General features: G+C 44.7%; 1 protein-coding gene across 1 annotated transcript; it reads left to right on the top strand.

The window, feature by feature from the left end:
• The first annotated feature begins 15639 nt into the window (after positions 1-15639).
• Positions 15640-60814, top strand: LOC121558151 (SH3 and cysteine-rich domain-containing protein 2). The gene is made up of 11 exons (XM_041871663.1): positions 15640-16130; positions 44681-45068; positions 45542-45636; positions 50051-50135; positions 50283-50395; positions 50601-50670; positions 53025-53080; positions 55848-55936; positions 56321-56372; positions 58252-58389; positions 58492-60814. The coding sequence occupies exons 1-11, from the start codon at positions 16041-16043 to the stop codon at positions 58588-58590; spliced, it is 1275 nt and encodes a 424-aa protein (XP_041727597.1). The 5' UTR covers positions 15640-16040; the 3' UTR covers positions 58591-60814.
• Positions 60815-72089: the final 11275 nt, after the last annotated feature.

Genomic DNA, 72089 nt, shown 5'->3' with positions numbered 1-72089 from the left:
CAATCCCAAGACAGCAGTATTATTCTCCCACTAACATCCGTAACCAGCAGAGAGCAGCCACATCGACGCGTACAACTAAGAATAGACCTCTGGCTGTCAGATTTGTTGAGCAAACATATTTCCATGCTGGCTCTGCTATCTGGCTTCCTCTGTTTCCCTGGCACTATGGCTGGCTTTGTCATTGAAGGCCGCCCCCTCTCGCTCTCTCTTAATCACACATACTCTCTCTTTGTATTCGATGATTCAATAAATGAAATCGAATCCCCAATTTTCAATTTTGAACTAAAAGTATAATCGTTTTTTTGTAATTGTTTATTTTTTAAATGAAGGATTAAATGGAGGATCTCTCTCGCTCTCTCCATCTCTCTTTCTCTCTCTTTCCCTGGGAAAGGAAAGGAAAGGGGGATACCTAGTCAGTTGTACAACTGAATGCATTCAACTGAAATGTGTCTTCCGCATTTAACCCAACCCCTCTGAATCAGAGGAGGTTATTACCAAGATATCACATCACTCCTTATTTTTAATTCACACTCAGCACAGATGTCAGTGGACACTGGAATGCTAATGTACTCATTGTCCAGGCTAAATATCTTTGTACATGCACATCTATACATATATTAGTTTATAAATATATCATACCAGAGTTATTACATTTACATTTACATTTACGTCATTTAGCAGACGCTCTTATCCAGAGCGACTTACAAATTGGTGCATTCACCTTATGATAGCCAGTGGGACAACCACTTAACAATGTATTTTTTTGTTAGTTTTTTAATATTCTTTTAATTTTTTGAAATTTATTTTTTTCAAATGTATTTAATTAAATTTTTTTTAGAGTATGTTTGTAATTTTCATTTGTTTTATATATATATATATATATATATATATATATATATATATATATATATATATTTACAGTGGGGAGAACAAGTATTTGATACACTGCCGATTTTGCAGGTTTTCCTACTTACAAAGCATGTAGAGGTCTGTAATTTTTATCATAGGTACACTTCAACAGTGAGAGACGGAATCTAAAACAAAATTCCATAAAATCACATTGTATGATTTTTAAATAATTAATTTGCATTTTATTGCATGACAGAAGTATTTGATCACCTACCAACCAGTAAGAATTCCGGCTCTCACAGACCTGTTAGTTTTTCTTTAAGAAGCCCTCCTGTTCTCCACTCATTACCTGTATTAACTGCACCTGTTTGAACTCGTTACCTATATAAAAGACACCTGTCCACACACTCAATCAAACAGACTCCAACCTCTCCACAATGGCCAAGACCAGAGAGCTGTGTAAGGACATCAGGGATAAAATTGTAGACCTGCACAAGGCTGGGATGGGCTACAGGACAATAGGCAAGCAGCTTGGTGAGAAGGCAACAACTGTTGGTGCAATTATTAGAAAATGGAAGAAGTTCAAGATGACGGTCAATCACCCTCGGTCTGGGGCTCCATGCAAGATCTCACCTCGTGGGGCATCAATGATCATGAGGAAGGTGAGGGATCAGCCCAGAACTACACGGCAGGACCTGATCAATGACCTGAAGAGAGCTGGGACCACAGTCTCAAAGAAAACCATTAGTAACACACTACGCCGTCATGGATTAAAATCCTGCAGCGCACGCAAGGTCCCCCTGCTCAAGCCAGCACATGTCCAGGCCCGTCTAAAGTTTGCCAATGACCATCTGGATGATCCAGAGGAGGAATGGGAGAAGGTCATGTGGTCTGATGAGACAAAAATATAGCTTTTTGGTCTATACTCCACTCGCCGTGTTTGGAGGAAGAAGAAGGATGAGTACAACCCCAAGAACACCATCCCAACCGTGAAGCATGGAGGTGGAAACATCATTCTTTGGGGATGCTTTTCTGCAAAGGGGACAGGACGACTGCACCGTATTGAGGGGAGGATGGATGGGGCCATGTATTGCGAGATCTTGGCCAACAACCTCCTTCCCTCAGTAAGAGCATTGAAGATGGGTCGTGGCTGGTTCTTCCAGCATGACAACGACCCGAAAATCACAGCCAGGGCAACTAAGGAGTGGCTCCGTAAGAAGCATCTCAAGGTCCTGGAGTGGCCTAGCCAGTCTCCAGACCTGAACCCAATAGAAAATCTTTGGAGGAAGCTGAAAGTCCGTATTACCCAGCGACAGCCCCGAAACCTGAAGGATCTGGAGAAGGTCTGTATGGAGGAGTGGGCCAAAATCCCTGCTGCAGTGTGTGCAAACCTGGTCAAGACCTACAGGAAACGTATGATCTCTGTAATTGGTTTCTGTACCAAATATTAAGTTCTGCTTTTCTGATGTATCAAATACTTATGTCATGCAATAAAATGATAATTAATTACTTAAAAATCATAGAATGTGATTTTCTGGATTTTTTTTTTTTTTTTTTAGATTCCGTCTCTCACAGTTGAAGTGTACCTATGATAAAAAATTACAGACCTCTACATGCTTTGTAAGTAGGAATACCTGCAAAATCGGCAGTGTATCAAATACTTGTTCTCCCCACTGTATATACATATACACTGCTCAAAAAAATAAAGGGAACACTTAAACAACACATCCTATATCTGAATGAATGAAATTATCTTATTAAATACTTTTTTCTTTACATAGTTGAATGTGCTGACAACAAAATCACACAAAAATTATCAATGGAAATCAAATTTATCAACCCATGGAGGTCTGGATTTGGAGTCCCCCTCAAAATTAAAGTGGAAAACCACACTACAGGCTGATCCAACTTTGATGTAATGTCCTTAAAACAAGTCAAAATGAGGCTCAGTAGTGTGTGTGGCCTCCATGTGCCTGTATGACCTCCCTACAACGCCTGGGCATGCTCCTGATGAGGTGGCGGATGGTCTCCTGAGGGATATCCTCCCAGACCTGGACTAAAGCATCCGCCAACTCCTGGACAGTCTGTGGTGCAACGTGGCGTTGGTGGATGGAGCGAGACATGATGTCCCAGATGTGCTCAATTGGATTCAGGTCTGGGGAACGGGCGGGCCAGTCCATAGCATCAATGCCTTCCTCTTGCAGGAACTGCTGACACACTCCAGCCACATGAGGTCTAGCATTGTCTTGCATTAGGAGGAACCCAGGGCCAACCGCACCAGCATATGGTCTCACAAGGGGTCTGAGGATCTCATCTCGGTACCTAATGGCAGTCAGGCTACCTCTGGCGAGCACATGGAGGGCTGTGCGGCCCCCCAAAGAAATGCCACCGAACACCATGACTGACCCACCGCCAAACCGGTCATGCTGGAGGATGTTGCAGGCAGCAGACTGTTCTCCACGGCGTCTCCAGACTCTGTCACGTCTGTCACATGTGCTCAATGTGAACCTGCTTTCATCTGTGAAGAGCACAGGGCGCCAGTGGCGAATTTGCCAATCTTGGTGTTCTCTGGCAAATGCCTAACGTCCTGCACGGTGTTGGGCTGTAAGCACAACCCCCACCTGTGGACGTCGGGCCCTCATACCACCCTCATGGAGTCTGTTTCTGACCGTTTGAGCAGACACATGCACATTTGTGGCCTGCTGGAGGTCATTTTGCAGGGCTCTGGCAGTGCTCCACCTGCTCCTCCTTGTACAAAGGCGGAGGTAGCGGTCCTGCTGCTGGGTTGTTGCCCTCCTACGGCCTCCTCCACGTCTCCTGATGTACTGGCCTGTCTCCTGGTAGCGCCTCCATGCTCTGGACACTACGCTGACAGACACAGCAAACCTTCTTGCCACAGCTCGCATTGATGTGCCATCCTGGATGAGCTGCACTACCTGAGCCACTTGTGTGGGTTGTAGACTCTGTCTCATGCTACCACTAGAGTGAAAGCACCGCCAGCATTCAAAAGTGACCAAAACATCAGCCAGGAAGCATAGGAACTGAGAAGTGGTCTGTTGTCACCACCTGCAGAACCACTTCTTTATTGGGGGTGTCTTGCTAATTGCCTATAATTTCCACCTGTTGTCTATTCCATTTGCACAACAGCATGTGACATTTATTGTCAATCAGTGTTGCTTCCTAAGTGGACAGTTTGATTTCACAGAAGTGTGATTGACTTGGAGTTACATTGTGTTGTTTAAGTGTTCCCTTTATTTTTTGAGCAGTGTATATATATATATAAATATATATATACTTTTTTTATATGTGTTTTTTTATTTATTATTATTATTATTATTAATATTATTATTATTATTTTTATTTATTTTGTATATATATTTTTGTGGGGGTGGGGTAGGGGGGGATAGAAGGATTACTTGTATACTATCCCAGGTATTCCTTAAAGAGGTAGGGTTTCAAGTGTCTCCGGAAGGTGGTCAGTGACTCCGCTATTGTAATGCATGTAGTGGTATAATTGACAATGTATAAACTCTCTAATCAAGACCCGTATATTATTCTAAATTCATGGTAATCCAATCAATATTCAGGGATTCAAATGAGAAATGCCACTTACGTGTTCATTTTGTGTGCCACATATGTGACTGCTTATATCAATCTGCAGTAGCTAAGCATTGACCTTTAGGTGTTTGGATTTTTCAACATCTGTTGTAAAAAAAAAAGTTTTCAAACGGATACACATACAGTACGTGAGTGCATACGCACACATACTTGATGTAAACAGAGGTCCAAACACGCACACTGCCTTTACCACACACACACACAGCACTTTTGCACACACACACGCACACGCACACGCACACACACACACACACACACACACACACACACACACACACACACACACACACACACACACACACACACACACACACACACACATACATACACACACTTCATGTCAACAGAGGTCCAAACACACAAACAGATATTTTGCACACACACACACACAAACCCACAGCTCTTTTGCACACACAATAGAAGTGGGACATGAAATCCCACCTGGAGAAAAACACTTCAAAGCAATAGAAGAAAGAAAATCGCCCACTTCGCACATGAACAAAGTCTGCGTGTGTGTGTGTTATATCATAAAAGGGATTTGTCTTATTTTACAGTGGGGAAAAAAAGTATTTAGTCAGCCACCAATTGTGCAAGTTCTCCGACTTAAAAATATGAGAGAGGCCTGTAATTTCCATCATAGGTACACGTCAACTATGACAGACAAATTGAGAAAAAAAAATCCAGAAAATCACATTGTAGGATTTTTAATGAATTTATTTGCAAATTATGGTGGAAAATAAGTATTTGGTCACCTACAAACAAGCAAGATTTCTGGCTCTCACAGACCTGTAACTTCTTCTTTACGAGGCTCCTCTGTCCTCCACTCGTTACCTGTATTAATGGCATCTGTTTGAACTTGTTATCAGTATAAAAGTAACCTGTCCACAACCTCAAACAGTCACACTCCAAACTCCACTATGGCCAAGACCAAAGAGCTGTCAAAGGACACCAGAAACAAAATTGTAGACCTGCACCAGGCTGGGAAGACTGAATCTGCAATAGGTAAGCAGCTTGGTTTGAAGAAATCAACTGTGGGAGCAATTATTAGGAAATGGAAGACATACAAGACCACTGATAATCTCCCTCGATCTGGGGCTCCACGCAAGATCTCACCCCGTGGGGTCAAAATTATCACAAGAACGGTGAGCAAAAATCCCAGAACCACACGGGGGGACCTAGTGAATGACCTGCAGAGAGCTGGGACCAAAGTAACAAAGCCTACCATCAGTAACACACTACGCCGCCAGGGACTCAAATCCTGCAGTGCAAGACGTGTCCCCCTGCTTAAACCAGTACATGTCCAGGCCCGTCTGAAGTTTGCTAGAGTGCATTTGGATGATCCAGAAGAGGATTGGGAGAATGTCATATGGTCAGATGAAACCAAAATAGAACTTTTTGGTAAAAACTCAACTCGTCGTGTTTGGAGGACAAAGAATGCTGAGTTGCATCCAAATAACACCATGCCTACTGTGAAGCATGGGGGTGGAAACATCATGCTTTGGGGCTGTTTTTCTGCAAAGGGACCAGGATGACTAATCCGTGTAAAGGAAAGAATGAATGGGGCCATGTATCGTGAGATTTTGAGTGAAAACCTCCTTCCATCAGCAAGGGCATTGAAGATGAAACGTGGCTGGGTCTTTCAGCATGACAATGATCCCAAACACACCGCCCGGGCAACGAAGGAGTGGCTTCGTAAGAAGCATTTCAAGGTCCTGGAGTGGCCTAGCCAGTCTCCAGATCTCAACCCCATAGAAAATCTTTGGAGGGAGTTGATAGTCCGTGTTGCCCAGCGACAGCCCCAAAACATCACTGCTCTAGAGGAGATCTGCATGGAGGAATGGGCCAAAATACCAGCAACAGTGTGTGAAAACCTTGTGAAGACTTACAGAAAACGTTTGACCTGTGTCATTGCCAACAAAGGGTATATAACAAAGTATTGAGAAACTTTTTTGTTATTGACCAAATACTTATTTTCCACCATAATTTGCAAATAAATTCATTAAAAATCCTACCATGGTGATTTGGTGGATTTTTTTTCTCATTTTGTCTGTCATAGTTGACGTGTACCTATGATGAAAATTACAGGCCTCTCTCATCTTTTTAAGTGGGAGAACTTGCACAATTGGTGGCTGACTAAATACTTTTTTTCCCCACTGTATGTGTTAGTAGGTGAATCTTTGACCGAGATAGAGCAGGTAATTGGGGACTTTCGTAACAACAGAGGGTACAAATAAAGCTTTTCCACTGACTTCACTCCTCCTAAACTAACAATGGCCAAAAGCTGAAGGCTTGTATCTTAATGTGTTGTAAATACATATATACAGCAGTGGATGTAAGGACTGACCTTTTTACTTGGTTCATACGGAATTATAAGTTATATTATTCAAAATAGGAAAAGCGATCACACATTTGCGGTTGCTTGTTGCAGGGGATTGGTAATAATGAAATGATATCCCTCTTAGATGTAAAGTCCCCTCTTTTGGGGACCTGCGTGATTCTGGTACCGGTTCCGACTGACATTTTTGCTTATAAATCGTTATGTTGACACCATAGATTGAAATGGCTTGCATTGAGCGGTAGCCCTGATTCTCACGGACACAGGAGTATGTGTCTGGTTAGACTGTAAACTCAACTTCCAGACTCACATAAAGAATCTCCAATCCAAAGTTAAATCTAGAATCGGCTTCCTATTTCGCAACAAAGCCTCCTTCACTCATGCTGCCAAACATGCCCTCGTAAAACTGACTATCCTACCGATCCTTGACTTCGGCGATGTCATTTACAAAATAGCCTCCAACACTCTACTCAGCAAATTGGATGTAGTCTATCACAGTGCCATCCGTTTTGTCTCCAAAGCCCCATACACTACCCACCACTGTGACCTGTACGCTCTTGTTGGCTGGTCCTCACTACATGTTCGTCGTCAAACCCACTGGCTCCAGGCCATCTATATATCACTGCTAGGCAAATCCCCGCCTTATCTTAGCTCATTGGTCACCATAGCAGCACCCACCCGTAGTCTGCGCTCCAGCAGGTATATCTCACTGGTCATTCCCAAAGCCAACACCTCCTTTGGCCGCCATTCCTTCCAGTTCTCTGCTGCCAATGACTGGAACGAATTGCAAAAATCTCTGAAGCTGGAGACTCTTATCTCCCTCAATAACTTTAAGCATCAGTTGTCAGAGCACCTTACCGATCACTGCACCTGTACACAGCCCATCTGAAATTAGCCCACCCAACTACCTCATCCCTATATTGTTATTTATTTTGCTCATTTGCACCCCAGTATCTCTATTTGCACATAATCTCTTGCACATCTAGCATTCCAGTGTTAATACTATTGTAATTATTCTGCACTATAGCCTATTTATTGCCTTACCTCCATAACTTGCTACATTTGCACACACTGTATATATATTTTCTGTTGTATTTCTGACTTTATGTTTTTTACCCCATATGTAACTCTGTGTTGTTGTTTTATTGCACTACTATGCTTTATCTTGGCCAGGTCGCAGTTGTAAATGAGAACCTGTTCTCAACTGGCTTACCTGGTTAAATAAAGGTGAAATAAAATAAATAAATATGCCTGTGTGAAGCAGGATGTGAAATCTGACACCACTTGAAGCTGGGATGTCCCTCCTACCATTTCATTCGCTCTTCTGACTGTCCATCAACTCCTGGCTGAACCCTACGTCACAGCCACTAACAACGCATATGCCTGAAAACCTTAAATCGTAACACATCAGGAGGGAGTGGTTTCGTCGCTGTAGCACATTCAGAAATCGATTTATAGCCAGTAATCAAAAATAATTCATAGATTTTAAACAAAAAACACTTTCTGTTTGTCATAGACTGAAAATATTACTGTGAGATGAAAGGCGAGTTCCTAACGAGTTCAGGAAGCCAGGCTAGAGCTCTGTGAGATGTTCACAGCTGTGGGGGCAGACATTTCAATCAAGAGAGACCTTTAGAAAATATGCACTAAATATACAGATATGTATTTTACAGTTATAATAAGGAAGGTGAAATCTAATAGCTTATTCGTTTTATAAATTGATTATACTATATTTAGAAAAAATATAAGTAATTTCAAGCTTTATTGATACAGTTTTGTTGAATAGGAAATACATCATATAAAATATTTCATATTTTTACTGTGTACTTGAGCTTGTTTCCTCAAAAGGGACTATACCTTAGCAATTTATTTTTTAACAATACCAGAAAGGTGAGATTCTAACCTTTCTTGGAGTATGCAGCGTTACTAGTTAGTTCTTCAAGAATCAATTAGCTTTATCACATACAAATATAATAAGATGATTCTATTTAACCTCTTAAGGATCGGACCCTTTTTTTCAATTTTTGCCTAAAATGACATACCCAAATCTAACTGCATGTAGCTCAGGACTTGCAGCAAAGATATGCATATTCTTGATAGCATGTGAAAGGAAACACTTTGAAGTTTGTGGAAATGTGAAATTAATGTAGGAGAATATAACACATTAGATCTGGTAAAAGATAATACAAACAAGAAAAGTTTTTGTTTTTGTTCCATCATCTTTGAAATGCAAGAGAAAGGCCACAATATAATATTGCAGTTTAGGCGCAATTTAGAGCAGTGTGTGCACATTTTCAGATTGATCCAGTGAAGCGTTGCAATACTTGACTATTTTGTATCAAGTCTGCCCAAATGTGCCGAATTGGTCAATTGATATATTTTCAAGTACGTAACTATAGAGAACATAGAAAAATGATATGGTAATACAAAATGTAAGTTTACACATTCCCAGGAATGTCATACATGATGGATCATTAGCTTATACACTAACTTTCACACATCTAAATGGCCGGGCGGGGTGGGTGTGGAGCCAGAGAAAGCAAGGGTTCAAACTGTAAAACCCAGTTCCTATATTTGAATACAAAAATTGATTTTATCAAACAAAACTATGCTACATTTTATCTCTGGGACCCTCAGGATGACAAATCAGAGCAAGATTACTGAATGTATTTACCTTCAGAGGTGAATGTATCAAACCAGTTGCCGTGATTCGTTTTTTGTTGTTGTGCACTCTCCTCAAACAATAGCATGGCATTTTTTTCACTGTAATAGCTACTGTAAATTGGACAGTGCAGTTAGATTAACAACAATTTAAGTTTCTGCCCATATAAGACATGTCTATGTCCTGGAAAGTTTGCTGTTACTTACAACAGTCATGCTAATCACATTAGCGTACGTTAGCTCAACTGTCCCGTATACGTGACACCGATCCCGTAGAGGTTAAAGTAATTTACGTGGCTCATGCACATCCTATCTAATGATGTGAGGAACCAATCACTCTCTGATTGCTACCGCCCAGCCGTTCTTGGCAATGTGGCGCATCATAACACACCCCACAGCGTTATCCTCAAAATCACGCCGAAAAGTTTGCTTTTTTTTTGCGATAATAATGAACACGGTGGTGAAATGAGGTCACTCATCAGAAGCGCTTGTAAATAACACGCCACAGAGCTGAGTCTAAAAAGACACCAGAGCAGACAGCCCCCCCCCCCCCCCGCAGAGCGAGAAGGCTGAAAGCACTATTTGCTCGCAGGCCTCCAGTTACAAGACGGCTTCTTTTGTACCAAAATAGATTTAAGAAAGGAAAAGTTGGCACTCAGTAGAAAAGACAGAGCAGCAGAAGGGAATAAGTGTGAGAGAGAGAGAGAGAGAGAGAGAGAGAGAGAGAGAGAGAGAGAGAGAGAGAGAGAGAGAGAGAGAGAGAGAGAGAGAGAGAGAGAGAGAGAGAGAGAGAGAGAGAGAGAGAGAGAGAAAAGCTGTAAAGAATGAGGTGAAGACAAAGGGAGAGAGTGAAATAGAGAGGTGGAAAGAAAGAAAGGTGAAGAGAAGAGAAGGGGCGAGAGAGAGAGTGACAGTGCAGTGTTATGCTAATTAGGGGGGAGGAAGAGGAGGAGGCAGACTTTCAGCCTACTTATGTTCCTGAGCCAGGAGACTGATCCCCTTGCTCTCTCCCTACTGTGGAAGAGCTTCTGGATCTTATAAATGGGGCGGCAGGTAGCTTAGTGGTTAAGAGCGTTGTGCCAGTAACCGAAAGGTCGCTGGTTCTAATCCCCGAGCCGACTAGGTGAAAAATCTGTCGATGTGCCCTTGAGCAAGGCACTTAACCCTAATTGCTCCTGTAAGTCGCTCTGGATAAGAGCGTCTGCTAAATGACTAAAATGTAAAATGTAAATGTAAATAAATTGACACACACATACTCGGGAACACTCTAGCTTGCATGCACACATGCTCACATACACACACACACACACGCTTGCCTCTAATGCTACTTCTGTGTCCCTGCTGTGTGCTATGAATGTTGTAACCTTTACACTGTGGGATGAATGTTTGTGGAGGCAGAGTCAGGAAACAAAAACACAGAGGAGAGGGTCGCACGTGCACTGTCAGGAGTGGAAGGGGAAGAGAGAGAAATATGTGGACATTTGTCCGAATTTTAGATGTCGCCCCCACCATGCCTGATAACAGCAAGAGCGTCTTTCTCTCAAGCCACATATCTCCATTCTACCTGATTCCTCTGGATGAGGCAAAGAGACAGAGAAAGAGAAAGAGAGCGAGAAACACTATAGCAAGGATGAGTACGTACTGGAAGTGGGGCTAAAAATGCTCTTACACACAATTGAGATGTTTCTACAACTTGATTGGAGTCCACCTGTGGTAAATCCAATTGATTGGACATGATTTGGAAAGGCACACACCTGTCTATATAAGGTCCCACAGTTGACAGTTCATGTCAGAGCAAAAACCAAGCCATGAGGTCAAAGGAATTGTCCGTAGAGCTCCGAGACAGGATTGTGTCAAGGCACAGATTTGGGGAAGGGTACCAAAACATTTTTGCAGCATTGAAGGTCTCCAAGAACACAGTGGCCTCCATCATTCTTAAATGGAAGAAGTTTGGTGTCACGATCGTCTAGCAGCGAAGTAGACCAAGGCACAGCGTGTGAAAGAAACATGACTTTTTTCAATAAAGTACTAACAAACAAACAAAACACGACTCGTGAAGTCCAACGGTTAACATACCGACACGGAACAAAAACCCACAACACCCAAAGGAAAACATACAGATTAAATATGGCTCCCAATCAGAGACAACCAGCCGACAGCTGACACTCGCTGCCTCTGATTGGGAGTCATACAGGCAAACATAGAAACAGAACAACTAGACTACCCAACATAGAAAACGAACACATAGAATGCACACACCCTGGCTCAACATATAGAGTCCCCGAGCCAGGGTGTGACAGTACCCCCTAAAGGCGCGGGACTGCGACCGCGTCTAAACACCCCAAACAGGGGAGGGCTGGGTGGGCATTCCTCCTCGGAGGCGGCTCCGGCTCCGGCTTTGACCACCACCCCTCCATACTACCCCCCGTAGCGCCCCTGGTCCGGTCTGACCCCGCTGGCTGGATCTGGACTGGACATTGACGGAGCGGATTGCTTACGCTCCGTTGTGGAGCAGCTGACCGGTCTTACCAGGCTGACGACTCGCACCCGGGCTTGGTGCGAGTAGCAGGAACGGGCTGAACCAGGCTGACGACTCGCACCCCTGGCTTGGTGCGAGTGGCAGGAACAGGCTGGACCAGGCTGGCGACTCGCACCCCTGGCTTGGTGCGAGTGGCAGGAACAGACCGGGCCGGGCTGGCGACTCGCACCCCTGGCTTGGTGCGAGTGACAGGAACAGGCCGGGCCGGGCTGGCGACGCGCACCGTAGGTTTGGTGCGAGTGGCAGGAACAGGCCGGGCCGGGCTGGCGACGCACACCGTAGGTTTGGTGCGTGGAGCAGGGACAGGCCGGGCTGGGCTAGCGACGCACCCCGTAGGCTTGGTGCGTGGAGCAGGGACAGGCCGGGCTGGGCTGGCGACGCACACCGTAGGTTTGGTGCGTGGAGCAGGGACAGGCCGGGCTGGGCTGGCGACGCACACCGTAGGGTTTGGTGCGTGGAGCAGGAACAGGCCGGGCAGGGCTGGCGACGCACACCGTAGGTTGGGTGCGTGGAGCAGGAACAGGCCGGGCTGGGCTGGCGACGCACACCGTAGGTTTGGTGCGTGGAGCAGGAACAGGCCGGGCAGGGCTGGCGACGCACACCGTAGGTTTGGTGCGTGGAGCAGGGACAGGCCGGGCTGGGCTGACGACGCACCCCGTAGGCTTGGTGCGTGGAGCAGGAACAGGCCGGACTGGGCTATGGAGACGGATAGGAGACCTGGAGTGAAGAGCTGCCACAACCCGTCCCTGGCTGAATGCCTACCTTCACACACTCTGTGTGAGGCATCAGCACAGGACGTACAGGGCTGTGTACCCGTACTGGCATAACAGCACGTGACACTGGCGCAGGATATCCGGGACCGAGGAGAGGCACTGGAGGCCGCGAGCGCTGAGCCGGCACACTCCGTCCTGGCTGCATGCCCACCTTCGCACAACACGTGCGGGGTGCTCGCACAGGACGTACCGGACTATGCCGGACCACTCGCGGCACAGTGCGCATCTCCGCATACCGCGGAACCTGCCCAGTCTCATGCTGCCATGCCTGAGTACGGGAGTTGGCTCTGCTCTCCATCCAGGCTCCGCCAACCTGCCTTCTGGCCCCCAAAAGCCGGTGGCCTCCTCTCTTAATCTCCCGATTCGCCCTGTGGCAGCCTCCTGCTGCCCAGTCGCCCATGCCGTGTGCCCCCTAAAAAAATTATTGGGGGTGCCTCTCGCCTTTCCGACCACGGCCCGGTTGACGCCGCTTCTCCACTCCTGCCTGGGTCTCCCCCTTCATCGCCCTCCGGTACCGGACGGCCTCCTCCTCGGTAATCTGCCCCCAACCGAGGAGGACATCCACCAGCGTCACCTCCTGCGTGTGTTCCTGGACACGCTGCTTGGTCTTTGTATGGTGGGTTTTTCTGTCACGATCGTCTAGTAGCGAAGTAGACCAAGGCGCAGCGTGTGAAAGAAACATGACTTTATTCAATAAAGTACTAACAAACAAACAAAACACGACTCGTGAAGTCCAACGGTTAACATACCGACACGGAACAAAAACCCACAACACCCAAAGGAAAACATACAGATTAAATATGGCTCCCAATCAGAGACAACCAGCCGACAGCTGACACTCGCTGCCTCTGATTGGGAGTCATACAGGCAAACATAGAAACAGAACAACTAGACTACCCAACATAGAAAACGAACACATAGAATGCACACACCCTGGCTCAACATATAGAGTCCCCGAGCCAGGGTGTGACATTTGGAACCACCAAGACTCTTCCTAGAGCTGTCCGCCCGGCCAAACTGACCAATCAGGGGAGAAGGGCCTTAGTCAGGGAGGTGAACAATAACCCAATGGTCACCCTGACAGAGCTCTAGAGTTCCTCTGTGGAGATGGGAGAACCTTCCAGAAGGACAGCCATCTCTGTAGCACTCCACCAGCCGGAGCCCGGACTTGAACCCGATCAAACATCTCTGGAGAGACCTGAAAATAGCTGTGCAGCAACGCTCCCCATCCAACCTGACAGAGCTTGTGAGGATCTGCAGAGAAGAATGGGAGAAACTCCCCAAGAAGACTCGAGGCTGTAATCGCTGCCAAAGGTGCTTCAACATAGTACTGAGTAAAGGGTAAATATGTTTTTATTTTAAATAAATTAGCAAACATTTATAAAATCCTGTTTTTGCTTTGTCATTATGGGGTATTGTGTGCAGATTGATGAGGGGGAAAACAATTTAATACATTTTAGAATAAGGCTGTAACCTAACAAAATGTGGAAAAAGTCAAGGGGTCTGAATACTTTCCGTCGCTGGCCCAAATGGCACACTATTCCCTATATAGTGGACTTTCTTTTCACCAGAGCCCTATGGGAACAGGGTGCCATTTGAGATGCAGCCTACATGATCACGGCAAACATAAATGCCCTGTATGAAGCTTAGGTTACAGAGTGGCTAATACACTTTATATGTATTTTGTATAACACACACAATTAAGTTATACTATGCCACTCAAAAGCTAGGCCTCAATGTGCCTCTGGAATGTAATGTGGAAATGCAAGCTAGGTAGCGAAACAATCAACCAACCTTTGATCATGTATTATAGCCTAATATTTTCCCCTGTGATACTGTTTTTAGTCCTGTAACAGAATATGCAAGACGTGACTAAGAACCCATGGGAATGAGTAATGAATACATATGCATGAACTGCGGTGCCAATTACAACTTCAAGGACATTATCATAAAAGTGATCAGCTATTATCTGTGTTTTAGATAAATGAGGAATTGTTGTGGTTATGTAGCCATTGCCTGTACCATCTGAGTTTTCAGCATTGCAGTGTTATGAGTGAATAATATTATATGGCTCTCTATCTTCCTTGTTCAATTCAATAGCTTCTATACTTAGCTCAGCGTCATGGGGTGGGTGCATATTTAAAAACTCGATGAGGGGGGTCATGGGGTGGGTGCATATTTAAAAACTCGAAGAGGAGGGGATGCTTGCGTTTGCAAGTAAGAAGTACTGCTTTTTAACAACACCTGTGATTCTTACAGTAGATTGACTAGGTAAAGTTGACTATGAGAAAGTATATTTGATGTTTAAATAAAAAATTTGTGTTTCACCCCCTTTTAAAAGTGATTTGGCTATTCTAAGGATCAGGCTCTGTCCATGGCATATGGTGCTGAAACAGGTACCGGCACTGTTCAGGCCTTTTGTGCTGAAACATAGGGTCTGAGTGCTGTCAAAAGTATGGTTTTGAAACATGGAGAAAGGACCAGGCGCTGTCCAGACCAATGGTGCTGAAACATGAGACTGGGTGCCTTCAAGACTTACATTGGACTGAGCGCTGTCCAGCTATAATATGGTTCTGAACCGTGAGGAAAGAGTCAGGCCCTGTCCAGGCATATGGTGCTGAAACACAACGTTCCACCTTGCCTCCCTACGACACCTAGCCTCCCTACGACTGGTTGCATCTGCCACCAATATCTTCAGAGGTACACCTGCGCCCTGGCACCGCCCAGGTCTACTAACGTCATCAACTCCCAGCCAGTCCTGACGTGGTACTACACAAACATTTGCATAGTGTAAGGAGGTTAGGCCAATCAGGTTGAGCCAACCTTGTCACTAAATCAAAGTTTTAGTAAAGGCGCGTGTGGCAGAAGCAGAGAGAAACGGTGGACAGTGCTCATCAATAGATACACGGATAAAAACAAGGCTATATGTTATACGCTCTGGCTACTGGATATTTACAATTGTTTTAAAGTAGCCTAACGTGATACGAGGATTTTTTATTTGGAAGAGAGAGGATATTGTTTTTGCGACGGAGTGGCCTTGCGCATCAAGATACCATATCCACTGGAATGTTATCGAGTAAATGACTTCGATTTGACTTGTGAAAAAGTGAAAAGTATCAGCCTACATAGCCTACTTATGCTTTCAAGTGGATAGCCTACAAATAACGGTCGCGTTAGACGTTTGTCGTATTTCACTAGAGCGAATTTAACCACGTTATCCAATTTTGGCAGTATACTGTAAAAGCTGCTGTTTGTCTGCCAAAATATGACGGAAAACAGCGAGAAGGAGAATGAACCGCAACACCGGGACCTCCATCGTTGCCCGAGCACTGTGCCTATTCAGCCCGAATCAAAGGTAAGACATTCGACTTTACTTTGAAGCCTTGCAGGTGCGCACGCAAAGACTTTGATTCCAGTTGCCTGAATATTTGTTGTTGTCTCAATTTAACACTGTTTTGTTTTTATTGCCAAAACGATATTAGTTTAAATGCAATGTATTTTAATGGTCTGAATCGAATGATGAGGACTTATAGCCATACCTATCAATTTTTAGACTACATTTTCCCTTTATATGCAAGGCATTTATATTTGTTTTTGATTGAGAAAAACTGGGATGTGACACCACATGCGGCAAAAGTGACAGTATGTATCGAAAGTGACAGCTAGCCTTAAATTACAGTGTTATGGTGCTTTCAAGACAACTGGGAACTCGGGGAAAAAACGAGGTAAAATCATGACATCATGTCGGAAAGGTGGAGCTCTAGAAAGAGGTCGAAGTTCCCGACTTGCAATTCCGAGTTGGATGACTGTTCAAAAATAATTTTTACCAGTCAGAGCTCGTTTTTTTCCGAGTTCCCAGTTGTGTTGAACACACTGAAGTCGGAAGTCAGAGAGTTGTTTAGAAAAGACTATAGCTTAAGGAGGGATGAACCTGCATGTCACCAGATGAAATCTACAAGATCCAAATTATACATTTTATTTATAAAGCAGCATTGTTTTTGTTATCCCAAAATGCATAGACATATTAAAACGTATTACAAAATGTTATTTCGTACGCCCATCTAGTATCGGGTTGGACCCCCCTTTGCCTCCAGAACCGCCTGAATTCTTCTGGTCATGGATTCTAAAACGTGTTGCTCAATTGGTATCAAGGGACCTAACGTGTGCCAGGAATACATTCCCCACACCAGTACACCACCGCCATGAGCCTGTACCATTGACACCAGGCAGGATGGGTCCATGGACTCATGCTGCTTACGCCAAATGCTGACTCTGCCATCAGCATGACGCAACAGCATTCGTCGGACCAGGCAATGTTTTTTCATTCCTCAATTGTCTAGTATTGGTGAATGCGCCCCCCACTAGAGCCGCTTCTTCTTGTTTTTAGCTGATAGGAGTGGAACCCGGTGTGGTCGTCTGCTGTGCCATTCTGCACACCACTGTTCTACTGCGCCGTTATTTGTCTGTCTGTGGCCCGCCCGTTAGCGTGCATGATTCTTGCCATTTTCCTCCGAATTCTGTCATCAACAAGCTGTTTTCGCCCACAGGATTCCCACAGACTGGATGTTTTTTGTTTGCCGCACCATTCACGGTAAACCCTAGACACTGTCGTGCGTGAAAAGCCCAGGAGGGCGACCATTTCTGAGATATTGGATCCGACGCGCCTGGCGCCGACGATCATTCCACGCTCAAAGTCGCTTAGGTTACTTGTTTTGCGCATTCTAACGTTCAATCGAACAGTAACTGAATGCCTCGATGCCTGTGTGGTGTGTGTATGTGTGTGTATGTGTGTGAGTGTTGTTTGTCTGTTTCTGTATGTACACTGAGTGTACAAAACATTAGGAACTTTCCATGACATAGACTGATGAGTTGAATCCAGGTGAAAGCTATTTATTGATGTCACTTATTAAATCCACTTCAAGCAGTGTAGATGAAGGGGAGGAGACAGGTTAAATAAGGATTTTAAGCCTTGAGACAATTGAGAGATGGATTGTGTATGTGTGCCATTTAGAGGTTGTGTGGGCAAGACAAAATATTTAAGTGCCTTTGAACGGGGCATGGTAGTTGGTGCCAGGCGCACCGGTTTGAGTGTGTCAAGAACTGTAATGCTGCTGGGATTTTTCACGCTCAACAGTTTCTCTTGTGTATCAAGAATGGTCCACCACCCAAAGGACATCTATTTGTCAATAACAACTGGTGTGCGATGTCTAATATTAAGGTAGTCTCGAGGTATTGCTCGCCTAAGGCAGAGTACCTCATGATAAGCTGTGCACCACACAATCTACCAAGAGAGTTTTCATCTATATTTTCGTAGTCGTCTATTTACCAATACAAACCGACGCTGGCACTAAGAACGCACTCAACGAGCTGTATAAGGCCATAAAAATTTTCATCCAGAAGTGGCGCTCCTAGTGGCTGGGGACTTTAATGCAAGCAAACTTAAATCCGTTTTACCTAATTTCTACCAGCATGTCACATGTTCAATTTGGCAAATCTGACCATAATTCTATCCTCCTGATTCCTGCTTACAAGCAAAAACTAAAGCAGGAAGTACCAGTGACTCACTCAATATGGAAGTGGTCAGATGACGCGCCTGCTACGCTACAGGACTGTTTTGCTAGCACAGACTGGAATATATTCCGGGATTCATCCAATGACATTGAGGAGTATACCACCTCAGTCACCGGCTTCATCAATAAGTGCACCAATGACGTCGTCCCCACAGTGACCGTATGTACATATCCCAACCAGAAGCCATGGATTATAGGCAACATCCACACCGAGCTAAAGGCTTGAGCTGCCGCTTTCAAGGAGCGGGACACTAATCCGGATGCTTATAAGAAATCCCACTATGCCCTCAGACGAACCATCAAACAGGCAATGCGTCAATACAGGACTAAGATTGAATCCTACTACACCGGCTCTGATGCTCGTCGGATGTGGCCGGGCTTGCAAACTATTACGGACTACAAGGGAAACCCAGCCGCGAGCTGCCAAGTTACGCGAGCCTACCAGACGGGATAAATGCCTTTTATGCTCGCTTCGAGGCAAGCAACACTGAAGCATGCATGAGAGCACCAGCTGTTCCGGAGGACTGTGTGATCACGCTCTCCGTAGCCAATGTGAGCAAGACCTTTAAACAGGTCAACATTCACAAGGCCGTGGGGCCAGACAGATTACCAGGACATGTACTGGCAAGTGTCTTCACTGACATTTTCAACCTCTCCCTGACCGAGTCTGTAATACCTACATGTTTCAAGCAGACCACCATAGTCCCTGTGCCCAAGAAAGCAAAGGTAACCTGCCTAAATGACTACCGCCCTGTAGCACTCACGTCGGTAGCCATGAAGTGCATTGAAAGGCTGGTCATGGCTCACATCAACACCATCATCCCGGAAAGCCTAAACCCACTCCAATTCGCATACCGCCCCAACAGATCCACAGATGACACAATCTCAATCACACTCCACACTGCCCTTTCCCACCTGGACAAAGAAACACCTATGTGAGAATGGTGTTCATTGACTACAGCTCAGCGTTCAACACCATAGTGCCCATAAAGCTCATCACTAAGCTAAGGACCCTGGGACTAAACACCTCCCTCTGCAACTGGATCCTGGACTTCCTGACGGGCCGCCCCCAGGTGGTAAGGTTAGGCAACAACACATCTGCCACACTGATCCTCAACACGGGGGCCCCTCAGGGGTGCATGCTTAGTCCCCTCCTGTACTCCCTGTTCACCCATGACTGCATGGCAAGCGCGACCCCAACACCATCATTAAGTTTGCTGACGACACAATGGTGGTAGGCCTGATCACCGACAACGATGAGACAGCCAATAGGGAGGAGGTCAGAGACCTGGCAGTGTGGTGCCAGGACAACAACCTCTCCCTCAATGTGAGCAAGACAAATGAGATGATCGTGGAGTACATAAAAAGGAGGGCCGAACACACCTCCATTCACATCGACGGGGCTGGAGTGGAGCGGGTTGGGAGCTTCAAGTTCCTTGGTGTCCACATCACCAACAAACGATCATGGGCCAAACACACCAAGAAAGTTGTGAAGAAGGCACCACAACGCCTTTTCACCCTCAGGAGACTGAAAAGATTTGGCATGGGTCCCCAGATCCTCAAAATGTTCTACAGCTGCACCATCGATAGCATCCTGACCGGTTGCATCACCGCCTGGTATGGCAACTGCTCGGCATCCGACCGTAAGGCGCTACAGAGGGTAGTGCGTACGGCCAAGTACCTCACTGGGGCCAAACTTCCTGCCATCCATGACGTATATACTAGGCGGTGTCAGAGGAAGGCCCAGAAAATTGTCAAAGACTCCAGTCACCCAAGTTATAGACTGTTCTCTCTGCTACCGCACGGCAAGCGGTACCGGAGCGCCAAGTCTAGGTACAAAAGGCTCCTTAACATCTTCTACCCCTAAGCCATAAGACTCCTGAACAATTAATCAAATGGCCACCCCTTGTTTTTACCCTGCTGCTACTTGCTGTTTATAATCTATGCATAATCACTTTACCCCTACTTACATGGACAAATTACCTCAACTAACCTGTACCCCCGCACATTGACTCGGTACCGGTACCCCCTGTATATAGCCTCATTATTGTTATTTTATTGTGTAACCTTTTTATTTTCTTACTTTAGTTTACTTAGCAAATATTTTCTTAACTCTATTTCCTTAAAATTGCATTGTTGGTTAAGAAGTAAGCATTTCACGGTAAGGCGCATGTGACAAATAACATTTGAATTTATTTAACTTGACACAACTGTAGGAAGCATTGGAGTTAACGTGGGCCAGAATCCCTGTGGAACGCTTTCAACACCTTGTAGAGTCCATGCCCCGACGAATTTAGGCTGTTCTGAGGGCTAAAGGGGGTGCAACTCAATATTAGGAAGGTATTCCTAATGTTGTGTACACTCAGTGTATGTGTGTACAGTTGAAGTCGGGAGTTTACATACACCTTAGCCAAATACATTTAAACTCAGTTTTTCACAATTCCTGATGTTTAATCCTAGTAAAAATTCCCTGTCTTAGGTCAGTTAGGATCACCACTTTATTTTAAGAATGTGAAATGTCAGAATAATAGTAGAGAGCTTTTATTTCTTTCATCACATTCCCAGTGGGTCAGAAGTTTACATACAATCAATTAGTATTTTGTAGCATTGCCTTTAAATTCTTTAACTTGGGTCAAACGTTTCGGGTAGCCTTCCACAAGCTTCCCACAATAAGTTGGGTGAATTTTGGCCCATTCCTCCTGACAGAGCTGGTGTAACTGTCACGAGTTGCTAAGCCAGAACCCAGAAGCAGACCAGGACAAGGTAAGTTGAAACGAAGGTGAGTGTTTATTTACAAGTTCAAGAGTGATGCTGAATAATCCAGGAAACAGAGCGGGCGGCGTTGATTAGTTGTTGGGGGTGCAGTGGTTGATCCCATCCTGGGTCGGCAGCCGCCGACCACCAGGCAGAGGTTGGATGACGGTTCCGGACGGGTGACTGCAGATGGAACAAAACGGGGGTAAGTAAGCAACAAACCAACAAGGTGCAAAAACAACAAAACTAACGCTAGGCTCTAAGACTGATACTCTGGTAAACCTACTGTTCATGGCTAACGATCCGGCAGGGAATGGATGTTAGGCCAGAGCCTAAGAAGGGTGATGATCAGGACCAGGTGTGCAGATTGCTGATGGGATGCAGGTGCGGAAATCAAGAGAGCTCCCCGAGCGTTCCAGAACCCTCGGGAAACTGGAGATCACGAACATAACAACTAGTCCACAGACCGGACCCGACTCAGACTGCCGGGATCGTTACAGTACCCCCTCCGACGAACGCCACCGGGCGGACTCCCGGAGCGCCAGGATGGAGGCGGTAGAAGTCACTGATGAGGTCAGCATCTAGGACCTGTCGCCGCGCGAATCCAACTCCTCTCTTCAGGACCATACCCCTCCCAGTCCACGAGATACTGGAAACCCCGGCCCCGCCGTCTGGAATCCATGATGCGACGCACCGTATAGGCAGGACCACCTCCGATCATCCGAGGAGGAGGAGGAGGAGGCGGAGGAGGCAACAGAGGACTGAGGAAAACAGGCTTGAGGCAGGAGACATGAAAGGTGGGATGGACTCTGAGCGTCCTCGGGAGTTTGAGTCGAACTGCCACCGGATTGATCACCTTCTCCACCACAAACGGACCAATGAACTTCGGTAACAACTTCCTAGACTCAGTCCGTAAAGGAAGATCCCGTGCTTGGCCAACCAGACCCTATCTCCGATGGTGTAGGTGGGAGCGGGATCCGGCGACATTCGCCTGGAGCTGATACCGGTCCGAAACTCTAAGGAGTGCTTTTTGGCCCGATGCCAGGTCCGGTGGCAACGACGAATATGGACCTGCAACAGAAGGCACTGAGAGCTCCTTCTCCTGAGAAGGGAACAAGGGAGGTTGGTAGCCATACAGGCACTGGAAGGGAGACATCCCAGTGGCAGATGTAGGGGAGAGTATTGTGGGCATACTCAACCCAAGGCAACTGAGAGACCCAGGAGGTGGGGTTGGAAGAGGCCAGACAGCGTAGCGTGGATTCCATCTTCTGGTTGGCTCTCTCCCGCCTGACCATTAGATTGGGGGTGAAAACCAGATGTGAGACTGACTGTAGCTCCAATGGCCAAACAGAAGGACTTCCAGACAGCAGAGGTAAACTGAGGGCCACGGTCGGAAACGATATCACTGGGCAACCCGTGGACCCTGAAAACCTCCCCTAACCAGGATCTCGGACGTCTCCGAGGCAGAGGGAAGCTTGGCAATAGGCACAAAGTGGGCGAACTTGCTGAATCTGTCCACGATAGTCAGAACGACCGTGTTCCCCTCAGAAGCGGGCAACCCAGTGACAAAGTCCAGGGGCCAGATGCGACCATGGTCGCCGGGGAATAGGAAGGGGGTGAAGTAGTCCAGAGCTGGGCCGATTGGTACTCTTATTCTGCGCACACACTGGACAGGCAGCAACATAACCCCCGAGTATCCTCGGCCATGGCAGGCCACCAAAACGTCTGCGAAGAAACGCCATTGTCCGAGCCACGCCAGGGTGACAAGCCATCTTGCTGGCGTGGGACCATTTGAGGACAGCAGGACGAACCGACTCAGGCACAAACAACCGACCGGGTGGACCGTTACCGGGACCGGGCTGAGTCCGAAGGGCCGCCAGCACCTCCTCCTCAATCTTCCACATAACTGCTCCTACGACGCAGTTCCGGGGAGAATTGTCTCGGTCTTGGACCCACTCTCCTCCGTCTTGGAGAACATCCGGGACAAGGCGTCCGCCTTGCCGTTCTTAGATCCAGGTCGGAACGTCAGGGAAAACTTGAATCGTCCGAAAAAACAACGCCCACCTGGCCTGACGGGAGTTGAGACGTTTAGCCGATTGCACGTAAGCAAGATTCTTGTGGTCAGTCCAGACAATAAACGGTTGCTCCGCCCCCTCCAACCAGTGGCGCCATCCTCCAAGGCAAGTTTCACCGCGAGAAGCTCCCGGTTACCCACATCGTAATTCCTCTCCGCAGGCGAAAGGCGACGAGTAGTAGGCGCAGGGATGGAGTTTACTGTCCGTGGAGCATCGCTGCGACAGGATGGCGCCAACTCCCACATCAGACGCGTTCCACTTCAACGACAAACTGACGGGCCGTGTCCGGTTGAGAGAGAATCGGGCGTTGGTGAATCGCCTCTTCAAATCCAGAAACGCCGATCTCGCCTCCGGATTCCACTTGAAGGTCCTGATACTGGAAGTCAAGGCAGTTAACGGAGCGGCCACACGGCTGTAATCCCGGATGAATCTGCGGTAGAAATTCGCAAACCCCAAAAATCTCTGGAGCTGCAATCTCGTACCGGCTGGGCCCATTCCAGAACCGCTCTAACCTTCTCCTGGTCCATCCTAATCTCTCCCCTGGAGATGATGTACCCGAGAAAGGATGTCGTGTGGGCGTGAAACTCGCACTTCTCGGCCTTCACGAACAGGCAATTCTCCAACAATCGCTGCAGAACCTGCCGGACATGCTGGACGTGGTCGGAAGGTTCCTTCGAGAAGATCAGAATGTCATCCAGGTAAACAAACACAAAGAGACCGATCATATCTCTCAGGACGTCGTTCACCATACTCTGGAATACCGCTGGAGCATTGGTCAGTCCAAACGGCATCACCTGATACTCGCGAAGTGACCCATCGGTGTATTGAAACCCGCAACCACTCGTCCCCCTCTCTGATCCGGACCATGTGATACGCGTGCGTAGGTCTAGCTTGGTGAACACCGTAGCACCCTGTAAGGAGTCGAAGGCAGAACTCATCAAGGGCAGGGATACTTGTTCTTGACCGTGATGTCATTCAACCCCGATAATCAATACATGGTCGAAGAGAGCCATCCTTCTTACCCACAAAGAAGAATCCTGCCCCCAGGGGTGATGACGAGAACGAACGAGACCAGCAGCTAGGGACTCCTTGATGTAGGTCTCCAAAGCCTCACGTTCAGGTCGGGAGATACTGTATAACCTTCCCCTTGGGGTAGACAGCTCCAGGGAACAGGTTGATGGCACAATCATATGGTCGGTGGGGGAGGGAGTGACAGAGCCTTCTGCTTACTGAAAACTTCCCCCAAATCGTGATATGTCTCGGGAACCAGGGACAAATCTGGGGGTTTAGCCTCAATCACCTGACTGGGAACCGAATGGGGGCAGGCAGTCTTGAGACAGTTAGCATGACAATCAAGGCTCCAACTCGTTACCTTGCCCGTCACCCAATCGAACGGGATTGTGTTCCTTCAGCCAGGGGTATCCAAGGACCAGAGGAACCTGGGAAGACGGCAGAATGAAGAATGAAATCATCTCAGAATGATTCCCCGACAACCGCATCTTAACCGGTTCAGTCCTCATCGTGATACGTGCCAGACTACTGCCGTCCAGAGTGGTAGCTTCAATGGCTTCCGGCAATTGCTCCTTGGAAAGCCCCAGCTGTTCCACCAACTCGGCATCTAGAAAGCTTCCACCGGCACCTGAATCGATAAAAGCGTTAATCGCTAAGCTCTGATTCCTGTTCATAAGGGTAGCCGGGAAACGGGGTCTGACAGAGGTATTGAGAGGTCGAAACTGGCTCGCTAAAAGTCCTCCCAACTTTAGCGAGCCGCGCAGTTTTGACGACCCGACTGGAACCTGAGAAGCTGATCGGTTGGACGGAGCCCATTGCTTCTCCCCTCCTTCGCTCTCGGACTCGATTATCCACCCGAATAGACAAGGCTACCAAGCTGTCCAGGTCACTAGACTCGGATAGGAGATCAACTCATCCTTGAGCTGCTCCGACAGACCCTGGTAAAAGGCCGCTTGCAGAGCCTCCTCATTCCACCCACTCTCCACAGCCAACGTCTTGAACTCGATCACGAAGTCGGCCACGCTACGCAGTTCCTTGGCGAAGCGAAAACAGGCGCCTAGCTGCGTCCCTCCCTCGGACGGAATGGTCGAAGAGCTTCCTCATCTCGGCCGTGAACCCCTGGTATGAAGCCATGCAGGGATCCTGTCGTTCCCAAACGGCTGAAGCCCACTCCAGCGCTCGACCACGCAGCAACTCAATCACAAAGGCTATCCTAGCCTTGTCTGTGAGCATAAGAGTAGGGCTGTAGGTCGAACACTAATCCACACTGCATAAGGAAGGAACGGCATCTTCCCAGCTCCCCTCATATTTATCCGGTGTCGGAACCTTGGGCTCACGGAAGGACACAGCTTCAGAAGCGGCAGGCGAGATGGGTGAAACCGGTAGTGGATCTTCCACCGGACACTTGCGTTGGTTCTGGACCTCCGTCAGACCGGTAGAAAGGTTCCGAACTGACAACGCGATCTCCTGTAGTACCGTGCTATGATGGCCCAACATCTTCTCCTGCTGGGTAATGGCATGGCGAACAGAGTCCAGGTCCGCTGGGTTCATTACTGGCCGGATCGTTCTGTCACGAGTTGCTAAGCCAGAACCCAGAAGCAGACCAGGACAAGGTAAGTTGAAACGAAGGTGAGTGTTTATTTACAAGTTCAAGAGTGATGCTGAATAATCCAGGAAACAGAGCGGGCGGCGTTGATTAGTTGTTGGGGGTGCAGTGGTTGATCCCATCCTGGTCGGCAGCCGCCAACCAGGCAGAGGTTGGATGACGCGTTCCGGACGGGTGACTGCAGATGGAACAAAACGGGGGTAAGTAAGCAACAAACCAACAAGGTGCAAAAACAACAAAACTAACGCTAGGCTCTAAGACTGATACTCTGGTAAACCTACTGTTCATGGCTAACGATCCGGCAGGGAATGGATGTTAGGCCAGAGCCTAAGAAGGGTGATGATCAGGACCAGGTGTGCAGATTGCTGATGGGATGCAGGTGCGGAAATCAAGAGAGCTCCCCGGAGCGTTCCAGAACCCTCGGGAAACTGGAGATCACGAACATAACAACTAGTCCACAGACCGGACCCGACTCAGACTGCCGGGATCGTTACAGTAACTGAGTCAGGTTTGTAGGCCTCCTTGCTCGCACACGCTTTTTCAGTTCTGCCCACACATTTTCTATAGGATTGAGGTCAGGGCATAGTGATGGCCACTCCAATACCTTGACTTTGTTGTCCTTAAGCCATTTTGCCACAACTTTGGAAGTATTCTTGGAGTCATTGTCCATTTGGAAGACCCATTTGTGACCAAGCTTTAACTTCCTGACTGATGTCTTGAGATGTTGCTTCAATATATCCACATAATTTTCCTTCCTCATGATGCCATCTATTTTGTGAAGTGCACCAGTCCCTCCTGCAGCAAAGTACCACCACAGCATGATGCTGCCACCCCCGTGCTTCACGGTTGGGATGGTGTTCTTCGGCTTGCAAGCGTACCCCTTTTTCCTCCAACCGTAACAATGGTTATTATGGCCAAACAGTTCTATTTTTGTTTCATCAGACCAGAGGACATTTCTCCAAAAAGTATGATCTTTGTCCCCATGTGCAGATGCAAACCGTAGTCTGGCTTTTCTATGGCGGTTTTGGAGCAGTGGCTTCTTCCTTGCTGAGCGGCTTTTCAGTTTATGTCGATATAGGACTCTTTTTACTGTGGATATAGATACTTTTGTACCTGTTTCCTCCAGCATCTTCACAAGGTCCTTTGCTGTTGTTCTGGGATTGATTTGCACTTTTCGCACCAAAGTACGTTCATCTCTAGGAGACAGAACGCGTCTCCTTCCTGAGCGGTATGACGGCTGCGTGGTCCCATGGTGTTTATACTTGCGTACTATTGTTTGTACAGATGAACGTGGTACCTTCAGGCGTTTGGAAATTGCTCCCAAGGATGAACCAGGTCTTGGCTGATTTCTTTTGATTTTCCCATGATGTCAAGCAAAGAGGCACTGAGTTTGAAGATAGGCCTTGAAATACATCCACATGTACACCTCCAATTGACTCAAATGATGTCAATTAGCCTATCAGAATCTTCTAAAGCCATGACATCATTTTCTGGAATTTTCCGAGCTGTTTAAAGGCACAGTCAACTTAGTGTATGTAAACTTCTGACCCACTGGAATTGTGATATAGTGAATTATAAGTGAAATAATCTGTCTCTAAACAGTTGTTGGGAAAATTACTTGTGTCATGCACAAAGTAGATGTCCTAACCGACTTGCCAAAACTATAGTTTGTTAACAAGACATTTGTGGAGTGGTTGAAAAACGAGTTTTATTGACTCCAGCCTAAGTGTATGTACACTTCCGACTTCAACTGTATGTTGTGTTAGAATGTGTGTGTGTGTGTGTGTGTGTGTGTGTGTGTGTGATGGAATGTGCACTGACAGGGACAGAGCTCCAGAGACAGTCTGGGAATGGTTCCCTGAGATTCTGTTGTTAGCCTAGTGGAGGAACTTTGTGCCTGGGCACATGTGAGCACCAGCTCCCATTACTCTCCAGAACTCTAGACAGGCACCTCATGTACTGGAAGTTGTATGGATGGAGTGGTTTGCTGAATCCCACTTGTGTGATGAGTAACATTGTTTTATACTTGAATACTTGCGTAGGCTTTAGCTCAGTGGGTCACACCCAGGGTCACACCCAGCATTAGGTTGTCAATGAGCTATATACAAACTGAGACTTCCCTCAAAAAGTGTTTGTTAAACAAAATGTTAGTATTAAAGATGTTTTTGGACATCCGCTTTCCCATGGGCCCCAATTAATTCAACCAAAAGTATCTTTGCGTAATGTACCTTTTTTGATTGATCATGGACACACACACACCAGTCACATAGCATACACACACAAGGGTTAAAAGGGATGAGCTACGCTACATTTCGACCAGGGAGGGCGGACTCGTCCTCGACCGTCACCTGAGAATTTATGACTCAATCAGGTAACAGATGTTTTCTTTGTCTTGCCACCAGCTGGGTCATAACTCAGTGGGTCGCTGGCTCAACAAGACATGGGGGAAACAAAGGGTGTCCCATGTTTCACTTCCCGCCAAGCCAAAGTCCCGGCCGGCAGCCACGGGCCCATTTCCAACCGGTTAGAGGAGTCTCAGCGAATCATCCCTCTTTCTCGTATTGCGTCTCTCTCTCTCTCTCTCTCTCTCTCTCTCTCTCTCTCTCTCTCTCTCTCTCTCTCTCTCTCTCTCTCTCTCTCTCTCTCTCTCTCTCTCTCCCTCTCTCTCCACTCTCGCTCTCGCTCTCCCTCTCCACTCCAAATTCAGAATTTGTCATAGTCTTAAGTGGGACTGCTGGCCTCAGCGCTCTGCTAAGTGACCCTCTCCTCCTTTGGGGTGCGGTGACAGCTATGTTCTCTGAAACAAATGATTTTGGCCCTTTTTACCCCCTCTACCTCCCTGCTGGGGGGAGGGTCTAACGGGGAGGTAAGACTAATTGGTGAGGTTGATAGTGATTCCACTCAAGGGGTTTGAGTTCTATTCAAAGGGGTATGGAGCAGTGATTCCCCTACCATTGTATAGGTGGGATGGGCAACCTTTGCCTACAGCTCGGAAATAGAACTCTGCCTAAATCACTTTTACATTGATCGGTTTCATTTGCCCCAAAAATTGTTAAAGAGCCCCTAGATGTTGATTTTGGGGGCCTTTGTGCTTCATCTTGGAAATGAATCAATAGGGAAAACACTGGATATAAAGAGGTGGTGTTGAATTAAAACTCCCCATCAGTTCTTCAACTGACACACAACCCACTGGGCACAGACGTCAATTCAACGTCTTTTCCACGTTGGTTCAACGTCATTTCATTTAAATGATGTCGAAACTACGTTGATTCAACCAGTGTGTGCCTAGTGGGAACGCACTTTTACGAGGGGGAAATTATGATACTGTGCTCTCTCTATCAGTGGAGGCTGCTGAGGGGAGGATGGCTCATAATAATGGCTGGAACGGCGCAAATGGAATGCATCAAACACATAGAAACCATGTGTTTGATACCATTCCACTTATTCTGCTCCAGCCATTATCAAGAGCCCATCCTCCCCAATTAAGGTGCCACCAACCTCCTGTGCTCTCTATCTCTATCCTGCACGCATGCTTCATCTGTCTCTCCCTTCGCTTCCTCTTTAATGTTGCACTCCTCTCTTTCCCTCTCTCCCTCTGTTCGCTTTCGTTTGAACATTTTCTCTGCACTCTCTCCTCACCCACTCTGTTTTCTCTTCGCTTCATTCTTGTCTCCTTCTCTATACACTTTTCCACATTTGATGTCCCCTCTCCTTTGAATGTCTCACTCCATCTCCATCCCCTCCCTCTCCCAATCCACCTTCTCTCTCTCACAATTTAATTTAATAAAAAAATGCTTTATAGGCATGATATAAGTATCCATATCTGTATTGCCATCCCCCCACCCCCGGGAAGGGTAGCATGCCAGGGGCAGTGCACGTGCCAAGATGGGGGGATAGAGAGAGAGAAGATAGCAAGGAAGCAAGAGGGACAAAAATAGAGAGATAGGACAGAGAGAGGAGAGTAAAGACTAGAGAGAGATGTAAGAGAGAGAAGAGAAGGAAGAGTGAAAGAAGAGAGCAAGGAAGTGAGGGAGACGTGTCATCTATGTGTTTTTGTTTCCTGACTCTGCCTCCACAAACATTGTAAAGGTTACATAATTTACAGCAATGTATACTACTATAGAGACACTACAGAAGTAGCAATCAAAGCAAATGTGTGTGTGTTTGCATGTGTGTGTTTGTGTGTGTGTGTGTGTGTGTGTGTGTGCATGTCTGTCTGTGTGTGTGAGTGTGTGTTTCTGTGTGTGTGAGCATGACTGTATATATTTGTGTGTTAACTTTGGTTTGGGTAAGTGTTTGTGAGAGTATGTGCGTCCATGTTTGTTTACACACACACAGCTTGCCAAACTGAGTGACCTGCTGACCTTTAAATACAAATGTTGTCTGCACAGAGAACAGATGGAGAGAGAGAGAAAGCAAGGTTAGAGAAAGAGATGTAGAGAGAGAGAGCAAGGGTAGAAAGAGAAAGAAAGAGAGAGAGCAAGAGATGGAAAAGCGACAAGAGAAGACAGAGGGATGAAGGAGGAGGAGGCAACGCTAACCGTTAGCTATACCAACCCTGGGCCATGAACTGATCATTTATAATACTCTGAATGATGATCCTTCTAATAGCCTTGATTGAGCTCCACAAAGTGCTGACCCAGAAAAGTCAAAGTTGGAGAACAAGAGAAGATTGGGATAACATTGATGACCTTTTACTGTTGCAATTATATTCTTGATATATGAATCTTGATGTCATTTAGGATTACCACATGCACACGCACACACACATGCACACACACGCACACACACGTACACACACGTACACACACACACGTACACACACACACACACTCACACCCCTGATGATATTTGGAATATTTAAGAAATCAAGGCCTTTCTGAGATATGGGAGAGTAATTGCAAAGAGTTTGCTCTGGATCAAGGTAAACTATGTATCTGCATAGCATAACATTATCAAGATAACCTATTAATAGTCTGCTTTAAGAACATATAATGGAATCTGATTCAAATGGATGGTTCACCCAAATTACAAACTGCCATATTGGTTTTCTTACCCTGTTAGCAGTCTATCGACAAGGTAATAGTAAGACAGCAATTCATCCTTTGATTTTGTTTAGCTGGTCCAAAAAACAAGTCAAGTCAATATCCTTGATATAAGCATTTTTCGCACTTTATGTCCCAAAAACTTTAATTTGGGTGAAACTATCACTTTAAAGACACTAGAGCTGATGATGTTGTGATCTAAGAGGGTAGAGAGTAACCATGTGACTTTTCTGGGTCAGCACTTTGTGGAGCTCAATCAAGGCTATTAGAAGGATCATCATTCAGAGTATTATAAATGATCAGTTCATGGCCCAGGGTTGGTATAGCTAACGGTGACTAATGATGTATGCTGATACAGTATTCTTATTAAATATGTGTTTTTTGTGCGTCAGGAAAGCATAAACAGCCAAAGACCTTAAGGTGTGTGTGTGTGTGTGTGTATGTGTGTGTGTGTGTGTGTGTGTGTGTGTAAAATCACCTCCCTTCTAAAACAATACATTTTCAAGGTATTTGATCGTACAGTGTTTGGTGACATATGCATTTAGGGAAAGTAAAAGTGTCAGGTTGTCCATACAAAATATTTCTTAACCCAACCGTCAGTCTCACAAAGCCTCAGTGTGACCGCCGTAGATTGCCTCTAAGTTGTGTTTTGATTGGCTTACATATAACCATAGGATCAGGGTTGGTGTTGATCTTTTTTTCTCTGATAATGACAGGACAAACTTCTATAAACAAATGCTGTGATGCCCTTATACGTTAACTCCTCTCTTCCATATGGGTACAGTAGAAAGGGCCCATATAACAATTTACATTTACATTTTAGTCATTTAGCAGACGCTCTTATCCAGAGCGACTTACAGGAGCAATTAGGGTTAAGTGCCTTGCTTAAGGGCACATCGACAGATTTTTCACCTAGTCGGCTCGGGGATTAGAACCAGCGAACTTTCAGTTCCTGGCACAACGCTCTTACCCACTAAGCTACCTGCCGCCCACAATCATCTCGTTTCACATAACAGTACAATAGAAATGTACAGTATAGCCTATGGGTCTAGGCTAGCCAACTTTCTCAATGACAGTGCATTTGCAAGCAGCTAACAGTCAGTAGAATATTGTCAAAATATCTTAAAAAACAAAACACATGACATACCTGATAATGACAGGAGAAACGTCCATGAACAAATGCTGTGATACCATTATACGCCAACTCCTGTGCAAAGTACAAATTAACAATGAAAGGGGACATGAATAGTAGTGATGGGGGAAAAAATTGCTACAGTTACATATCTAAATATTATTTTGGATTATATATCGTATTGTATCAGTTTGACCATCGCAATATTATTTTTGCACTAGTTGGTATTTTTGCACTAGTTAGTTAGTAACTCCAATATAAAATAGTTTTCGATCTTCTTTTTAAATAGGGAACCAATTTGTTTTCAGCACTTTTATTTCCCTGACTGATCAAAACTAGTTTTCTCATGGCTCTCTCTTGTCCCACTGCAGCAGACATATGGTGAGCAATATGTTTGGAACATCGAATCGCAATAAAATCACAGTATCGAATCTCAAAACATATAGAATAGTGAGAGTCGTGAGAATCACAGTACCTATCGTATCGGCACCTAAGTATCGTGATAATATAAAATCATGAGAGCCCTGGCAATTACCAGCCCTAATGAATAGACATGCTAGCCCAATGACGACATGTACAGACATCTAACACCTCATGTTAATTGCTAAAGCTGCTTAGGCAGGATTTAGAGATGCTACATATAGCTAGCTCCTCTTCACACATACTGGACATACACTCAGACCAAACCACGCAAGCACGTGGAATGTTGGCTAGTTAGGCTAAAATAGGCTAAAAATACCTACCACCCCCAGAAAAGCCAGACAGTTTACGCACAAAGCTAAAAGTGAGGCCTGAGAGAAACCGATTAAACTAAGACAGTGGGTGGCCATTGATTTCTTTCACTTCTATTGCAATGATATCTTCACCCTTAGCTCTTGTATAATACATACATTTGCATAATACATAATATGACAATATTCTCTCCCCTAAAATACGTATACGGCTCCAGTGTTACTAAACAACACCACTGTTGGCATTTTTTTGCCATGTTTTCTGTTTCTGTGAGAGTTTCTTGGTGCACTGTAAATACTGACAAGCGTCCTAACTTAAATGTATTGTGTACACTGTACTGAAATGTTTTACATTTGCTGACAGGACTATGGCTTAGTTCTCTGTACTTTTAGGATAAAACATTTAGTCAACTCAGTGTAATAAGTTGAGTGTACTTAAAGGGGCAATCTGCAGTTTGCACAATAAGGCTGGAGTTACACAAAGCAAACTTCACGCAATTTTAGTTGCAGGTTGCAAGTGACATCATCTCAAGCAATTTTGCTGTTACATAAAGCAACTCAATCGCGATTAGAATTGCATGCAACAGACAATCAAATGGAAGCAGATTCTGTCATATTGTTTGAGAATTCTATACCCCATGTCATCTGCTGCATTACATAATGGTTTTACAAATTCTTAGTTTTTCCAACCGTTTGGTTATTGTAACAGCATGGATATAAACACAATGCAGCCTGTACAATTTAGCTAGCTAGCCAAAATGACATAGCAAACACCAACACAGCAAGCTAGCTAGCAATGAGCTAACCAAGCTAGCAACTAATTAAGCTAGTTCATGGTGAATAATTTCAGTTGAAAGGTTTAGGTTCACTTCGAACATTACATTTATTGTCTGCCAAACCATGTACATTTAACGATTCTATCCACCATCGTGGTTTCCGCAGCACTGACAGCTGTGTTGACATGACAACTGGGTCTGAGATCTGAACCTTCAAATGGATCATGTGACAAAAGCATTAGTTTTGATTGGCTGTTGCTTGCAACTAATTGCACAAAGTTGACATTTTTGCAACTGGATGCAATCAAGTTGCAGATGAGTTGCTTATTAGTTGCTGTGGGTGTTCCAGGAAGCAATCAAGAAGCAACTCAGTTGCAAGCAACCAAGCTGTTTTGGGAAAAAGCTGAGAGATGGGGCAGGAGAAAAGTACCCACTCTCAAATTCATGGATAGAGCTATGGATACAAGGGGTGCATTCAGTTCGATTGAATGTTTGCTACATTGCGGAACGGTTTGTATGGAACTACATGTTTCCCCAAAACGTTCTAGTATGCTCTTGAACAGACTTTGAGGTACGTTTGATCAGTTTGGTGGTGTGGCTTGAAGCAATGAGTGACGCATTTAAAGGGCAGCGGCCATGCTGACAGCGTTCCACAACCCAACCCCTCCCCGTTTTTCAACTGGTCGTTCAGTACAACACTGTTTCTGTTTAATTTAACGTTCCAGTACGTTTTTTCGTACTGAACGCAGCCCAGGACTGACCATCCATGTCATCAAAATGATAGTTTAACCATGTTTTGAGGCCATACAGTGTTGGTTTACAATTGTATTGTTTACAAACAAAGGAGCAAAACAAACTTATATTTTGTGTTTTGATGGGTGTACGACAGTTGAACTAAGTAGTGTGAGAAACAAGAAGTAGACAAGAAAGCTGATATGTACTGTAGGCCTACCAGCAGCAGATTGTTTTTTTGTGCTCGATACCTTACCGTTCTTCCGAGGCATGCCGTGTGAACGCCTCCCTAAACCTAATCATTAATTTATCTACGCATCTCACAACATGCTATTTTTAGCTTGCCGCCAAACAACCCTCTGTGTACTGCTCATCTTCAAACAGCCGAAGAAGAACAAGGCCACAGCGCCTTCTCTGCCTCTGCCTCTGTCTTTACCGTCTGTCTATCTGCCTATCTGTCTATCTGTCTGTCAGAGGAAGGAAAAAAGGCTCTGTGCATTGTTTGCGGTTTCAAAAGCAAGGGTTTCTCTCTCTCTCTCCCTCCTCTCCGCCTCTCTCTCTCTCTCTCTCGCACTCTGTCCTGCGATCTCTATTTCTCTCTTTTTTCGCTCGCTGTCTCACTCTCACGCTGTCCTTCCTCTTTTGCTCCCTCTTTCTCTCTTTTACGCTAATTGAGTAGCCAGTTGTTCAGAGAGAGAGCGGTCTGTGTTTTTTGGAGCTATGAATAGATGCAACAGCACCTGAGGGAGAAACAGTGGAACAGGGGAGCGCTGCTATACGGGGGGCCAGTATGAAAAATGTATGCACTCACTAACTGTAAGTCGCTCTGGATAAGAGCGTCTGCTAAATGACTAAAATGTAAAATGTAAATGTAAGAGGGTAGGCATCCCACAAGGGTCTGCTTTTGTTCCTTTTAAATTCGGGGAGACATGTGGTAAGAGACAAGGAGCAGAGGAGCACATTTGGGAAGTCGCCATTTACCCTCCTCGCATGTAAATAGGCTACTCACAAACACCCTCATATGCAAACAGTCACACACACACATACAGTGAGGGAAAAAAGTATTTGATCCCCTGCTGATTTTGTACGTTTGCCCACTGACAAAGAAATTATCAGTCTATAATTTTAATGGTAGGTTTATTTGAACAGTGAGAGACAGAATAACAACAAAAAAATCCAGAAAAACGCATGTCAAAAATGTTATAAATTGATTTGCATTTTAATGAGGGAAATAAGTATTTGACCCCCTCTCAATCAGAAAGATTTATGGCTCCCAGGTGTCTTTTATACAGGTAATGAGCTGAGATTAGGAGCACACTCTTAAAGGGAGTGCTCCTAATCTCAGCTTGTTAACTGTATAAAAGACACCTGTCCACAGAAGCAATCAATCAATCAGATTCCAAACTCTCCACCATGGCCAAGACCAAAGAGCTCTCCAAGGATGTCAGGGACAAGATTTTAGACCTACACAAGGTTGGAATGGGCTACAAGACCATCGCCAAGCAGCTTGGTGAGAAGGTGACAACAGTTGGTGCGATTATTCGCAAATGGAAGAAACACAAAATAACTGTCAATCTCCCTCTGTCTGGGGCTCCATGCAAGATCTCACCTCGTGCAATGATCATGAGAACAGTGAGGAATCAGCCCAAAACTACACGGGAGGATATTGTCAATGATTTTAAAGGCAGCTGGGACCATAGTCACCAAGAAAACAATTGGTAACACACTACGCCGGGAAGGACTGAAATCCTGCAGCGCCCGCAAGGTCCCCCTGCTCAAGAAAGCACATATACATGCCCGTCTGAAGTTTGCCAATGAACATCTGAATGTTTCAGAGGAGAACTGGGTGAAAGTGTTGTGGTCAGATGAGACCAAAATGGAGCTCTTTGGCATCAACTCAACTCGCCGTGTTTGGAGGAGGAGGAATGCTGCCTATGACCCCAAGAACACCATCCCCACCGTCAAACATGGAGGTGGAAACATTATGCTTTGGGGGTGTTTTTCTGCTAAGGGGACAGGACAACTTCACCGCATCAAAGGGACGATGGACGGGGCCATGTACCGTCAAATCTTGGGTGAGAACCTCCTTCCCTCAGCCAGGGCATTGAAAATGGGTCGTGGATGGGTATTCCAGCATGACAATGACCCAAAACACACGGCCAAGGCAACAAAGGAGTGGCTCAAGAAGAAGCACATTAAGGTCCTGGAGTGGCCTAGCCAGTCTCCAGACCTTAATCCTATAGAAAATCTGTGGAGGGAGCTGAAGGTTCGAGTTGCCAAACGTCAGCCTCAAAACCTTAATGACTTGGAGAAGATCTGCAAAGAGGAGCGGGACAAAATCCCCCCTGAGATGTGTGCAAACCTGGTGGCCAACTATAAGAAACGTCTGACCTCTGTGATTGCCAACAAGGGTTTTGCCACCAAGTACTAAGTCATGTTTTGCAGAGGGGTCAAATACTTATTTCCCTCATTAAAATGCAAATAAATTTATAACATTTTTGACATGCGTTTTTCTGGATTTTTTTGTAGTTCTTCTGTCTCTCACTGTTCAAATAAACCTACCATTAAAATTATAGACTGATCATTTCTTTGTCAGTGGGCAAACGTACAAAATCAGCAGGGGATCAAATACTTTTTCCCCTCACTGTACACCCAGTCAAATACACACACATACAAACAGTCTCACACTTACACACAGTCCTAATCACACACAAAAAAGTTCACACATATACACGCTCAGTCTCACACTATACACACACACAGTCACCCCTCTGACACACACACACACACACACACACACACACACACACACACATACACACCCCTACCACTACACTCACACATTTCAGCCCCTGATGTGTGAGTGGTGAATAAAACAGTTATGAGTCAGATGCTTCATGCAGTCACTTTGGTGGGACTAATGGTGTAAGGTGTGAAAAGCACCCATGGGACCCAAACCTGTCACAGGGCCCTTCTGTTCACAGCTGGCACCCACTGCGGCAGTGCCGGAAAATGGGAGAAGCCAAGGCACTTTACCTGGCCTTTGCATATTGATATGAGATCCATGTAGCCCGAACCTAAGAGGCGTGGAATTAAATTGAGATTGCTGAATAATGCAAACCTACTGTATAGTGATTAGCCCAGTGGGATGCGCTCACAAGTGTGTCGACTGAGGTACTTAGGTGTGCTGTCAGTGGTGCATAATGGCGGATATTCACATAGGCCAGCGGAAATATGCAGATTTGCTACTATAACGAGAGGATGCAGGGAAGGTTTAATTAACATGATTGTACATATGCAAACACATATATAAAAAATGTGATGTCATACAATACTTTAAAAAACGGTTAAAAGTATATAAATGCTGGTTAGCGTTTTTCATCATGAATCTTGTTCTGCAGAGTGGTCATTTACATTTTTAGTCATTTAGCAGACACTCTTATCCAGAGCGACTTACAGTTAGTGAGTGCATACATTATATATTTTTTCATACTGGCCAACCATGGGAATCAAACCCACAACCCTGGCATTGCAAACGCCATGCTCTACCAACATCCCTGCCGGCCATTCCCTCCCCTACCCTGGACCAATTGCGCGCCACCCCATGGGTCTCCCGGTCACGGCAGAGCCTGGATTTGAACCAGGATCTCTAGTGGCACAGCTAGCACTGCAATGCAGTGCCTTAGACCACTGCGCCACTCAGGAGTACTAGCTGGCACAGCCACAAAGTCATAAAAACAGATTTTAAACCTAACCCTAATGTTAACCACCCTGCTAACCCTAATGCCTAACCCAAACCTTAAATACATTTTTGTTTCCATTAATTTTTACAATATAGCCAATTTGGACTTTGCAGCTGGCCTATCTAAGGGGAAATCGCTCAGTTCTGCCTCCAGGACAAGACTCATGCCATTAAACGTCAACCTGCGATATACAGTGGGGAAAAAAAGTATTTAGTCAGCCACCAATTGTGCAAGTTCTCCCACTTAAAAAGATAAGAGAGGCCTGTAATTTTCATCATAGGTACACGTCAACTATGACAGACAAAATGAGAATTTTTTTTCCAGAAAATCACATTGTAGGATTTTTTATGAATTTATTTGCATATTATGGTGGAAAATAAGTATTTGGTCAATAACAAACGTTTCTCAATACTTTGTTATATACCCTTTGTTGGCAATGACACAGGTCAAACGTTTTCTGTAAGTCTTCACAAGGTTTTCACACACTGTTGCTGAATTTTGGCCCATTCCTCCATGCAGATCTCCTCTAGAGCAGTGATGTTTCGGACTTTCAACTCCCTCCAAAGATCTTCTATGGGGTTGAGATCTGGAGACTGACTAGGCCACTCCAGGACCTTGAAATGCTTCTTACGAAGCCACTCCTTCGTTGCTCGGGCGGTGTGTTTGGGATCATTGTCATGCTGAAAGACCCAGCCACGTTTCATCTTCAATGCCCTTGCTGATGGAAGGAGGTTTTCACTCAAAATCTCACAATACATGGCCCCATTCATTCTTTCCTTTACACGGATCAGTCGTCCTCGTCCCTTTGCAGAAAAACAGCCCCAAAGCATGATGTTTCCACCCCCATGCTTCACAGTAGGTATGGTGTTCTTTGGATGCAACTCAGCATTCTTTGTCCTCCAAACACGACGAGTTGAGTTTTTACCAAAAAAGTTCTATTTTGGTTTCATCTGACCATATGACATTCTCCCAATCCTCTTCTGGATCATCCAAATGCACTCTAGCAAACTTCAGACGGGCCTGGACATGTACTGGCTTAAGCAGGGGGACACGTCTGGCACTGCAGGATTTGAGTCCCTGGCGGCGTGGTGTTTTACTGTTGGTAGGCTTTGTTACTTTGGTCCCAGCTCTCTGCAGGTCATTCACTAGGTCCCCCCGTGTGGTTCTGGGATTTTTGCTCACCGTTCTTGTGATCATTTTGACCCCACGGGGTGAGATCTTGCGTGGAGCCCCAGATCGAGGGAGATTATCAGTGGTCTTGTATGTCTTCCATTTCCTAAAAATTGCTCCCACAGTTGATTTCTTCAAACCAAGCCGCTTTCCTATTGCAGATTCAGTCTTCCCAGCCTGGTGCAGGTCTACAATTTTGTTTCTGGTGTCCTTTGACAGCTCTTTGGTCTTGGCCATAGTGGAGTTTGGAGTGTGACTGTTTGAGGTTGTGGACAGGTGTCTTTTATACTGATAACAAGTTCAAACAGGTGCCATTAATACAGGTAACGAGTGGAGGACAGAGGAGCCTCTTAAAGAAGAAGTTACAGGTCTGTGAGAGCCATAAATCTTGCTTGTTTGTAGGTGACCAAATACTTATTTTCCACCATAATTTGCAAATAATTCATTAAAAATCCTACAATGTGATTTTCTGGATTTGTTTTCTCAATTTGTCTGTCATAGTTGACGTGTACCTATGATGAAAATTACAGGCCTCTCTCATCTTTTTAAGTGGGAGGACTTGCACAATTGGTGGCTGACTAAATACTTTTTTTCCCCACTGTATATATACAGTGAGGGAAAAAAAGTATTTGATACCCTGCTAATTTTGTACGTTTGCCCACTGACAAAGAAATGATCAGTCTATGATTTTAATGGTAGATTTATTTGAACAGTGAGAGACAGAATAACAACATGAAAAAAATCCAGAAAAACGCATGTCAAAAATATTATACATTTATTTGCATTTTAATGAGGGAAATAAGTATTTGACCCCCTCTCAATCAGAAAGATTTCTGGCTCCCAGGTGTCTTTTATACAGGTAACGAGCTGAGATTAAGAGCACACTCTTAAAGGGAGTGCTCCTAATCTCAGTTTGTTACCTGTAGAAAAGACACCTGTCCACAGAAGCAATCAATCAATCAGATTCCAAACTCTCCACCATGGCCAAGTCCAAAAAGCTCTCCAAGGATGTCAGGGACAAGATTGTAGACCTACACAAGGCTGGAATGGTGACTATGGTCCCAGCTGCCTTGAGATCATTGACAAGATCCTCCCGTGTAGTTCTGGGCTAATTCCTCACCATTCTCATGATCATTGCAACTCCACGAGGTGAGATCTTGCATGGAGCCCCAGGCAGAGGGAGATTGACAGTTATTTTGTGTTTCTTCCATTTGCGAATAATCGCACCAACTGTTGTCACCTTCTCACCAAGCTGCTTGGCGATGATCTTGTAGCCCATTCCAACCTTGTGTAGGTCTAAAATCTTGTCCCTGACATCCTTGGAGAGCTCTTTGGTCTTGGCCATGGTGGAGAGTTTGGAATCTGATTGATTGATTGCTTCTGTGGACAGGTGTCTTTTATACAGTTAACAAACTGAGATTAAGAGCACTCCCTTTAAGAGTGTGCTCCTAATCTCAGCTCATTACCTGTATAAAAGACACCTGGGAGCCAGAAATCTTTCTGATTGTCACGCCCTGGCTCTGGGACTCTTATATGTTGAGCCAGGGTGTGTAGTTTCTATGTGTTTGTGTTCTGTGGTTAAGTTCTAGTGCTTGTGTTTCTATGTTGGCCGGGGTGGTTCTCAATCAGAGGCAACGTGAATCAGCTGTTGCTTGTTGTCTCTGATTGGGAACCATACTTAGGCAGCCGTTTGGGCATTGTCATTGGTGGGATCTTGTTCCGTATGGTGTGTATTGTAACCAAGGACTTCACGTTTCGTATCGTTTGTTGTTTTGTTCGTTCAATAAATAAGTATGTTCACTTATCACGCTGCGCATTGGTCCACTTCCTCCGACGATCGTGACACTGATTGAGAGGGGGTCAAATACTTATTTCCCTCATTAAAATGCAAATCAATTCATAACATTTTTGACATGCGTTTTTCTGGATTTTTTTGTTGTTATTCTGTCTCTCACTGTTCAAATAAACCTAGACTGATCATGTCTTTGTCAGTGGGCAAACGTACAAAATCAGCAGGGGATCAAATACTTTTTTCCCTCACTGTAGTTAGAATTCTCTGTTGCTAGGCAGGAACTTAATTGGGTCATTTCACTGTGTGTGGGTGAAGAGGGAATCTGACCTAGGGTCAAAGTGCTTGCTCTTACTTAAATCCATGGCTGTCCTACCTTATCAGAGACTGAAACCAGACTGTGGCCTTTTGCCTCTCTCCTCAAACAAAGTGGAGGGAGAGCCGGGGTTGAACAGAGTTTAAACTAAACATGAGTGTTTTTGCAAGATAAGGGATTGATTGTATTACTATTGATTCTGAACTGAATGAAAGTCGGATTTAGCCGCCATCATAGACAAAGGAAGTGGGCGGAGCGATAAAGAGCGGGAAACTGAAGAGGGAGGGATTTTAAGATAGGATGTGGGTGTGAAGGAGACTATATAGAGGGAGACAGAAAGAGAGAGGGGGGCTAATCTGCAGACTAGCCTGGCTTTATTGAAATTGTAAATAAAGTCAATCTCAATTCTACAAAAACTCTGTCTGGAAGAACTTTGATTTTTAATAAAGTATAGTGATGATTAAAATGATAGACTGATCATGTCTTTGTCAGTGGCCAAGCATACAAAATCAGCAGGGGATCAAATACTTTTTTCCCTCACTGTATATGTTTGTGTATATGTTCGTGATTAACTCAGATTTATCTCATAGTCCACTAAAAAATCTCCCTCAACAGTATTCCAAGTCACAAGTCAGGACATTAATTTGACACGCTATTGAATTTGATAAAACTTACAGGGTTTACTCTCCAGCTTTGAAATAGGTGTAGCAAAATATATTTGTAAATGATATAATAATTAATATTATTAATATAATATCTTACAGATTTCACAGAAGAAGTTGTCTTTAAGAAGGCTTTTAAGTGTTTCAATATCTAACATGAACTGAGATTGAGATCCGAGACTGGTGACTGAGACGGCCATTGCATATGGTTTACATCGTTTTCATGCTCATCAAATCATTCAGTGACCATTCGTGCCCTGTGGATGGGGGCATTGTCATTTGATGTGGACATAGCCATCGTAGCCAAAATAATGGCCTTAAATAATTGCTTAATTAACTCAGGAACCATACCTATCTGGAAGCACCTGCTTTCAATATACTTATTTTCCCTAATTTACTAGTGTTTCTATTATTTTGGCAGTTACCTGTACATTAAATACAAAAACAAGGTCAAATGTGTAAACAATGTGGTGGAAAGAGAAGAAATCAAATAGGCTATTTGAATGATCCACCAGTAAACCCTATAAAAGTCCATTAAAAATGAGCCTGGATGCGGCTCTGGGTAGAAAAGCACTTGCAAGAGGCGCTCGCTAATGGGTCAACAGAGAGTGCGCTTATTTCATCACTCAAGGTAATTGGCGTCAGTGGAGCCATGGCTTAAGGGAGGAAAAGAGGAACCCACTCAACGTTATTGATGGCCGTTTCTCAGAGAGAGCACAGGCTCCAATAAGCTTTCGCAGGTGGAGAGGGAAATGATGTGAAGGCTACAAACACTCAGTGACACACACATACGGAGACACGAATGCATGCATGCACGCATGCACACACACACACACACACCAACAAGGCCTTGATAATGATATACACACACACAGTTGTGCCATATTTTTTTTTAAATCTTCAGGCTACTGCAGTGCAGTTGCAAACAGACACAAACAAGCTGTAACCTGTAGACAAAATAAACACTAAAGCATATACAAAACAGCTATACACCACAGACAAAACCAACACAGACAGACACAAACAAGCTGTAAAGCGTAGACTTAACACACAATTGTACTGCACTAAAACTCATACAAAAAGGCCATACCAGTCAGATAGGCAGCTAATAGCTAAGAGCCTTCTTCCTGTATACCCAACAGTTTCGCCTCAATCTTTGTGACTATCGCTGCGTGTGTGTGTTTTTGGTTTTACTATATAAAAAATATATACAAACAAGGACAATTTGGACAAGTGGGGACATTTCGCTGATACCCACAAGGAAAAAGGCTATTTTAGGCTTAGGGGTTAGGTTTAGGGTTACAATTAAGTTTAGGGTTAGAATTAGAGTTAGGGTTAGAGTTAGGGGTTAGGTTCAGGGTTAGGGTTATGGTTAGGACAGGGTTCTCCAACCCTGTTCCTGGAACGTTACCGTCCTGTAGGTTTTCGCTCCAATTCTAATCTAGCGCACCTGATTCTAATAATTAGCTGGTTGATAAACTGAATCAGGTTAGTTACAATTGAGGTTGGAGGGAAAACCTACAGGAGGGTAGCTCTCCAGGAACAGGGTTGGAGAACCCTTGGTTAGGAGTTAGGTTTAGGGTTAGGGGTTTGGGGTTAAGGTTAGGGTTAAGTTAAGGGGTTAGGGTTAAGTTTAGGATTAGGGTTAGGGGTTAGGGAATATAGGATTTTGAATGGGAATCAATAGTTTGGTCCCCACAAGGGTAGTAAAACAAACGTGTGTGTGTCCGTGCCTGCACATGTGCTCTCTCATTCCGTAGGCCATTCTATTGAATCAGCAGCTTATTATTATTATACCATATATAGGACCTCATTGCCTTCCACTTCCCATAATCTTATGTCATTAGCAGCATCCTAATATTGCGGCCAGGATGCCTGGGCAAGTCCACTGAAAGTGAGGCGGGGGAGTAAAATATCAACCTAGTGTTTGTTCTTTGTTGTGCATCAATACATCACAGTACGGAGGAGCAGACCGGTCAATAAACGAATTAAATCTGAATTTTAAGGGGTATTGACTTGAGTTCCCTGGATCTGCTATAATTGTGATCCAAATAAGCCAGTGTGGTGTTGTAGGACAAGGGCAGTCAGAGGGTACTGTGGGGTCTCTGTCTCGCTTCTCAGCCTCAGGCTAAAAACACTTAACGTCCCAGCACCCTTTTCACTCTTGTCACCTTATTCAAGTCAGAAGAGCTGTTGCTAGCTGCTGTTAAAATGATAACATCATTTAGACATTTGTATTTTGTCCTTCAAAGTCCGATAGCAAAATCTGTGGTCGTTTTGTTTTCATCGTCACTGAACGAATGAATGAATGAATGAATGAATGAATGAATGAATGAATGAATGGATGGATGGATGAATGGAGGAATTAATGTCTTTGATCCAGTGGGTTGAACACAGGTCATGACCAGGGATCTTGTTGTGTAGATGTGTGACTGCAGTCAAACCCAGGTCTCGTGCCACAAGACTAGGTTAGCCTGCTGAGCTTTAAACTCATAGGCATTAGCTCGGGAAGTTAACACAAGTCTTCAGGTCTCTGGCAAGGTTACTCATTACTCGAGAGTGGTTCACCAAACCACCTTCGTTATCGTTACATGGAGACAGTGAAGTTATAGTGCTTTGTCAAATTGTGTTCGAATTCTGGAATTGCTAGATGCGTACACAGATCTCAAGTTACGATTCAGCCCTTAATGAGTGCACCCTGCTATTCTGAAGGACCAGTGTCAGTGATTTAGTCATTCCCCAGCTCTTGTCTATCCATGCTAACCTAATGTCTCCACTCCTCTCTTTCCACAGCTTCAGCGACTAAAGCGCTCCTTGTCCTTCAAGTCACTGATGCGCAGCAAGAGTGTGGACAACTTCTTCCAGCGCCCCAGCAACGGGGAAGTCCGCCTGCCCTCTGGGATCATCCACGAGCCTCCGCTGCCCTCCTCGCCACCACCCTTCGGGGAGACGCCCCTGACCTGCGAGCGCTCACCCTCCCTCTCCCTGTCGCTCAGCCCCAACCCCTCGCTTTCGTCCCACTCGCCCTCCCTCAGTCCCTCCCTCTCCCTGACCTCCAAAGCCCAGCTCCAGGGCCAGCTCCAGGGCCAGCTCCAGGCCCGGCTAGTGAAGACCCACTGTTTCCAGGAGCACGTCTTCCGCCGGCCCACCTGCTGCCAGCAATGCAAACACGTGATCCAGGGTAGGTAAATTCAGGTCCAGTATTCCCTTAATACAATGCAGTGACATGAAATACAAATAATCTTCTGGTAGATCATGTCACATCAAAGCTATTCTCTTAGGGCAGACTACTGACTACTGAGAGACAGTATGCACATCCAACACAATCTAACAATCAGTGCAATGTTTCCATGAAAGTTTGAGCTCTTGTGGCCAAATGGCAAGTTAGGATTTTGATTGAGGACGAGTGTGAAGTAGATGTGGCTGATAATCACACTGTCCATACACACGTTGCCAATAACATCTCTCATCAAAAGGGTCTCACTTTGACATTTTATAACCTAGTCCTAGTTGATTGATTGATTTTATTTATTTTGTTGATTGATGAATGGATTGTAGTGTGTGAGCTGAGGCTACTGTCGTGTGTGGTATGTACAGTACAGTATAGTACAGTAAAGTACAGTACTGTAGTAACCTGGCCTTCCATCTGTGCAGGGAACTCCAAGCAGGGTCTACGCTGTAAAGCCTGTAAGCTGGGTGCCCACCTCTGGTGCTCCTCTGAGCTGTCCCAACAGCCCTGCACAGGAAAGGTGAGTCAACTGTCCTAGATTCAGATTTCCCCACAGCTGTCTTGTCCTCAACCATTATAACCTAAGTAGTGAACTGATCTAGAGTTAGATATCTACCGCTTTCCGATCCTCAACAATTACGGTCTAAATATTATTTTGGGGGGCCATGGTGGACCCAATACCCTCACTAAGACCAAGGTGGGCTGCATTTAGTCTCAAAGTCCCAATCTTGTTAAAAGAGGACAAACGTTTTTCCGCTAGAGGAGCTAAAAAAAAGAAAAGAGGGGACAACCCGACAAAGAAAAGAGAGAAGAAGAGTGAGAGCCTTAACTAAATGATCCACAACGATTCTGAATTTCTATATGTGGAACAAAAGCCAAGGTTAGGGCTGAGGCAGATAGCGTTATCCTGTTTTTACCCCCATCCATCCCCCTGTCACCCCCCCTCCTCACCCTCTTCTTGCATGGATCCGATTTTCCTCTTCTTTTCTCAAGTCAGTCAGAAAAATCAACATCTCCCTGCACCATGCGCTGTGGCTAATTCAGTGTGAAATGCGGTGTGTTTGAGGCGCTCGTGGTTCCCGTGGGACACGACATGGCCAGCAGTAGGAAAAATTGTGTCTGCTGCATAGTCATCAAAACCGGGATTAGGAATATTGGACGACTGGAGGAGAGACGGCAGCAACATGCTACAGTAGCTCGTACATAAACTTAGACTCGTGTTGGGCTTCCCCCCCTTGATTAGTTTGTAATGAATTTTGGTGTCACTTTGTATGCTAATTAAATGTGGCCCCTGTGGAGTGGGATTTGAATTTGAATTAATTTTTAAACATTTAATTCATTTAATTTAGTGACGTTGTCAACGTTTTTCTTTTGTAGAGTAAATTACAATTTGTTTAAAAAACCCAAGGACCAAACACTATGAAAAGCAAAGCGAGGGTTTGGAAAATATGGTTATACTGGTAATCAACCTTGCCTTCAGATAGGCTGGGTGAAAATGTCCACCATATTGCTTACACCTATCCAATCCTCTCTGATCTACACAATGCCTAGGGCCTATGAGTTAGGGGCTAGGAGTTAGGGGCTAGGAGTTAGGAGTGAGGGTGTCAATACAGGATTGGACACCAGTCTCGTTTGAGGTAAAGAGAGGGGCAGTTGTGTGTTTGTCCAAAAGTGTCCAGAAATCTTAATCAGTTGGACATCTGGGAGCCACATTGAATCCAGCCAGTGGGATTATCTTCCAAGGTGCATTAGTAATCTAGCCCAATGCCCAGCCCAGACCAAGGATTATAATGAAGGCCCGATTGGGATGGGGATAAGGGATGATTAGGGAAGTTTGGTTCGTAATTCCACCCCGCTCAGCTTCACCCCCAAATAATAAAAAATAGTAGTTGGCCAAGATTAACTAACAAGAGTTTTGTAAACACTACTAGTTTAGTGTTCTATTCTCTCTAGTGCTTTCTCGTTCTCTCTCTCTCTCTCTCTCTCTCTCTCTCTCTCTCTCTCTCTCTCTCTCTCTCTCTCTCTCTCTCTCTCTCTCTCTCTCTCTCTCTCTCTCTCTCTCTCTCTCTCTCTCTCTCTCTCTCTCTCTCTCTCTCTCTCTCTCTCTCTCTCTCTCTCTCTTTCTCATCATCGTTTGACCCTATCAGAGGTGAAGCTGTAATTTGGACAGGGATGAGGAGGGCCCCAAGATAAGCAATAAGAGAAGCAATAAGCGTTAAATTGACTTTAGATCACTCCAGAGAAAGTAGAAAGTCACCCCTCCAATTCCCCACATGCCCTGCTGAGTGCCTTGGGCCATCGTTGACAGCCAATAGGAACCTCTCGTCTCATTTATCAAAATCTCACAGTGGCGCTCACACATCTGTTATAATATATCAGGTGCTTGGTGAGAAATAAGACAAATCCAATCAAATGCAGAGAGGATACCCTGACCACATAATGATTTTTGATTTATGCTCCCAAAAAGCTATATTTGGAAGAAGCGAGAATGATCGACCAGTTATTGCCACAAGACCATGTTAGCACGCCAAACTAAAGCCAAGGCATTAGCTCGGGGAGCTAACGCAAGTCTTCCCGCCTTGGGTAAGGTTACTCATCACGGTTCATGGTTCACCTTACATGAGCATGGTTGAGAATATTTTGTCGATGACACTGCCCAGTCCTATCTTATGCTTTCGGTTATCAGTTCTCATCACAAGACTGTGTTAGCCCACTGAACTAAAGCCAAGGCATTACCTCGGAAGCTAACACAAGTATTGGGTAAGGTTGCTTATTACATTAGCATGGCCCTGACACCTTATCTTCTCCTCGATGTATAAGCTCTCATCTAACCACTGATGACAGCTATTGATACAGTGTATTCGGAAAGTATTCAGATCCCTTCCCATTTTCCACATTTTGTTACGTTACAGCCTTATTCTAAAATGGATTAAATTACTTTGCTTTCTTCATCAATCACAGGTTTGTGGAATCTTTGCAAATGTATTAAAAATAAAAAAACAGAAATACCTTATTTACAATAAGTATTCAGACCCTTTGCTATGAGAATTGAAATTGAGCTCAGGTGCATCATGTTTCCATTGATCATCCTTGAGATGTTTCTACAACTTGAATGGAGTCCACTTGTGCTAAATTCAATGGATTGGACATGATTTGGAAAGGCACACACCTGTCTATATAAGGTCCTGAGCTGGCCGCCCCCAGCCAAACTGAGCAATCGAGGGAGAAGGGCCTTGGTCAGGGAGGTGACCAAGAACCCGATGGTCACTCTGACAGAGCTCCAGAGTTCCTCTGTGGAGATGGGAGAACCTCCCAGAAGGACAACCATCTCTGCAGCACCACCAGTCAGGCCTTTATGGTAGAGTGGCCAGACGGAAGCCACTCCTCAGTAAAAGGCACATGACAGCCTCTTGGAGTTTGCCAAAAGGCACCTAAAGGACTCTCAGACCATGAGAAACAAGATTATATGGTCTGATGAAACCAAGATTGAACTCTTTGGCCTGAATGCCAAGTGTCAGGTCTGGAGGAAACCTGGCACCATCCCTACGGTGAAGCACGGTGGTGGCAGCATCATGCTGTGGGGATGTTTTTCAGCGGCAGGCACTGGCAGACTAGTCAGGATCGAGGGAAAGATGAACGGAGCAAAGTACAAACAGATCCTTGATGAAAACCTGCTCTAGAGCGCTCAGGACCTCAGACTGGGGAGAAAGTTCACCTTCCAATAGGAAAACAACCCTAAGCACACAGCCAAGACAACGCAGGAGTGGTTTTGGGACAATTCACTGAATGTCCTTGAGTGGCCCAGCCAGAGCCTGGACTTAATCGAACATCTCTGTAGAGACCTGAAAATAGCTGTGCAGCGACACTACCCATCCAACCTGACAGAGCTTGAGAGGAACTGCAGAGAAGAATGGGAGAAACACACCAAATACAGGTGTGCCAAGCTTGTAGCGTAATACCCAAGAAAACTTGAGGCTGTAATAGCTGCCAAAGGTGCTTCAACAAAGTACTAAGTAAAGGGTCTGAATACTTATGTAAATGTGATATTTCCATTTTTTCTAAAAACCTGTTTTTGCTTTGTCATTATGAGGTAATATGTGTAGATTATTATTATTTATTTTTTTTAGATTGATAGGGTGGGGGACAATTTAATCAATTTTAGAATAAGGCTGTAACGTAACAAAATGTGAAAAAGGTCAAGGGGTCTGAATACTTTCCGAATGCACTGTATATGGATATAATTTACGCCATGATGCAGCAAAGATGAAAGTAGAGCTATGCTGCACCTAGGACGGGATCGTACAGGAAACAACAACGACACAACACTGCTCCCTCTGTCAAACACAAAGCTTTCAATAGCTCAAATCGACCTTTGAGTTGTATTCCGTTCCTATTCCTAAATCAGAATCCGTGATTCATCGTCTCACACGTCCGTGGACTATTTTAATCCCAACGGCTTGGGAATTACTGTGGCGAATGTTGGTTTTCTGTCAAACGACAATGCTGAGGCTTTGTTGTGCTTGTCTAGCTGTCATGTGAACAATGCTGTACACATAGACATGATAAGAGAGTGCAGGTATAGTTCATTGCAAATGCATAAGGCTAAGAATTGAGTTCCACCTGTCTCCTTGTTCAACTCATAGGGACCCACAAGCCACAGTCTGCAGAAGGACTATCACACACAGTCAGCATCCCCTCTACACACACGTACGCACGCACAGTCACACACACACACACGCACACATGCACACACACATACATTTTGAGCTTCCTTTGTAAGCCACAAGACTATCCGTTTACGGTGGGAAAGTCTCTGACCTTTGTGTTTGTCCGCTTTTAGCTGCTCAAATAACATTCAGCTGATAGGGACAGTTATGTATCTCCTCTCTGTCTCTTTCTCATCCCCCTCTCCTTCTCTCTATCTCGCCTGCTAGACGGGGGCCTTTAAACGAAACTTCAGCTCCCCTCTCTTGACTAACGATATGTTAGGGGTGGTCAAGGAAGCTCTACCATCGCAAGGTGAGTGTGTGTGTGTGTGTGCGTGCGTGTGTGTGTGTTGCTTGAGTGATCAGTGTTGATGCCACAGATACATAGACCTTTTGTTCATTCCAAGATCTGATCTGTAGTATGACATGTTGTTTTTGCTCTGTGTGTGTGTGTTTCTAGAGTCTGATAAAGGGGGAGTTGACCCTGTGTATGAGGCCCTGCGTTACGGGACGTCGCTGGCACAGATGAGTCGCTCTAGCTTCGGAAGCATCACTGAGTCCCCCATTCATGAGGTACACTGCTTACACACACACTTGAGTTCATAGATACAAATAGTAGATTTCAAATGTTTTCTCACTAAACTTTTTAAAGCAATGTGTTTTGATATACAAATGCTACCAATAACAGTTAAAACTGAGCAGTTTTTTCCCACTTCTTTCCTTTTTGCACCCTGTCTTCTTCCCTCTCTGACTTGGCCCCTGTTCTTGTCTGCTATAGGTGGAGAGTGTATGGGAGGGACTGGAAACACAACCAATCATTGAGGAGGAGTTTGTCCCAGAGACTGAGAGTGAGTTGGATCAAATGTCCCACAATTTACTCACCCCTAACCTATTACCTGACATCTCACCCCAACATCTCACCTCTAACCTATCACTCCCTAACCTCTCACTCCTAACCTATTATCAGAGATGGAAGAGGAAGTGAGACATCCCACTCTCATTTTTTTTTTTGTTCATATACATTCAATGAACTAAGCAGACCAGACCCAACATTGGTGTCTATGGGAGAGCCACCTCGTTAAGCAGACCTGAACTGACCATTCATTTCAATGGTAAACGGCCTGAGTGAACTATCTTCATTTATCCACCATCTTTGCTATTATCCCTAACCCCTCCCCAATGTTTCCTCTAATATTTTTAGTCACTGAACGAAGTCACTGAAGTTTTGCTGAGCGCAAACTTGAACCTTGTGAATTTCTGTGCAACTTCCGGCGCACGTTTACTGTGAGCACTGAGGCTGTACCCACTTTAATTTACTGTTTTAACTGTGGCCAAGTAGGCTACTGTGGCTATTTGATCATAATGTAGGCCTACTAGAGTGGCCTACCATAAAAAACTATGGAGAAAATGCATCACATAACATTTTAACATGGAAATAGTGGTTAAATCATTCAGCCTACAGTAGCAGCCAATGTGTGGTGTTCAATGTAGGCCTACATTCCATGAGACTTTAGAAAAAAACATGCAGGGCTTGACATTAACCTGTTTATCCACTTGTCCTTCAGACAAGGAGGTGACTGAACACATTGTTTTGTTGTTTGATGCAAGAAACCACTTTTCAAAATAAAATGTATTATTATTCCCATACCATTATTACAGAGAATCAGACAAATTATGCTACCCTCTGCCTATTGGCTACTTAGTTTATTCAAGCCTGTCTAAAAATACAACACTGCCCCTTTAAGACATAAAAAAAAGCTCTTTACCTGACTCGCTTTTCAAAGATGGCTAGAAATACACGTTTTGTGCTCTTGTAGGAAGCAATCACTCCCGCATTGCTAACTACAAATTAGCTAAAACTGGGCTAATAACTCATTAACTAGCAAAGAAAATGAACAAATGTGCACACGTGGCTAAATGCAGCTTTTGCTTTGATCTCAAAAGAAGCGCATAATAATCGCAACCGCTCATGTTGTAAAACAGTCCAGTTCAAAGTGAATGGTACAAATCCATATATGGCAATGGTCTATTTGCATATAGGTCTACTGCAGCTCTGATTGGTTATGGCACACCAGTCTGTGTAGAGAACGGGCAATAGAATCCTATTCCGATGCGTTCTGCCTACAGCAAAATATTTTGCATAGTTAGTTTTGCATACTAAGGCGTGCATAATTTGTTTTGTTTCGGTATGTTCCATTGAAAGTGGCTAATATTGCATTGATTCGATTATAATTCCCACAGTAAAGGGAAACATTGCTAGTGTTAACTAACGGGGAAAACTCTACAACTTCGTGCTTCTCTGCGCGGCTTGATATTTATTCTGTGCGGCAGTCCCTGTGAAGCTGTGCCCGCACACGAGCGCAGCTTAGAGGGAACATTGCCCCTCCCTATCCTTTCACCACAATGCACACTCACTCCAAACCCCCAACATTCTGGGCTTTAAATGGTTGAGTCAACATATTTCCTAATTATTTCAAACTCCTTTATCAATGTCATGTAATTTAAATGTAATCAATGTAACATTAAAATCTAATGTAATGTTATAAATGTAATGTTGCATCAACATGACTAGTTGGTTGAACTTGCAGAAAGTCTTGCAACTTGCAAAAAGCCAAGCCTGGACTGTCAACCGTTGTCCTCTCTCCTGAAATAATGTATTTCATTATAGACTATCATTATACCCATCCATTACACTGAGAAGGCCTTCCATTGACATAACTAGGTGATGTGTGTGTGTGTGTGTGTGTCTATCTGTGTGTGTGTGTATGTGCGTGTTTATGAATGCATACACCTGTGTGTGTTGTAACTTCACCAGTATTTTCCATCTTCTCTAAATTCGATGAGATAAGATGAAGTACTGTGTATGCTTTAACTAACTGACCTTGTCTTTGTCCTATACTGCAAAGTGACAAGACCCCCTCCCTTTCTCTCTCGCTCTCTTTCTGTCTCTCTCTTTCTGCTACCTCTCTCTTGCTCTCTCTCCTCTCTCTCTGTCCCTGCTCTCTCCCTCTCCCTCTCTCTCTCTCTCTCTCTCTCTCTCTCTCTCTCTCTCTCTCTCTCTCTCTCTCTCTCTCTCTCTCTCTCTCTCTCTCTCTCTCTCTCTCTCTCTCTCTCTCTCTCTCTCTCTCTCTCTCTCTCTCTCTCTCTCTCTCTCTCTCTCTCTCTCTCTCTCTCTCTCTCCCCCCTCTCTCTCTCCCTCTAGCTGTCAATCCTTCTGAAAGTGAGAAGGCCGATTCGGAGGACAGGGTCAGTCTGAAGGTGTGTAGTCAGCATCTCTTTCTCAAGTGTTTCCTCTCTCCTTTCATGCTCATCCGTCCCTTTTCACTTCCATGAAACATCAAGTGCTGTAGGCCTTTATCTATCCACCCCTTCATCCCTCCATCCCTCTTCACCTCTAACGCTAAACCCTCCCTCTCTTTATCTCTCCTTCTTTCAAACTCTGCTCACAACCTCCATGCGACTTTCTGTTCACCCCTGCTTTACTAAAATTGCATTGGCCAATGCAGTACTGTAATACTGTAGTATATGCCATTTACGTATGATTGCCATCCCCATGAGTGTACCACCCTCCCTCAGGCCATGGATGAGGCATGCAATGAGTTCAGTCCAGACATGCTGTACGTCAGGCTTGCATTCGCTATGCCAAAATGTTTTTCCCCAGGCGCATGAACAATGAGGATATTTACTGCGATTTCTATGGCCAAATGCTCAAGACAGGCTTGATGCAAACTAGTGCCTTCTAAACATTGTTTCTTTCATTTCTTTCATTTGATTACATTGTAGCTCAATTGATAGAGCATGGCACTTGCAACGCCAGGGTTGTGGGTTCAATTCCCATGGGGGGCCAGTATGAAAAATGTATTCACTCACTAACTGTAAGTCGCTCTGGATAAGAGCGTCTGCTGAATGACTAAAATGTAAATGTAAATGATAGATGTCTTCAATGATCACACATGGGATAGAAATTACGGAAATGTTATGTTCAGTAAATTGTAATGGGTAGAGCAAGTGTATTGCCTAACGTGAAAACAGTGTAATATACTGTAATTTACAGTACTGTAGCATACTACATTCAGTGGGCAATTTTTTTACATTTTGCTATTGGATTAACTGGTGGTTAAAATAACTGAATTGAGAAGATATCATTAAGTTGTGTTTTGGTGAACCAATGTACTCATTATATTTCTCAGTAAACTTACACTACCGTTCAAAAGTTTGGGGTCACTTAGAAATGTCCTTGTTTCTTTGTCCATTAAAATAACATCAAATTGATCAGAAATACAGTGTAGACATTGTTAATGTTGTAAATGGCTATTGTAGCTGGAAACGGCTGTTTTTTAATGGAATATCTACATAGGTGTACAGAGGCCCATTATCAGCAACCATCAGTCCTGTGTTCCAATGGCACGTTGTGTTTGCTAATCCAAGTTTATTATTTTAAAAGGCTAATTGTTCATTAGAAAACCCTTTTGCAATTATGTTAGCACAGCTGAAAACTGTTGTGCTGATTAAAGACGCAATACAACTGGCCTTCTTGAGACTAGTTGAGTATCTGTAGCATCAGCAATTGTGGGTTCGATTACAGGCTCAAAATGGCCAAAAACAAAGGACTTTCTTCTGAAACTCATCAGTCTATTCTTGTTTTGAGAAATGAAGGCTATTCCATGCGAGAAATTGCCAAGAAACTGAAGATCTTGTACAACGCTGTGTACTACTCCCTTCATAGAACAGTACAAACTGTCTCTAACCAGAATAGAAAGAGGAGTGGGAGGCCCCGGTGCACAACTGAGCAAGAAGACAAATACATTAGAGTGTCTAGTTTAATGAACAGACGCCTCACAGGTCCTCAACTGGCAGCTTCATTAAATAGTACCCACAAAACACCAGTCTCAACGTCAACAGTGAAGAGGCTACTCCGGGATGCTGAACTTCTAGGCAGAGTTGCAAAGAAAAAGCCATATCTCAGACTGGCCAATACAAAGAAAAGATTAAGATTGGCAAAAGAACACAGACACTGGACAGAGGAAGATTGGAAAAAAAGTGTTATGGACAGACTAATCGAAGTTGTAGGTGTTCGGATCACAAAGAAGAACATTTGTGAGACGCATACCAAATTAAAAGATGCTGGAGGAGTGCTTGATGCCATCTGTCAAGCATGGTGGAGGCAATGTGATGGTCTGGGGGTGCTTTGGTGGTGGTAAAGTGGGAGATTTGTACAGGGTAAAAGGGATCTTGAAGAAGGAAGGCTATCTCTCCATTTTGCAACGCCATGCCATACCCTGTGGACGGCGCTTGATTGGAGCCAATTTCCTCCTACAACAGGACAACGACCCAAAACACAGCTCCAAACTATGCATGAACTATTTAGGGAAGAAGCAGTCAGCTGGTATTCTGTCTATAATGGAGTGGCCAGCACAGTCACCGGATCTCAACCCTATTGAGCTGTTTTGGGAGCAGCTTGACCGTATGGTATGTAAGAAGTGCCCATCAAGCCAATCCAACTTGTGGGAGGTGCTTCAGGAAGCATGGGGTGAAATCTCTTCAGATTACCTCAACAAATTGACAACTAGAATGCCAAAGGTCTGCAAGGCTGTAATTGCTGCAAATGGAGGATTCTTTGACGAAAGCAAAGTTTGAAGGACACAATTATTATTTCAATTAAAATCAGTATTTCTAACCTTGTCAATGAATACATTTCCTTTGCATTTTGCTATATTTACTATTCAAACTCATTTCATATATGTTTTCATGGAAAACAAGGACATTTCTAAGTGACCCCAAACTTTTGAACGGTAGTGTATATTTTGGATCAATGGTGAAAGATGTCTACAAACAAAATGAATGCACAATGAAAGGTTTTGAATGCAAGACTGGCTGCATTACAAATGTTACCAGTTTGGAGTTTTGTACTAGGAGTTTAGAAAATTCACCACAAACATACTGTACTTGTGAAAATAATACCAAAGAGATAACAAAAAAAACTGTACGTGTGTATTAGACTAATTTGGTGTGTGCGTGTGTCCAGACTCCAAAGCGCATCGACGTCCACTCCGTACACACCTACGTGGCTCTGTACAAGTTCATCCCTCAGGAGAAGAATGATCTGGAGTTACAGTGAGTTAAATACATAGTACCTTTATGTGTGTGTGCGTGTGTGTGTGCACGCATGTGCTTGTGTGTGTGTGTGTGTGTGTGTCTGCACACGTGTTCTGTCATATTCAGACAGAAAGTCAGACTTCGCATTACCACATGAAAGGTAAAAAGGGAGAGAGGTGTGTGTGTATGGGGAGGGGGTATTGTCGTAGTGGGCAGGTGAGAAAAACAGGAAGGACGTGTGCAGTGCCAACACATCTCTCAGACCATCTGCCTTCTCACTGGGGGTCTGAGACGTAGCTGGCAACGCTGTTGGAACTACAGACTGAGAAGGACAGGCAGCCGGGGATGTGTGTGTGTGCGTGTGTTTGTGTGTTTAATCAGTACCTGTTGTTTCCCTCTCAGACCTGGCGATCGAGTGCAAGTAACTGATGACTCCAATGAGGACTGGTGGAAGGTGGGTAAAAAATACAGTTTTTGTTTTGTTACTCGGGCCCAGAATACTCATACTTTCGATATCCATCCTTCCTTCCTTCCGTTCTTCCTTCCTTCCGTTCTTCCTTCCTTCCATTCTTCCTTGCTTCCATTCTTCCTTGCTTCCATTCTTCCTTCCTTCCATTCTTCCTTGCTTCCATTCTTCCTTGCTTCCATTCTTCCTTCCTTCCATTCTTCCTTGCTTCCATTCTTCCTTCCTTCCTTTCTTTCCTTCTGTTCTTCCTTCCTTCCGTTCTTCCGTTCTTCCTTCCTTCCTTCCTTCCTTCCTTCCTTCCTTCCTTCCTTCCTTCCTTCCTTCCTTCCTTCCTTCCTTCCTTCCTTCCTTCCTTCCTTCCTTCCTTCCTTCCTTCCTTCCTTCCTTTCTTCCTTCCTTCCTTCCTTCCTTCCTTCCTTCTGTTCTTCCTTCCTTCCTTCCTTCCTTCTGTTCTTCCTTCCTTCCGTTCTTCCTTGCTGCCTCTTCCTTGAGAAAAATGCAACACATTTGGATAGGTATAGCCAAGGGCTCCATTACATTTACATTTACATTTACGTCATTTAGCAGACGCTCTTATCCAGAGCGACTTACAAATAGGTGCATTCACCTTATAGCCAGTGGGATAACCACTTTACAATGTTTTTTTTACATAGCTTTCACCCTTCCAGTCATGTCAATATCAGAAAAGTCATGAAAGCATTCAAGTATTCAAACAGGACCTACTATACTATATAAAGTAGTGATGCGCGGGTAAGCTATTTCTTCACCTGCACCTGCCCGCACTTGCTAATAACCCATCTGCAACCGCCTGACTATATGTGATAACGTGAAAATCTGAGGCCCGCACCCGACCCTAACCCGCAAATATAGAAAATGTGCTGGTTCTAGATAGCACCTTTCGTAGAAGACTAAATAACATGGAGTGTTCTTAGACAATGGAGAGAGTAGTGACTTTATCAAGGTACAAGTTGCCCATAAGCACAGATCTAGGATCAGCTTAACTTCCCCCAATTCTACCTGTAACCATTAGGTGGGGAAAAGCAAAACTGACCTTAAATCAGTTTCTTTGGGCAACTTCGGTTTAGCAGAGCTAGTAGTCAGTAAGTGGAGCAGGCTGTAATGAAAGTTTTATGTGCTTTGCCTTTTGGTTTGGCCTAATGGAGATAAGCTGAGCGCAGAGGGAAAAGCAATCGTCAGCTCACACTGTGATGAGTGTGATGGAAGGAGTCAGGCGCAGGAGGGTAATCACCGAATACAAAGTTTATTCCTTCGTTACACAAAATACGCTGGAATAACAACAAACGAAACAGGCACAGGGGAAACTATCTACCCTGGCAATACACTGTAACATATCTCCATACAATACATAGGCACAGGGGAAATATCTACCCTGGCAACAAAATGGTACGAGTAGCTCCACTACTCTCACATTCAAACAATCACCCACAAGGACAAGGGGGCAGAGGGAACACTTATACACGGACTAATGAGGGGATTAGAACCAGGTGTGTGTGATTGACAAGACAAGACAAATGTGATGATGATGATTGGGGCGGCAGTGGTTAGTAAGCCGGTGACGACTAACGCCGAAGCCTGCCCGAACAAGGAGGGGAGGCAGCCTCGGCGGAAGTCGTGACACACACTCACCTAAGAATAAAGAAAACATTTGCACGCAAACACGTTGGGACACGCGTGCATGCAGACACACCATTTCTTCAAACAATAAAAAAGTGCTGTACCTACATGGATGTGCCATTTGTCTATTGGCATTTGGCGTTTACCCACCTTTTTATCACTACATCCCTGGGAATATACTAGCATAGTGGAATTAATTGTCTTAACTATGTTCTGCTGTGTGTGTTCACAGGGGAAAAGTAAAGACAAGCTGGGTTTCTTCCCCGCCAACTTTGTACAGAGAGTGCGCCCAGGTGAGCGTGTGTGGAAGGTCACAGGTGGTTTCCATGGTGACCGTGACAGAGGGCAGATGACTGTGAAAGAGTCTCAGGTACACTGACACACACACACACACACACACATTTTAGTCATTTAGCAGACGCACACACACACACAAGCCCCTGTACTAAACACCTTTATTTTCTCAAACTAGATCTGTGTGGGGAAGAACGAAGAGCTGGACGGTTTCTTAAAGCTGAGCAGTGGGAAGAAGAGAGGTCTAGTCCCTTCCAAGTACCTTGTGGAGATATGACTTCCGTAAAAGAGGGGAACTCTCTGTTTCCCGACCCTCGTTCTGCCCTGAAGACCACCCTCTATCAGGAGTGCTTCCCTAACACCTCACCGACTGCCAACTCTCTGGATGTGGAAATGGACCCTCCCACCACCACCAGAAAACATAGAGAGGGAGGGAGAATATGGTGGACGCTGGCCAGGATAGATTTGATTTCACTGCTTTGCTTGGAGTGGTGGAATATTTTTGAGAGAAAGGAGGGGGAGAGCTTCTGTTGAGCTAGCTGCTTTACCTGTGGTGTATCCTCACACTCTTTCACCTGTTCACGCACACACACACACACACACACATACACTGCACAAAGACACTGACGCTAACAATGGCCCTGGAGCTTGGGGGGCGTGACTGTAGCAGGCAGTGCTTGTCTGAAAAATTTATGGAGACTTTACAATCTACACAGGCTTCTGCTTGAGCCAAGGGGGAGAAGACTGGCAGTTTTTCGCTGTGTGGTCGTGTGACCTTTTGGATTTCATGTGAAAGTGAAATTTGGACGTTTTTGTGAGTCCAAGTTCTGTAGCATTTTATTGTAGCAGCTTGTTGCGACAAAGCTCTTTTCCTTTGAGGTTGTCCTCCAAGCCAGATATGGTATAGCCGCATTCCCTGTGGCACCGATTATTTAGCACATTGGGGAAAACCAAAGTGGGTAGGTGGTGGGGGTAGAAGGGAGCCTCAAGGGCCTTATGCTTGATTTGTGGATTTTAGATTGGACAATGTAATTGAAAGTGTACTGTTGAGTTGAGTAAAATGTATTGATGCATGCTTCACTCACTCCCTGACTGGTGGGAGGTTCAGGTCCTAACATTTCATCTTTGCTAAACCCCTTCTTTGCTTTACATTGGTCTACCCTGTTTCACAATTTGTTTAGCTAAAGGGCTAACAGGTTTTTTGGTGCAAAATGGCTGCCGTGGCATCATCCAGGTGTGTGCTACACATACCTGTAGGTGGTGGAGGAGGTTTAAAGTGCTCTGAGCATCTGGAAAAGCGCTATATAAATCCAATCCATTATCATTAATTATCTTTACTATTAGGAAGGGTTTAGCCAGGAAAGTGAGGGAGACAGACACACATGCTAATCGGGACCTCTCTCCCTCTCCCCCTCTTTCTTTCCCCCACCTCTTTGTCTGTCACACATTCTCTCTGTCTAGCACTCTCTCCCGCTCTGTGATCACTAAAGGCTTAGAGCTCTGTGACTGCAGCAGAGGTCACAGCGGTCACAGCACTGAGACAGTGTAGCATGATAAGACACTCAGACACAAGGCTTAACCTAAACATCAGATTTCTCCCTCTATATGGGCTCCTCCATAGGCCTCTGGATGTCAGCCATTTTCATAACATTTTATAGTAAGTTAGTAAAACATTATTGTCATGGAATGTGTTGGGATGCAACGACCCGACAAATTTTTTTTTCACATGTATGACGTCCTCAGCCCTTTGGGTGATGCTTGTTTCCATGTTGTGTTTTTTTTTTCTCCAGAGAGATAGTCTACATGTAGTGTTGAAATATACCATTGTAACACACTTACGTAACTGCCTAGGCCGGACAAATTATGTTTTTGTGTATCCCGCTGAATTGAGAGTGGAATGTCTATGAAATCACTGGTTAAAACGTCCTGTTGATGTCATTACTTCATTTGCTGATTCACTCTAGGGCAGTAGCAGTCAGAAGCTGTCTTGGCAATAACCACTCGTTCGTATGAATATATGTAAATAGAACTATGGAGAAACTGTTGTATGTATTCAGTTATCATGGCATTAACCATATGGTCAAAGAGTTCACTGTTTTTGGTAATGGCATTTATTCCATACCTAATATATCAGCATCAAGACTGAACAGCACAACCCAACCACAGGACTTTGCACTCTACCCGTTCTAGTCACTATATCTGTACATCTGATTACCCCTCAGTATAGTCTCAATCTTTACTAACAGTTATAAGGTGTATATTGCAATTAAAGCCACATTTCTTGGCCATCAAGGAGTGGGTCCACCAAGCATTGGAGCAATATGATCCATTCCAGTACAGTTTCACATGCATATAACACTTGAATTATATGATATTTCTGTGGTGCTCAAGGGATGACATTTCATGAGAGCAACAGTACTTTTTTATACATGATTTAAAGCTATACATACAGTACATTCGGAAAGTATTCATACCCCTTGACTTTTTCCACATTTTGTTACGTTATAGCCTTATTCTAAAATGGATTAAACAAAGGTTTTTCCTTATCAATCTACACACAATCCACCATAATGACCAAGTGAAAACAGGTTTTTAGAAAATGTTGCACATTTATTGAAAATGAAAAACAGAAATCACTTATTTACATAAATATTCAGACCCTTTGCTATGAGACTCAAATTGAGCTCCGGTGCATCCTGTTTCCATTGATCATCCTTATGATGTTTCTACAACTTGATTGGAGTCCACCTGTGGTAAATTCAATTGATTGGACATGATTTGGAAAGGCACACACCTGTCTATGTAAGGTCCCGCAGTGGACAGTGCATGTCAGAGCAATAACCAAGCCATGAGGTTGAAGGAATTGTCCGTAGAGCTCCGAGACAGGATTGTGTCGAGGCACAGATCTGGGGAATGGTACCAAAAACATGTCTGCAGCATTGAAGGTCCCCAAGAACACAGTGGCCTCCATCATTCTTAAAAGGAACACCGTAGGGATGGTGCAGCACTCCACCAATCAGGCCTTTATGGTAGAGTGGCCAGATGGAATTCACTCCTCAGTAAAAGGTACATGAAAGCCCGCTTGGAGTTTGCCAAAAGGTACCTAAAGGACTCTCAGACCATGAGACACAAGATTCTCTGGTCTGATGAAACCAAGATTGAATTCTTTGGCCTGAATGCCAAGCGTCACGTCTGGAGGAAACCTGGCACCATCCCTACGGTGAAGCATGGTGGTGGCAGCATCATGCTGTGGGGATGTTTTTCAGTGGCAGGGACTGGGAGACTAGTCAGGATCGAGGGAAAGATGAACAGAGCAAAGAGACAGATCCTTGATGAAAACCTGCTCCAGAGCGCTCAGGACCTCAGACTGGGGCGAAGGTTCACCTTCCAGCAGGACAACGACCCTAAGCACACAGCCAAGACAACGCAGGAGTAGCTTCGGGACAAGTCTCTGAATGTCCTTGAGTGGCCCAGCCAGATCCCGGACTTGACCCCGATCAAACATCTCTGGTGAGACCTGAAAATAGCAGTGCAGTGATGCTCCGCATCCGACCTGACCGAGCTTGAGAGGATCTGCAGAGAAGAATGGGAGAAACTCCCCAAATACAGGTGTGCCAAGCTTTTAGCGTCAAAAAACAATTTCATCAATTTTAGAATAAGGCTGTAACGTAACAACGTGGAAAAAGTCAAGGGGTCTGAATACTTTCCGAATGCACTGCAATTTGTTTACAAAGTCCTATATACCTATAAAAGACAATGGAGTAATAGGTATGGTATAAGAATATATTCTCCTAATCAATGGGTGTATTTTATTAGTTTATTGAAATCTTACAGCATGTAGCTTTAAAGAATAGCTGCATAATAAAGGTTTTAGAGGCATGATAAGTATAGTAGCCTTTAAGGGCTGGTCTTGGATCTGTTTATTTGAGACTGACTAACCAAGCCTGGCTCTGGACCAGTACTCCAAGGTCATTTCCCCCCATCCACCTGGCATTAGCACACACGGTCTCCCTTCCTGCATGGCTACCTGGACTGTGACCTGTACACATGTCAATAAAGTTCCATCAAATCAATCAACAGCTCTTTGATGTGGTCTTTTTATTCCTATAGATATAAAACCATCACACTCTCCTGCCCAGCTGTCCTTATTGGCTTTAGCTTCAGCTTAGACCCATTTGGTTGGCAGTCATTAAGTACAGTAATATTTTATTAGATGAACTGAAACTATGACCTTGTGATGATGAAGGCCTCTGGTTTACAGAGGCTCACTTAGGCTGCATCTCAAATGACATACTGTACATACTGTACTGTAGTGCACTCCTTATGGCGAGAGCCGTATGTTTTTATACAGTACATGACACCGGTCATATTGCAGTGCTTGAAGTGGAATGAAAAAAGTGCTGTTACTAATATGTCTGTACAAAGGTTTGTATTAGAGCCAGTATTTGATAAGAGATGCACAGGAAGAAGAAAATTATGGTGCCGGTTCTCCATACGGGTCAGGACTGGCTCACTTCAATCACTTACTATATGGGGAATAGGGTGTCATTTTAGATTTGGCCTTGGAGCTGTGTAGTTGTATAAGAACCCTATGGCTGGTTGTGCAAGCTCACTTCAATCACATACTATATGGGGAATAGGCTGCCATTTTAGATTTGGCCTTGGAGTTGTGTAGTTGCATGACAACCCTGTTGCTGGCTGTGTAAGTCATGGGCCACAGAATGTTGTGGTGACAGTGAAACTCCTTGGGGACTCTTTAGTTTAAAAACCACTTCGATGTAAAGTCCCCTGTTTAGGGGACCTGCGTGGTTCTGGTACCGCTTCCGACCGACATTTTAGGTTATAGAGTTCAACGTGTCAAATCGGAGGGCCTGTTGTCTGGACCTCTGGCCGTCTCTATGGGTGTGCCACAGGGTTCAATTCTCGGGCCGACTCTATTCTCTGTGTATATCAATGATGTCGCTCTTGCTGCTGGTGACGCTCGGATCCACCTCTACAGTGAGGGGAAAAAGTATTTGATCCCCTGCTGATTTTGTACGTTTGCCCACTGACAAAGAAATGATCAGTCTATAATTTTAATGGTAGGTTTATTTGAACAGTGAGAGACAGAATAACAACAAAAAAATCCATAAAAACGCATGTCAAAAATGTTATAAATTGATTTGCATTTTAATGAGGGAAATAAGTATTTGACCCCCTCTCAATCAGAAAGATTTATGGCTCTCTGGTGTCTTTTATAGAGGTAACGAGCTGAGATTAGGAGCACACTCTCAAAGGGAGTGCTCCTAATCTCAGTTTGTTACCTGTATAAAAGACACCTGTCCACAGAAGCAATCAATCAATCAGATTCCAAACTCTCCACCATGGCCAAGACCAAAGAGCTCTCCAAGGATGTCAGGGACAAGATTGTAGACCTACACAAGGCTGGAATGGGCTACAAGACCATTGCCAAGCAGCTTGGTGAGAAGGTGACAACAGTTGGTGCGATTATTCGCAAATGGAAGAAACACAAAAGGACTGTCAATCTCCCTCGGCCTGGGGCTCCATGCAAGATCTCACCTCGTGGAGTTGCAATGATCATGAGAACGGTGAGGAATCAGCCCAGAACTACACGGGAGGATCTTGTCAATGATCTCAAGGCAGTTGGGACCATAGTCACCAAGAAAACAATTGGTAACACACTACGCCGGGAAGGACTGAAATCCTGCAGCGCCCGCAAGGTCCCCCTGCTCAAGAAAGCACATATATAGGGCCATCTGAAGTTTGCCAATGAACATCTGAATGATTCAGAGGAGAACTGGGTGAAAGTGTTGTGGTCAGATGAGACCAAAATCGAGCTCTTTGGCATCAACTCAACTCGCCGTGTTTGGAGGAGGAAGAATGCTGCCTATGACCCCAAGAACACCATCCCCACCATCAACCATGGAGGTGGAAACATTATGCTTTGGGGGTTTTTTTCTGCTAAGGGGATAGGACAACTTCACCGCATCAAAGGGAAGATGGACGGGACATGTACCGTCAAATCTTGGGTGAGAACCTCCTTCCCTCAGCCAGGGCATTGGAAATGGAACACACGGCCAAGGTAACAAAGGAGTGGCTCAAGAAGAAGCACATTAAGGTCCTGGAGTGGCCTAGCCAGTCTCCAGACCTTAATCCCTTAGAAAATCTGTGGAGGGAGCTGAAGGTTCGAGTTGCCAAACATCAGTCTCAAAACCTTAATGACTTGGAGAAGATCTGCAAAGAGGAGTGGAACAAAATCAATCCTGAGATGTGTGCAAACCTGGTGGCCAACTACAAGAAACGTCTGACCTCTGTGATTGCCAACAAGGGTTTTGCCACCAAGTACTAAGTCATGTTTTGCAGAGGGGTCAAATACTTATTTCCCTCATTAAAATGCAAATAAATTTATAACATTTTTGACATGCGTTTTTCTGGATTTTTTTGTTGTTATTCTGTCTCTCACTGTTCAAATAAACCTACCATTCAAATTATGGACTGATCATGTCTTTGTCAGTGGACAAACGTACAAAATCAGCAGGGGATCAAATACTTTTTTCCCTCACTGTATGCAGACGACACCATTTTGTATACATCTGGCCCTACATTGGACACTGTGTTAACAAACCTCCAAACGAGCTTCAACGCCATACAATACTCCTTCCGTAGCCTCCAACTGCTCTTAAACACTAGTAAAACTAAATGCATGCTCTTCAACCGAATGCTGCTTGCACCCGCCCACCCGACTAGAATCACTACTCTCGGCGGGTCTGACCTAGAGTATGTGGACAACTACAAATACCTAGGTTTCTGGTTAGACTGTAAACTCTCCTTCCAGACTCACATTAAGCATCTCCAATCAAAAGTTAGATCTAGAATCGGCTTCCTATTTCGCGACAAAGCCTCCTTCACGCATGCTGCCAAACATGCCCTCGTAAAACTGACTATCCTACCGATCCTTGACTTCGGCGATGTCATTTACAAAATAGCCTCCAACACTCTACTCAGCAAATTGGATGTAGTCTATCACATCCGTTTTGTCACCAAAGCCCCATATACTACCCACCACTGTGACCTGTACGCTCTTGTTGGCTGGCCCTCACTACATATTTGTCGCCAAACCCACTGGCGGCAGGTAGTTTGTGGTAAAGAGCGTTGTGCCAGTAACCAAAAGGTCGCTGGTTCTAATCTCCGAGCCGACTTAGTGAAATCTGTCTGTGCCCTTGAGCAAGGCACTTAACCCTAATTGCTCCTGTAAGTCGCTCTGGATAAGAGCGTCTGCTAAATGACTAAAATGTAAAATGTACAGTGGGGAAAAAAAGTATTTAGTCAGCCACCAATTGTGCATGTTCTCCCACTTAAAAAGATGAGAGAGGCCTGTAATTTTCATCATAGGTACACGTCAACTATGACAGACAAATTTAGGAAAAAAAATCCAGAAAGTCACATTGTAGGATTTTTTATGAATTTATTTGCAAATTATGGTGGAAAATAAGTATTTGGTCACCTACAAACAAGCAAGATTTCTGGCTCTCACAGACCTGTAACTTCTTCTTTAAGAGGCTCCTCTGTCCTCCACTCATTACCTGTATTAATGGCACCTGTTTGAACTTGTTATCAGTATAAAAGACACCTGTCCACAACCTACAGTCACACTCCAAACTCCACTATGTCCAAGACCAAAGAGCTGTCAAAGGACACCAGAAACAAAATTGTAGACCTGCACCAGGCTGGGAAGACTGAATCTGCAATAGGTAAGCAGCTTGGTTTGAAGAAATCAACTGTGGGAGCAATTATTAGGAAATGGAAGACATACAAGACCACTGATAATCTCCCTCGATCTGGGGCTCCACGCAAGATCTCACCCTGTGGGGTCAAAATTATCACAAGAACGGTGAGCAAAAATCCCAGAACCACACGGGGGGACCTAGTGAATGACCTGCAGAGAGCTGGGACCAAAGTAACAAAGGCTACCATCAGTAACACACTACACCGCCAGGGACTGAAATCCTTCAGTGCCAGACGTGTCCCCCAGTACATGTCCAGGCCCGTCTGAAGTTTGCTAGAGTGCATTTGGATGATCCAGAAGAGGATTGGGAGAATGTCATATGGTCAGATGAAACCAAAATATAACTTTTTGGTAAAAACTCAACTCGTTGTGTTTGGAGGACAAAGAATGCTGAGTTGCATCCAAAGAACACCATACCTACTGTGAAGCATGGGGGTGGAAACATCATGCTTTGGGGCTGTTTTTTCTGCAAAGGGACCAGGACGACTGATCCGTGTAAAGGAAAGAATGAATGGGGCCATGTATCGTGAGATTTTGAGTGAAAACCTCCTTCCATCAGCAAGGGCATTGAAGATGAAACGTGGCTGGGTCTTTCAGCATGACAAAGATCCCAAACACACCGCCCGGGCAACGAAGGAGTGGCTTCGTAAGAAGCATTTCAAGGTCCTGGAGTGGCCTAGCCAGTCTCCAGATCTCAACCCCATAGAAAATCTTTGGAGGGAGTTGAAAGTCTGTGTTGCTCAGCGACAGCCCCAAAACATCACTGCTCTAGAGGAGATCTGCATGGAGGAATGGGCCAAAATACCAGCAACAGTGTGTGAAAACCTTGTGAAGACTTACAGAAAATGTTTGACCTGTGTCATTGCCAACAAAGGGTATATAACAAAGTATTGAGAAACTTTTGTTATTGACCAAATACTTATTTTCCACCATAATTTGCAAATAAATTCATTAAAAATCCTACAATGTGATTTTCTGGATTTTTTTTCTCATTTTGTCTGTCATAGTTGACGTGTACCTATGATGAAAATTACAGGCCTCTCTCATCTTTTTAAGTGGGAGAACTTGCACAATTGGTGGCTGACTAAATACTTTTTTTCCCCACTGTAAATGTAAATCTATAAATCACTGCTAGGCAAATCCCCGTCTTATCTTAGCTCACTGGTCATCCCCAAAGTCAACACCTCCTTTGGCCGCCATTCCTTCCAGTTCTCTGCTGCCAATGACTGGAACTAACTGCAAAAATCTCTGAAGCTGGAGACTCTTATCTCCCTCACTAACTTTAAGCGTCAGTTGTCAGAGGAGCTTAAAGATTAATGCACCTGTACACAGCCATTCTGAAATTAGTCCACCCAACTACCTCATCCCCATATTGTTATTTATTTTGCTAATTTGCACCCCAGTATCTCTATTTGCACATCATCTTTTGCACATCTATCATTCCAGTGTTAATACGAAATTGTAACTATTTTGCACAATGGCCTATTTATTGCCTTACCTCCATAACTTACTACATTCGCACACACTGTATATATATTTTTTGTTGTATTTTTGCCTTTATGTTTTGTTTACCCCATATGTAACTCTGTGTTGTTGTTTTTATCGCACTGCTTTGCTTTATCTTGGCCAGGTCGCAGTTGTAAATGAGAACTTGTTCTCAACTGGCTTACCTGGTTAAATAAAGGTGAAATAAAAAATTAAAAAATTAATCGATCTGTGGACACCGTAGATTGAAATGGCTTGCATTGAGCGGTAGCCCTGATTCTCACTGACACAGGAGTATACTGTTTTGCCTATGTGAAGCAGGATGTGAAATCTGACACCACTTGAAGTTGGGATGTCCCTCCTACCATTTTATTCGCTCTTCCGACTGTCCATCAACTTCTGGCTGAACCCTACGTCACAGCCACTAACATATGCCTGGAATCCTTACATCGTAACGCAGCAGGAGAGAGCGGTTTCGTCGCTGTAGCACATTCAGAGATCAATTTATAGCCAGTAATATAAAAGATGGACAAGATTAATGAGATGAAAGGTGAGTTCCGAAGAAGTACAGGAAGCCAAGCTAGAGCTCGTTGAGACATTCACAGCGATGATCAAGAGAGGCCTTATAATATTCACACTAAATCTACAAATATATATACTGAGTATACCAAACATTAGGAACACCTTCCTAATATTGAGTTGCACCCCCTGTTCCCCTCAGAACAACCTCAGTTCGTCGGGGCATGGACTCTACAAGGTGTCGAAAGCGTTCCACAGGGATGCTGGCCCATGTTGACTCCAATACTTCCCATAGTCGTGTCAAGTTGGCTGGATGTCCTGTGTGTGGTGGACCATTCTTGATACACATGGGAATCTGTTGAGCATGAAAAACCGTTGCAGTTCTTGACCCCGTTCAAAGCCACTTAAATATTTTGTCTTGCCCATTCACCCTCTGAATGGCACACTTATAGGTAGTCATTTTATAACTTGATTATACTATATTTAAAAGAAAATGTGTCATTTCAAGCCTTATTCATACAGTTTTGTTGAATAGGAATACATGGTATAAAATATTTCATATTTTCATATTTTATCATATTTGTACTGTGTACTTGAGCTTGTGTCCTCAAAAGTGAGTACACCTCAACAATTTATAACTTTTTTTACCAGAAAGGTGAGATTTTAACCTTTCTTGGAGTATGCAGCATTACTAGTTATTGTTTTATCTCATGATAAATAATTACTTTTGGAGATTACGTAGATTACATTTTCGATTACATTTAGTTACATTTAAGAGGTTTAAACTTTTACTGCAGTGGGCTAAATCAGGGTCACACAGAGTGTTTCTTGGTAGTCTTAAAAAAATCTAATTTGAAACAAAAGTATACACCTCATTACACACGGTTATGGGCTTTAAAAAAGGAAGACACCTATACAATGTCAGATACTGTATATACAGTAGTTGAAATGTATTCCATTTTGAGTTTGCATCCCAATATACCAAAACCGTTTGACATAGAAACACCGAATTTTCAGCGTAAAAAAATAATAAAATGTTTATTAATTATGAAATTATGAAAAATATTAATAGTATTCCACCCATGAGGCCACTAGAGGGCAATTTGGTCAGGAAAGGGCTACGGTGACATGGCAGAGCTCAGGAAGTTTGCTCCGACTTAATGAGCACAAATAACACAATGAGTTCTAATTCAACTAATTGGCATTGAAGGGGAACTGCTGGTAGTTGAGACTGTGAGCTGGCAGAGTGGAACGTTGCGTGTGTATACACATTGTGTGTGTGTGTGTGTGTGTGTGTATGTGTGTGTGTGTGTGTGTGTGTGTGTGTGTGTGTGTGTGTGTGTGTGTGTGTGTGTGTGTGTGTGTGTGTGTGTGTGTGTGTGTGTGTGTGCGAATGTCTGGTCTTTTGAGAATGTTTTGTTGGTTAATACATTAGACAGACACTTCATTATCGTTACAGGGAGCATGTGAGCATGTGAGCCAGGGGAGACCATAGTACTGTAATATATATCATTATAAACAGGTGCCTCTTTACATTTTTATTTAAGAAACAAATAATGTTTCATATTGCTGTCATTCTACAAATGTGTGGCTGTAGACTAGAATAGCAACAATTCTAAATAATGCTGTTATTTAGAATTGCTGTATTAATATTACATTTTGATGGACACTCATAAACATACAATTATGACTAGAACTACTGTTCCGTGAAGGAGGGAACGAGGTATAACATACTATGGGGAGTCAACGACCAATCATATTCACCTGAAGAAAACTGAAATCACGCCCAACGGGCCAATGGATGCCGAGCCCGCTCTCAGAAGCCCCACCTCCCTGGGTATAATACCGGGCTCACATCCATTTCCTCAATTCAGTATCGCTCTTCAGCGAGCCCAAATCCCCTGACGGCGCAAGGCCAAAATATGTTATACCTCGCTCCCTTCTTCAGGGAACATAACGGTACGTCCCCTTAACTGTACGTCCATAACTGTACGTCCCCTTTCAGTCGGTCACTCGGTATAGCATACTATGGGGACATACAATCACGTGCCAAGCCGGCTCAGAGAGTACCAAACTAGGAGGCCCACAGCAGCCCAAGCACTCAGGTTCCACCAGCTCCAAAAAGGGGTTACAGAAGCCAAATGTTTCCCTAATACTTACTCGAGAAGCCTGAACTGTCAGAGCCTCATGAGGCCTGAACTGTCAGAGCACCATATAGGGAACCAGAAGTTGCTGCAACTTCGCTATGCGCACTGACTCGCTGCCACTGAAGCCCAAGTCCATAGACCCTATGGTTCCAAGAACAATACTTACCTTGCAAGCCTGAAATGTCAGAACTCGTACAAGGAACTTTAAGTCCAAAACAACAGAACATCTGTTGTGACTTGGTAAAGCGCACACACGCTCTGCATAGCATCGACCAGAGTCCATGAACCACGGCAGCCTGAGGCACAAACCCACAGGAATCCTGCAGTAACCTGGAAACTGTGAACTTGCACACTACCACAGCAGCCCAAGGCTCAAACCCACAGGAAACTGTGGTAACCCTGATAATGCGCACTTTACACACTTCCGCACCCCAAGGCAGCTCAAGGTTCAAACCCAAAGGGAATTGTGATAGCCCGGATAAATGCGCAATCTGCACGCTGCCTAACACCCACTCCCGGACCCAAACATAAGAACACTACAAGCCTCAACTGAAGCAGTTACATCCAAATGATTAAACCTCACAAAGGTATGTAGGGAACTCCAACTTTCTGCAGCACATATATCACCAATCGTCATGCCCCTGAACAATGCCCAAGCAGCCACCACATCCCTAGTGGAGTGAGCACGCACACCGCTAGGCAACCCTTGTACTTTGCTGTCATACGCCAGGGAGATTGCCTCCACAATCCAATGAGAAAGATGCTGCTTAGAAAGTGCCCTACCCCTGCGTAGATATCCTTGTTCCTATCCATACACGTGTAAATCGAGCACCGGACACAGGCTATGCAACCTCCGTTGTTCACTGGAAGCAAACGGAGGAGGTGAGAAAGGGAACAGCTCGAAAGCCAGGGACCTGTAAGACATCGGCATAACCTTGGGAGCAAAAGCTGCATTAGGACGTAACATCACTTTGGAGTCGCCAGGCGTGAACTTCAAACAGGAAGGGTGTATTGATAGCGCGCGGAGATCCCCAACACGTTTGGCCGATGCCAAGGCCATGAGCAGGGCAGGCTGGTCAGAAAAGACCTTCAGGTCCACAGACTCCAATGGTTAAAACGGAGGCTCACACAGTGTCCAGGACCAAAGCCAGGTCACAGGTCAGTGACATAGGCTTAGACACTGGTCTGAGCCGACGCATGCCTTTCAGGAACCGCACCACCAGAGGATGAAACCCCGGAGTAGAGCCGTCAATCCCTACATGACACGTCGAGATGGCTGTCATATAAACCTTCAATGTGAAAAAAAAGGCCCAGCTCAAAAAGCTCTTGCAAGAACATCAAAATGTCCACCAAAGAGCACTGAAAAGGAGAAACTCCTTTAACCTGACACCAACCCTCAAACGCATGCCACTTACATGTATACAACTCTCTCATAGAGGGCGCACGCGCCGACTGTATAGTCGTAATCACATTTGAGGGTAAACCCCTAACCGTCAAATTCAACCTTTCAGTGGCCAAACCCACAGATCCCATTTCTGTGGTCATGGGTGCCAAACTCTCACGTGCGCCTGGGACAATAGATCCCGATGACACGGAATCCTCCACAGGTCCCCGCCCAACAGACGGATGATCTCCGGGAACCAGGGTTGTCTGGGACAACGGGGAGCCACCAGAATCAACAACAGACCCTCCTGAAGGTGGCCTGAATCAGGTCCACTGGAGGAAACGCATAGAGCAGGGTCCAAGGCCACTGATACGCCAAAGCCGTTCCCAACGGAGCGGCCAGATCCCTCATTAAGATGAACAGATGACAATTAGCATTTTCTCGAGATCTACGTC

Source organism: Coregonus clupeaformis, chromosome 1 (assembly GCF_020615455.1).
Source record: "Coregonus clupeaformis isolate EN_2021a chromosome 1, ASM2061545v1, whole genome shotgun sequence".
NCBI classification, from domain to species: domain Eukaryota; kingdom Metazoa; phylum Chordata; class Actinopteri; order Salmoniformes; family Salmonidae; genus Coregonus; species Coregonus clupeaformis.
The sequence above is the reverse complement of the archived record's forward strand: the minus strand, read 5'-3'. Positions and strand labels throughout refer to the sequence as shown.

Bases quoted from the DNA above. Each gene is read 5' to 3' on its own strand.
- LOC121558151 (XM_041871663.1), top strand. From the start codon at position 16,041: ATGACGGAAAACAGCGAGAAGGAGAATGAACCGCAACACCGGGACCTC. The intron at 45,637-50,050 runs GTGAGTCAACTG...CTCGCCTGCTAG, and splicing joins AACAGCCCTGCACAGGAAAG to ACGGGGGCCTTTAAACGAAA. The intron at 50,396-50,600 runs GTACACTGCTTA...TGTCTGCTATAG, and splicing joins CTGAGTCCCCCATTCATGAG to GTGGAGAGTGTATGGGAGGG.